Source organism: Brassica napus, chromosome A10, assembly GCF_020379485.1.
Source record: "Brassica napus cultivar Da-Ae chromosome A10, Da-Ae, whole genome shotgun sequence".
NCBI classification, from domain to species: domain Eukaryota; kingdom Viridiplantae; phylum Streptophyta; class Magnoliopsida; order Brassicales; family Brassicaceae; genus Brassica; species Brassica napus.
Genome location: NC_063443.1, coordinates 281,023 through 341,970, shown reverse-complemented (window position 1 = coordinate 341,970; position 60,948 = coordinate 281,023). Strand labels below are relative to the sequence as shown.

The following is a 60,948-nucleotide window of genomic DNA, read 5'->3' as shown; positions in this document are numbered from 1 at the left end:
TATGCGTGCATGTTACAAAGCAATTGATGTTATGTTTATGTTTGGTCGATTCTACACAAAATAAATTAAAAGCCTAACAATTCAGTAAAAAAACTCTAGTATTATAAACACTATATGGTCTACTTCTATTTTTTTATATTTGATTAACAAAATATCTCTAAAGTTTTGAAACGACCTTACCTCATCATAACAAATAATTTTCGGAGCATTGGTTTGTTTTATTCAGGTTAGGTCTGAGAAAGTCATACTAGAAACAACAGTTGATTAATCTTTTGTTGTTTTGCTATATTTTAAAAGAAAAGCTATTAGAAAGATTAAATGTGTGAGTGAGAAGAAGCTAAAGAAAAGAGTGTAGGCACACAATAATAAAGGGTTTAATATGTCGGTGGGGTTCATTGATTATTGGCGGAAAATATTAAATTAAATGCTTTTCTTGCATACCGAAGCATCTTTCTTCCCTTTATATTTTGGTTTGTTTTCTTCGACACATCCATTCACTTCACAGATTCCCTCCGAGAAAGAAAGACAGACAGAGAGAAGTAGAGAGTAAGATTCTAATCGGAAGAGGATATGGACGGAGGCACGGAGATGTACGGTGGACTTGAGACGATGCAGTACGTAAGGAGACATCATCAACATAACTGCAGAGAAGACCAGTGTACTTCTGCTCTTGTCAAACACATCAAAGCTCCTCTTCGTCTCGTACGCTTTTCACTAAATAGTTTCTGATTTATTGAACTTCCTCTGATCTCTCTCTCTCTCTCTATATATATATATATATTAAATTAGTTTTAGTTTTGATTAGTCAGATTTTGGCCTCTGCTTTAGTTTTTGTTTCAAGCTAATGATTGAATTAAATAAAAGTAATTGAACTATATATAGGTTTGGTCAGTGGTGAGGAGATTTGATGAGCCGCAGAAATATAAACCATTTGTGAGCAGATGCACAGTGATAGGCGATCCTGAAATAGGCAGCCTCAGAGAAGTTAATGTCAAATCTGGCCTCCCTGCAACTACAAGTACCGAGAGACTGGAGCTTCTTGACGACGATGAACACATTCTTGGTATCAAAATCATCGGTGGTGACCATAGACTTAAGGTAACTCAATTCTCATACATAATTACATATACAGATTGCGTTTAGTGAAGAATGAAGGAATCTGAAATATGTTTGATGTTTCTTTCGGCAGAATTACTCTTCGATTGTGACGGTTCATCCAGAGATAATAGAAGGAAGACCAGGAACAATGGTGATTGAATCGTTTGTAGTTGATGTTCCTCAAGGAAACACAAAGGATGAGACTTGCTACTTCGTGGAAGCACTCATAAGATGTAATCTGAAATCATTGGCACATGTTTCAGAAAGATTGGCTTCCCAGGACATCATTAACCTATCAATATAATCAAAATGGAGGAGAGGAGGAGGCCATTAAAAGTGAAAGTAGTGTGTTATTATATTCATCAGGAATTTGTGTATTGGTTTGGTCGTATGCAGACACTCTCCAAGATTTCATATATATGCGTGTGTTTGTGTGTGTGATATTGATCAGTTTCTTATATATTCTCCAATGGTGAATAAGTTTTGATGTAAAAAGTTATATGTCTTCCAGTGGTAGTTTGTAACCTTCTCTGTATTTGTAGATACTCTGGTAAAAAAAACAATGTAAATGCGAAACATGTTTATATGTAATATATACACTTTACAGTACTGAAAAAGCAAATGATGTTCAGATTATTTTTTGTTGAATCTAAAACCTAAATTTGAATTGACTGGGATGCTCAGAAAATGTAAGAAATCTATGGAATATATTTATATTTGAAAACTTTGGTTAAATCTGCTTTGCTATATAACTATATAATTACTTGAGCCAAAAGACACCAACTATCTTGCTTTGGATTCATTCATTCATGTTTCTTAGGTGCAAGAATATGGGTGTTCCTCATCTGCTTCTTAGATTGCTTCTCTCCAGTCAAAGACGGAAATAACGCAAGCGATACTGTTTCACAGGAAGAGCCACGGGTTTCTGACAGAGGAGTTGTTGGCCCTGCAGGATTCTGCTGGAAGGTTTGCATAAACATTAAGTTAGCCTCTGATACTAAATGTTGGGGGCTGAGAACTTACAGCCCTTGGTGTCTGTACCTTTGTAGACCAACAGTTTGCTGACATTGTTCCTTTCACAGAAGACAATTCTGGTTCCATAAGACGAATCTGGTTTTTGAGCCACTAGTGTTTCTGGTTTGGGAAGCTTTTCATCCACAGAGGAGGAGCCATGGGTGGCTGTGTTGAGATTGGCTGACCCAGTTTCTGACTGAGGAGTTGTTGATCCTGCAGGATTCTGCTGGATGGTTTGCAAAAACATTAATGATACTGAAAGGCAGGTCCATCATCGTACAAGAAAAAATGTCGGGGGTTGAGAACTTACAACCCTTGGAGACTCTACCTTTGTAGACCAACAGTTTGCTAACATTGTTCTTTTTCCCAGAAGACAAATCTGGTTTTTGAGCCATTGTTGTTTCCGGTTTTAGAAGCTTTTCACCCACGCCAAACTCAGTGAAACATTCCAGTCGCTTTTTATAGTGATAAGACCTGGCCCTGTTGATCCACAAAGTCAGTTGGGCTTTTGTTTTAAGCGGAGTACATGTTTTTGCATCATCAGTAGGTGGCCAGTCTTTATTCCCAGTTTGAAGTCCAGCAAAAGTCGACAACAAGCTGTGTTCTTTATTCACTATTTCAGAAGAGGAACTAAGATCGAGTGGCATTGATGCAAGATTGGCTTCTCTCATCTGCCTCATAGTTGGTTTTTCTCTAGACAATGGACTAATGGAGGAAGCACAAGCGCATAATTAGCAGAGTGATCGGCTTGTGACGTAATAGTTTGTGATCCCTAGTTTCTCATATTCGTAAGTAGCGCAATGGTAAATTCAGTTGCGCTACTTACGAATATCGTAAAGTTAACCCAATATCATAATCATCATCAACATAACAACAATCACATACCTTGAAGTCACTGATTCTTTTTGTTCTTCTTTTTCCAGATATCATCAAGACGGAATGAGTTTCAAACGATAACAAATCGCCAATTTGCTATTTATAATAACTAGGAAACGAATCCGCACATTAGCACGGGCATATAAGTTGTTGAATAAATATTTAATTTTTTACAATAATAATAACTATGTTCCTGATTATTATATTTTATTTTACTTATACAAATTTTTTTATTTTATTTCATTAATCTCACACATCTTTTAATTTTGTAATCATGCACAAAATTTGCGAGATATATTATAGATGTATTGCACCTAAGCAACATGAATGAATGAATCCAAAGTAAGATAATTGGTGTTTCTTGGCTCAAGTAATTCAATAGTTATAAGTTTTCAAATATATTCCATATATCTCTTACATTTTCTGAGCATCCCACCCAGAGCCGGCCCTTCGGCCAAGCGGATGAAGCCCATACTTCCAGCCGCCTCTAATTATATATAAAATCGGCCACAAAATTCATAAAATTATTTGTAGCATTGTGGTTCATTTGAGAGAAATAAAATCTATTTTTCAGTAATGTAAACAGTATATTACATATAAACATGGGTTCTTAAGAGTGACGAAGGTACGTTAGTGAGATTGGCTAAGGATGTATACGGGATCCAAATCTTGAGGAAGACTTTGGAAACTGCAAAACTTCACAGGAATGATTTGTTTGGTGATCTTGTTGAGAATTTGGATCCCTTTCTTTATAGGTTGCATGGGTCGTCTCTCGGAAATAACATTGCAGCTATCATCGACCCATCGATAGAAACAGTTAAGGATCATATTGTTTCAAAGGGAAATGCTTAATTAGTGTTTTGTCATGGCTTTTGTGTTTTTATTTTAGATTTTGTGCTTTTATGTTCTGAGATGGATGTAAAAGGATTACTTGACAGTCAATTCCTTGGAACTGTCTACATCAGATATGAATTTTGGTTGTGTGACTGAAGCAGCTTTATTAGTTATTTGGGTAGATCAACATTATTCTTGAATCAAGTCCATTAGAGAACAAACAAAGTTAACTACTACATATATTGTGGGTCGTGTCTTGTTCCACCTCTGGCTGGTGAAATTTCCACTTTAAGGAAACTTCAGTGAGTGCCTTCGTAGATAGCCCATCTTCTCTCAAGACTCTAACAGCTCCTTCTTTCAACTCTTTCATTTTATTCCTTATAGCCTTCCCTTCTTCTCCTTCCATCAACCTGTTAACCACTCTCACCACTTCTTGCTTTCGTACAATCATATTGTCACTGTTTCTCGCTCTTAAAGCCACCCTAACATCCTCCACAAGTAGCAATGCGTTCGTCTTTTGCTCTGCGTATAAAGGCCAAGCTATTAGGGGTACACCATTCACAATGCTTTCAAGAGTCGAGTTCCATCCACAATGTGTTAGAAATCCCCCGGTGGATGGATGGGCCAAGATTTGAACCTGTGGTGCCCATGACGGAACCACTAGGCCTTTTCCTTTGGTTCGGTCCAAGAACCCTGGTGGCAAGAAGGTCGACGGGTCGGTTTGGCTGTGTGAGTTGAAAAACGAAGAATTAGCTATTCCGCTCGGACTTCGTATGACCCAAATAAACCGTTTCCCGCTCTCTGCTAGACCGAAAGCAAGCTCATTGAGCTGCTCACACGTGAGTGTTCCACCGCTTCCAAATGAAACGTATAGAACCGAACCGAGTGGTTGGTCGTCCAGCCAGTTTAAACACTCATACTCATCGTTGGGACAAGAAGAACCCGTGTTGACCAATGGTCCAATCGGGTAAACCGGTGGATTATCGGGACCCGGTTCTTGTAAAGCCTTTATAGCGTTTGGCTCCAAGTCGACGAAGGAATTCAGCAGAATCCCCTCAGCTTCTTTGAACCTCTTGGCGTTGTGGAGAAGCCATTTGTATGCGTCATCGCTTTGGTCTTGACACGGATCAGAGAGATCCTTACCGGTTATCGGAACGCAACCGGGAATCCTAATCGGTTCCGTCAAGTCCTTGAAGTCACACGACAGCGTTTCGTCTAGTTTCGGCAAGTGAAGCAAAAACGACAAGACGTTGGCATTTGTTGGGTTGAATATGTATGGTGACACGTGGAACTCAGCAGCCACGTCGAACGCATCCGTACCAAATAGATCGACGACGAGGACCGCCGGGAGACGTTTCTCCGCCGATAACGAGCCGAAAAGCTCCCGGAGCGCCGGGTTAGAACGAGTCACGGTGAGTGAGATCCGAGTTTCGATTCCCGCCGTCGAGGGAAGGTCGGAAAGGTCTATGGGAGGTAGGAACACGGAGGCTATGGAGGAAGGGAGAGAGTTGAGAATGGATATTTGGGCACTAGACGGTGATGATTCTCCGGGGAAGATGAATGTGACGGTGAAACGGTGGTGGTCTACGAGTCGCTTTGCGAACTCGAGGAGCGGGATGAGGTGACCCAGACCGGGACTTGGTATGATTGCGATATGCGGAATGTTTGCATCTGCCATTAATGCAAGCTTGAAGAAATTTAATGTGATGGTCAATAATTTATATCGCCTTCCTCAATTTAATATAAAGGCACAACCTATATAGCTTGTGCCTTTATATTGCATACTTGTGGTTATAAATCTGTGGTATTATTTTATTTTTCTTATGTTCTATTATTTGTTATGTCTCAATCTCTGTGGATTTGAATGTAGGCGGTTGCACTATATAATATAGGCCAACACATGCAAACTTGGCATGTAGTAGAAAGTTTGGGAGGAAGCAAGTAGGATTCGAATAAATGTTTTGTTGCTAAGGCGAAGTGGGTGTCATGGGGTCTGCATGGGGTGTATAGTAATCGTTTTAAATATTTAAATGACAACACGACGACAAAAACGACGACGAAAGGTTACTAAAATCAATAATACATACGTGAACGGCCGACTCAAGAAAATGGAAGAAGTAATGAGTGTCCTTTTTTGAATACAAGTGAAATATTTTATAACAAAATTGATTCAAACAAAGAATTTTTATAATGAAACAACAAATATTGATATATGTAGACCACAAAAAAGATTGTAATCGACAAAAAGTAATACATCCTAATAATTTAAAAGTTGTGTACACGACACGACCTACAAATGGTTTTTCGCTAAAGCTTTGGCTTCTGGTTCCCAGCTCGTAGCTTCTGATTGTAATGTTTATTTGACTGTTAGATCTTAGAGGTTATTTCTTTTTTTCTTTCCATGTTGTCGCTTAATTCAATTTTCCGCTACTTGTATCTATGTAATTTCTATCAAAAATTCTGAAAATTGGTATAAAATCTTAACACTTTTACCAAAAAAATATGGTTTTTGGCTCAGAATTGGCATATCGAGACGACGTCTTGTTCACAAGAAAGAACCAAAAGCGGCAAGATAGCGACGCTGAAGAAAGTAAACCGACACTACGTCTTGTTCCCCCCACATAGAGAACAACACGGGCTTGTAATTGGACCCATTCAAGGCCCATAAATTAAATTAATGGGCTTTAATAGAACAAAATAACTAATTACAAAGAAACAAACATCAGGAAATAGAGGCTAATTCTCCTTTTCAATCTCCCGGTTAAGCATGACCTCCACCATAAGATCATTCCACGAATCAATCGGACCGGGCAAGCACCAGTGAAGACAATCATTCTGAACACGAACCGGATCCTTGATCTTCATCCCAGAGAAAGGATTTGGATACCGGTACGGTCCAGGATGTCCATCTGGTCGGAGAAGCGACATTGAAGTAGTGTCAAGTAACGCAATGTTGGAACCTTCTTCTTTTTCTTGGGTCTTACGGAACTCCTCAAGCTCGATATCACGCATAAATTCATCCTCGCTCTTCATCTCTCCTTCGCTTTCCTTAAACGGCATCGTTCTGTTACAAAACCCGCCACTGTTCCACTCTCCGTTCTCGAAATGATCAGGCGTTGTCGTTCTGAGCAGAACCTGAGCTTTACGGTTAGGATCAGCGACGAAGTCAAGAACCAGACGGAGAGCTTTACGGTATGAGTATCCGTAACCGAGCTCGGTGAGGTTGTTCTTCCCCTGGCAGTAATGGCATCCGGTAACGGTGTGGTTCTCGTGGAAGATGGATGTTTTGAGGAACCATTTGCCACCGGAGATGACAACGTAGTCGAAGTTGACGTACTGATCGGTCCATTTGGGATCGAGGGTGTCGAGATGGAGCTGAATGTCGGAGAAGGAAACGCCTTCGGAGTTCTCGAAGACGTCGGCTTTCAGAAGGAAAGGAGACCAGACGACAGAGAGAGTGAAGTTGTGAGAAGGGAATCTCCATATCTTTGATCTGTACTCCTTGTCGTGGTAGATCTCTTCTACCTCTTCTACCTGAACACGTTACATCAGAATCTCATTTTTTCTTTTTCAAATGAAAAGTTTATTTATTTGGGGGTGTTGACCTGAGAGAGGATGCAGAGAAGGGATTGGACGTGGTTACGGGAGATTGAATCGCCGATGAAAGCCCACCATTTGTTCCTCATTGTGTCGAGAAAGTGCTGTGGATCGAACCTAGGGAGATCGCAGTCGCGAGGCTTCCATCTCCAGAGAAGGTAATTCGAATCTGGGCGTCCGTTTTTCAAGCAGTTCTGGTGTTCTTGGATGTGCCGACAAGAGGTGTTGGTGTAGAGAGGACCAGATGGGTCTGGTACCCAGTTCCCGGTAAAGATGTCACACTTTGTGGAAGCTACAACAATTGTTAGGTTCAATCAAAAACATCAGTGGGATTTTGGGGTTTTAATATGATTAGATTAAAAAAAGGATCACTTTGCTTGGATCTTACTCTTTTGTGTTGATTTCTCTAATAATTTGACAAAGAAAGATTCTCTTACCATTTTGTGGAGCAGCAGTGGTGATGTTTACTGGGGAAACAACGGGGGCTGGAGCTTGAGCAACTGAGGCAGTGAGACCGGGAGGATCCGGCGAGGTTCTTACTTGTGCAATCGGAGAGTCGGTGGAATCGGTGACGATGAGACGGTAAGTGAGACCGACGAGGAGGAAGAAGGCGACGAATTTGAGGAAAATTTGATTGCGTTGGTGAGAGGAACCAAATGGGTTTCCTTCGATCTTCATGCTCTTAGACAGTGATCTGAGTCTATCCATGTGAAAGTGTGAACTAGACAGACAGGAAAAGGAATAGATCAGTGTTGCTTTTGGAAGGTATTGAATTGTTTGTATTAGCTTTCTTGGATGTTTTTGGTTGTTGATGAAAGCTATGAGCTTCCTGGTAAATAATATGACAGAGTGGATTTTTGTTTTTTCTTTTCTTGAATTCAAAGTCATTAGTATTTGTTTTTGTAATCCCTTCTAATAATACTGTAAACTAAAATTACTTGTTTTTTTGTTGCGTCGGTCGTGCTTTAGTGAGATTTACAGTTTTCTAGAGAGAGAGCCAGAAAAAAAAGATAATATAAGGATTAGACTTTCTTAATTGTTTTTGTAAAGATACTACTAAATAGATAATTGCAAAGCAAATCATATGATTTGTTCCTTTACGCATGATTAAGCCAATGAGATACACGGAGACATGATACCACCACCATTAATGATTTCCACTAATTGGAAAAAATACTTGCAACATCTCATAACGTATTAAGTATGCCTGAAACGAAATGTATCGACTAAGCAATCTATTAGTATTATGAACAACTGTTAAAACTGAAACACATTTGTCTGAAAAGTACAAAGTTGTGATATGAGAACAAATGTCATTTGCGAATACATGTTTTCCCCGGCCCAGCTCACTGCCTATTTACTTATCCAGAGAGAGTGATCGAGACCAGACCACCATTGATAGAAGAGCTAAAGATAAAGACATGACGCCTTAGATCTGATTATTGTTTTCCAACTTAAAACTTGTTTCACTGCTTATACAATTTATGCATACAAATGTAATGGCTAAACAATCAAAAAGCCGACAAAAAAATGGGTGTTTAACGTTTAAGTCTTGTAGAAAATCCTAATAAAAAATGTAAATAACATCGAAATTATGCATGGTGTGGGGGTACAATATGAGGCCCATACTGAATAAATTAGACGTAGATGTTGGACCCCATTGGGTTTTAAATCTTTACATCGTGGACCAGCCTCTTAAATTTGGACATGCGTCAGCTATCTACCGCAATAGCTTTTACTGTGTCTTCTTTCTTGAATACGATTCAACGGACAGGTACAGCCTATCACGACAGATCTATAAATAATAAAATAGTGATGATGACTAAGAAGACAGAGTTGATAATTTACTTTATTTGTTGATAGTTATTGATACAGAATAAAAAAAAGGATCCACAAAAAACAAAACATATCAGTTTTCACATAAAACCAGAAGATCAGAAGAAAATCAGAGTTGTTATCTTTAACCCAGACCGAAAATCACAAACCGGTTTGGTTTGCTTCCAAAACAAGAAAAGAAAAAAAGAATAGACTGAAACACTAACATACAAACCCCCAAAAAGAAAGGGAACAGAGGCAAGCTGTGGGGTCAGAAATCAGAATATAACCAACCAACCAACCAACCAGCTGATGTGTTGTGTTACATAAAGCACAATTTACATTTCAATCAAATAAGGAAAGATTGAAACCAGAAGAAGAGGCTGAATCAAGTTGATGAAGCTAGGTATCTTGGAACTCTCATGCCAAATCCATGCTTAACCTTCTCAATCCTGATTCACATTCAACATTTTTATCAATGAGTTATAAAAATCTCAGAATCAACTAGACATTAATATAAAACTCTATTACAAAGACTTTGTTGTGCTTACGTTGGAGCTAATTTGCCAAGGCTCTTAAGCTCCTCACCAGAGTCTCCATCAAGAACTCTTCCCGATATATCAACGATGTAAGAACGGTTCTTGCCTCGAGGAAGACCTCTACCTGAAAGCAACTCGAAATCTCTCTCGTGAAGCTCTCTTCCGTTCACAAACACTCCCGTGTTTCCCGCACCGCAGTTATCCGGCATTGGACGACTAAACTCTTCTATAAATGGCTGCACCAACCAATAATTATTTCCCATTTCTTCATAAAAACATAGAAAATGGAAAGTAAAATAGAAAATTTGTGAAAAAAAAGTTCTTACTGGTATGATACCGAGACAAGGGTGTCCCATAACTCCCCAGAATCCAGCACGGTAGTCATACCTAATCAGAAAAACATCATTTCTCTAACGACTCTGAACCAAAAACAAAATTTGTGTAACCGAAAGAAAGTTACCAGTAGTTGCCAGCTTGAACAGGTCCAGCTTGTTTCTCGGCGCTGATAACCTGATCTTCCGGTATCAGATGCCCGTTCACCCAAACCTCTAGCTGCCTATCGTATTGGTCATCATTAGATACGGTTTTATTGTAGTCGCTGCGATGCTTTCGGTTCCTACGTCCTCTCTCATCTTTACTAGCGTTCGAGATCCTTGAATCGTCCTCAGTGTTATTATAGTAACCATTGTAAGATATATCTGTCTCAGAAGCTACTGATTCTTGTTTCGTGAAGGATACTTGCTTATTGTAACCTAGCTGCGACATTCCGTAAGTGAGTGCAGCTCTGTTTACGTTAGAATACTCAAAGAGCTCTAGAAGATTGGAGTTTTCAGGAGGTGGTGGAGGAGGAGGAGCTTTAGCGGCTTTGGCTCTGCGGCGAACAGACTTGACGACCTCTTTTTGTGGTTCACTAGAAACGCTTGATCTTCCTCCTTCGTCATCTGAGTGTTCCTCATCCTTAAGTGGACAATCATCTATCACTGCACTTCTATCTTCAACCTCTACACGAGCTCGGTGACTCTCCTCAAGAGCAGAAGAAGAAGAGAAAACAAGCTTATTATCGACAATAGTGAAACTGAAGACCTCGGAGCAAGCACCACATTGCAGCTTTTGTTGCTGCTTTGCCTGAGAAAGAAGAAGCTTCTTCCTAGGCAAGTAGAGAAGCTCAAAGCAATTGTGACAAGCTACAAAGGGCGCACCTCCTGCTAGAGGATGGCAACGACGTGAATCAGCAGCAGTTTGAACATACCCACGAGCATAAGCACCGCCACCCATTTCAGAGTTAACTTCACTAGGCCGCCTCGTGTGATGATGGCCTTGAGCACCGCTACCCATTTCAGAGTTAATGTCACTAGGCCACCTCTTGTGATGATGGCCTTGAGCACCACCACCATGGTGCGAAACAGGGACATCAGCGTACCTACTCGGTGTACCAGGAAAGAATCTAGGGTCGTGTAACTGGGGGTCAAGTATGTCAGGACCAATGTCTACATAATGTCCTCCTTGAGGAGGATAGGGAGGACGAGGCAGCATCTGATTTGGGTAATGACCATACAAGCTTTGATGCATTGGGAAACCATGAGGCGGGTTACTAGGGGAAGGATACATTCCATAAGGAGGATATGGATTGTAATAAGGTGGTGGCTGATGATGTGAGGCTCTTGGTGAGTCTTGACCACGGAGAACGTGGCCTTTTAAGGAATCGAGTTTTCTAAAAAGCTCTGCTTGTTGTTGATCTGCGTATTGAATCGGGATGGTGTTTTGATCTTGGCGATTTCTCCTGGGGGAAGCATCGTCCTCCTCCTTAAACCTTGTTTCTTCTTGGCTTCTGGAAGAAGTAGAACCGCTTGTCCTCATCGGATTTTTTAATGTTTCTCCGTCAAAAAACTATGGTTTTGCTTGGTTAACTGCAGCTGTAATAAGGATCATTGAATCTGTATCATGTTATCAACAGATTTTATCCTATCCAAAAGCACATATTTGCATTGTAGAGCAAATTCTTGTTTATGTGGTAAAAAAAAGGTTATCACAGTTTCCATGATTTCTAAGCATATAAATCAAACTCACAAACAAAAGAGAGAGGAAAAATCAAACGCACCTGGAAGAAGAGCAGCAGGAGAAGATGAAGTGCAGAGGGCAATTTCTTGCTCAGGTGAGAGATTCAATCAATCGAATAAGAAGCATTCAGTCTCTTTGACAAATCCATTTTTAATACGAAAATGAAAAAGTAGGATTTGAAACTTTCAGAGGAATTTAAATAATATTTTCTTTTTGAAAAAATGACTTTGAGCTGCTTGGGATGCTTAAAGGTGGAGAAAATCTTCTTTCTTTCTTTTCTTGTCCCTTTGCTTCCCTTTTTGTTTACCCTCACTATTGGGAAAGAAAAGATGGAGGATGGAGTTTCAAATATCTCCTCTCACTGTAAGACCAGCACCATTGGCATTAACCAATGAACTCTACTAACAAAAATTTGAAATGATGGGTGTTACTAGGTCAAGTTGACCTACTGTTAACGTGACGACCAACATATATAGCATTTTGTTTTAAAAACAACTCTTTACGCAACTTTTTATAAATATCAAATTAGTTCATACGCATATTCATACTCATAGCGATGAATGATTTACCTTGTAAATGATGCGTATTTAACTATTTATTATTTGTGACTAGTTTTAAAATTAACATGTTGCTCAAGTTAACGATGCCATGTTCTAGGACGTGTTTATATCTTCTAGTATTCCATTCTAGTTTTTTTTTTGGTCAGCAACATTCTAGTTCTAAGAAGCTCACAGCTATGTCTATCGAGTTTAAATAATCAATGCTTAAAATATTAGTTTACTAAAAATTCAAATACTATAGCTGAAAGGAAAAAAAAACTCAAATACTCTAACATGGACTAGTTATTGCCATCATCATCATCTTACAAGCTTACAAATGTCTTTTAGTTATTTGAATTTTTGTATATATGTATGGGCGACAATGACATATGCAAAAGAAAAACACAAAGCTGACATTGACGCTGAATAACAAATATTATAGCTGTCGAGTGATTTTTATACAAGTCAGTACTTTAATATTATATTCCACTTGCTTACAAGCGTGGGTGAGGTTTGACAAATCTGTTATTATTTGTTGAACAAACCGTTTTAAAGAATTTGGTCTAGAACTTATCCTAAAAAAACTATGTTTTCGAATGTTTGAATGATTATTGCATTGTATTGAAGAGAAGAGAAGACATTTAAAAGAATAAAAAAGCAAGATTGCTCACACTCTCCAACAACATAAAAGCCAAATTCTTAAGAGTATGAGTTATTTTTTTGGTTTCATCTGCCGTTAATGGTGGTTTATCGATGCAAAAATGACGGAACGGCGGCTGTCTATACGATCATTAATCTGGCGGAGGAAGCGAAGTTGACGAGATCAAGTCCCTAGCTAATCGCTGGGGTCGTTGCTGGTGGAATGTAACTCTTCACCTTCACCTTCACTTGTTTTCGTTTTTTATGGTTATAGTTGAATTTATGTACTAGGATTTAACATGTGTATGATTAGTGTGAATAACTTCTGTTTGATATCATAGATATACCAAATTTTAGTTACCGGGATAAATGACATTGAAGACATTACTTTCACCAATCAAAAGAACAAACAATTTGGTACTCTAAATGCCCAAAACATAACACAAGCGACTAACATTGAATGATCAATAGGTATATGTATAACACATATATATATTTGTAACGAATTGAAACTGAACTAGAAATAGAAACATTGCTGAATAAATAGTATTTGATAGCTCTTATGGTTTCTGACATGTCCTTTGAGGCTTAGCCAAACCACACCGTTATCTCATGACCGCAACTTAATCCTGCAATTATCAAATGGCTATATGATCAAATATTCTACACATATATAATTTTATGCATAATGCTTTCATATCCTTTAAAATGCTTGATTCCATATTAATACGTACCATTTCAGAATTGTGATGGTGCATTTGGCCATTTGCGAATCAAGCGTTTGTAATCTAACACCGCCGCATTTGAGACTAACGCCCACAGTAACAATCCTTCGACTACCCACAGCAAATCCAACCTTCGTCTTAGCTGACACCTTCACCAGCAACTTTTTACTCTTCAGCTCTGCCCGTAGCCTCTTCGCTGTCGGATCATCCACCTGTTGCGTCCTCACTCTCGTCCTGATGATCACTGCCGTCCGATTCCCTGGCTTCTGAACAAAGCCTTTGACTTTCGTTGACCCCAAATTGGTCTCAAAGTCTTTCTCTCCGAGGATCACAGCCACGTCAGCATCTCCGTAGAAAAGCCCCAGCTTACCGTTAGGGTTTCTGAAGTCGAGCATCGTCGCCGCGTCCGCTGTCAGAAACGACCAACCGTCGTCGGTTTTTCCGCTGGAAAAGTTGAAGCTGCTGGTTCTGAAAGAGGCAAGGCGGACCACGGGGAGTTTAGGGCTGTACCAAAGGAAAAAAACAGCGCCGGCGATGAGGAGGAGGAGAAGAATCACGGCGAGGAATATACAGAAGCAGCAGCAGAAAACGCGGCAGCGGCTCCAGCGACGTTTCTTCTCCGGGTAGAGTGACACCGGATGGATAGGCCTCGGCCGACGGCGTGGAAGCGGTGCTGTTCCCGACGGCGGTTCCGTTGTTGGTTGGTTCTGCTCATCACGGAACCCTGGAGGTTTCTGGAGTACCGGTTTTAACGGTTTCTCCGCCGCCATTTCCTCATCGGTTGGCCGCTTTGGGTCCATGTTAACCCCTAACTAATAATTTAGGTTTTCAATAACTGAAATTTATAAGAAGTATTCAAAAACTGACATATTTATGATGAATCAGTGCTTTTAGATTCTTTCATTAAAATATAACTTGATTCGAGAAAGAATATATATCACATACCTTATGATGATTAATAACGAACTGCACCCACGTTGTAACTAACTTCTACGTGCGTGCAGTTCGGCTTTTTGGAATGCAAACTGATTGGCGTTTACTATCCAAGTTTGTTTTCTTGTACTATACGTAAGTGTCTCCGCTATGATACATTTTATGGACCGGCCGTTGCTAGGTGAGATAGTGACCACCATGTATATATGAAGGTATACAGCTCGTATCTTTGACCTTGTCTAATTATTTATCTGCAGCTCGTAACTGTATGAGTGTCTCGCTAGGTACGCCTTTCACAATAAAATAACGTTTTATCAAAAGAAAATATATGCTTTTATTGAACGAAACTAAAAAGTTATTGGGTGAATTAAATCGTCCGTTGGACATTGGCATGGAATCATAGAAATAAACTTTGGCTTTATTATCTTTAAGAATCACTTAAAATACATTATCTGTGTGTGTTGTCATCATCTGTATATGACATGAAATATATTTATAGAAAATGGTGGATCTTCTCGTCGGTAAATGAAAGCCAGTCATCGTCGTCACGTTTATAAACATGAGGGAAGCACGTCGACGATGTTCACATGTTCAAGGGCCCAGGTTGATGAACACGATAAGTCTATAGTGTGTAACCTATAATTGGGCCGTGATATGAACATGGGCCTTAAAGCATATCTAGAAAAAGAGTAATTAAAATGGTTAACAAACAGAAAAACAAACAGAACGCGGGAACTTGGTTGCGAACAGATGAAAATGAGTTGGATCATCGAGCGGCGAACTTCAACGGCCAAATTTGGCATTCCCATTCCTTCTTTATTTTTCCTTCTCAACAAGAAAAACAAAAAGTCTCTCGTTTCCTTCTTTCTCCTCTTTGTGTTTACAGCTCCTGAGCGACAGGTATCATTAATATCTTCCTCCTCTTGTTTTCTTCTTCATCTTTTTCTACGTGGGTTTTCTCGTAGGTTATTTGAATAAGATTTTGATAATTTTTGTGTTGGTATGAATAAATTATTAGATTATCTCTGAGAATTTCGAATTCTAGGGTTTGTTTTCCTGGGTCGACGTAGGGTTCTAGGGGGGGGGGGGAGCATCACACAAAGATGTGGGATTGAAATCTCCTTGTGGAAGTTGAGGGAGGGGGGAGAGAGAAATGAGTACAAGGGAGATAACAGCCAAGGACGTGAAAGCCACAGAGAAGAACCGGGTTCGATACTCTTCAAAGCACATTAAACATCTTCCACCTGGAACCATTACTGAGTTTGTATGGAAGGATTATTGTCCCTTGGGATTCAGGTAATCTATTCATTACATGTCATGCTCTCAAGTTGTTTAGAGCAGCCAGCGAGCGAGATATTCAATGTATTATTATACTTTTGTAGACTTGTGCAAGAGCTTGAGGATATTAACCATGCTGAATACTTGAAATCCGTATGTAATGATGAGACGCTAAGGAAGCTTTCTACTGGGAAAGTTGGTAATATGTTTCTTCTCTGCAAAGATGACCGCTTTCTTATTAAGATTCTTCGCAAATCCGAAATCAAGGTACCTACTACTTTGCAAATTTATTTTATTAAGAATTTATCTTATTTTCGAGCCATCTCAATTTTTTTTTTGTTTCTAATAAATCATTCCATGTAGGTGATACTAGAGATGTTGCCTGGCTACTACCAACATATTCATAAATACAGGTCAACCTTGTTGTCCAAGAACTATGGAGCTCATTCTCTCAAACCTCTTGGAGGTGTTAAGGTATCAAATAAATAGAAAAACTATCAAGTCAAGTGTGATATTGCAATTGAAATATTTTCTATCATCTGATTTTTTTTAATATCAATCTACTATTTTCTCCTTGAGCAGACATATTTTGTGGTCATGTCAAACATACTACAGTCGGATGTTTTTATGAACAAGGTCTATGATCTAAAGGGTTCATCACAAGGCCGAACTAACAAGAAGATCAAAGTCAGAGATAAAACCATACTGAAAGATATAGACCTTGATTTTCATTTCTATGTTGATTCCTTGGCAAGGCACCGCCTCCTCAAGTGAGTCTTTTCCTTTCTTTCTATCTTCATTCTTGTCCCAGAGAATGATTTTAGATGCTCACCTCTTTTTTTTTTTTTGCGCAGGCAAACAAAGCTAGACTGTGAACTTTTGGAAGATGAAGGAATAATGGATTATAGCTTAATGCTTGGTTTACAAGTTAAAGGTTCATGTCAAGGTATAGTTAAATTAAAGCATCTCATGTCTCTCTTCTTGCCAAATGATAAGACATTTTGTTGCTCATAATAAATCGTTTTATCTGATCAACTGTCATACAGGCTCAACTGATGAATTAATCCCTGTATACGATAGCTTCACATCACTAGGTTAAAAATCCCTCCCATGTTCACCTTTAATTCACTAGGAAAGGATAAATGAAATTGTACATACGTTTTGCTCAATATCGCAGGCTCTGTTGACAGCAGTAAGTTTATGAAGACAGCTACAAACTCTCCAGATAGTTCTTCAACAATGTATTCATGCACTCCGAGCAGAGGTGATTTTAGATCCGTTCCTAAATGATCATATATTTAAATACTATAAGAGATGTTCATATTTTCATTTGATACACAGACTCAATTGATAGTGAGGAGTCAGTGAATGTACAATCCGTAGCAAGCATGTGCCCTAGTCCAGCACCAACCAACGCTTCTGATTCTCCACAAGGAAGCATTGTCTACAAAACAACACCCACCAACATCTTCCAAAACAGGTAACCAGTCTCTGAGAATTTCTTGGTCTTTTGCTCAATACCAACTATGTGTGAAAAATGGGATTTCTTGCAGCTCAAGCACAAACTTCGGTATGAGGATACCTGGACGAGCACGAAGAGTGGGGAGAGGAGAATCATTAGGGAGTGTGGTGGGGAAGAACGTTAAAGGAGGGGGAGAGGAATGGTACGACGTTATATTGTACCTTGGGATTATAGACATTTTCCAAGACTATGGTGTGAGGAAACGCATTGAACATTGTTACAAGTCTATTCAACACAGCTCTAAGACTATCTCAGCTGTCCATCCCAAGATCTACTCTTCTCGTTTTCAAGACTTTGTCTCTCAGATCTTCTTACCAGACGATGATACTTCTAATTGATTTTATTTTTAACTACCTTGTCTTAATATTTCTATTTATTTATATTCACTTATACTATACATACAGCGCCTAGCCAAAGTTTGTTTACAAAGCAAAAAACAAAGTCCACAACTTTTTCTTTTATTTTGACATAAATCGAAAGGTCAAAAATTTTCATTTTAAAAAACTCATTTCTTGATTTAATTTTTTATATATCAGACGTAGGGGATGTTATTGAATTGGGTGATTGGAATAAGTATTAGAATTAAAGTATGCAAGTGCTTTGATGAAAAAGATATCCAAGTCACGTTTCCTTCAAAGTATTGATAAAAAGGTAGGATTTGTTTTAGTTAAAAAGATACATTGAATTCCATTAAAATTCACCATAACTGAATTCTAACTAAATCTAAAAAATACTCCTTCCGTTTTTTAATATAAGTCGTTTTAAAGCTATGCACATAGATTAAGAAAATCATTAATTTCTTATATTTTCGAAACAAAAACATCATTAATTATTTACCTAACCACAATTCAACCAATAGAATAATAGAAAATATATTATCATTGGTCAGACAACATTAATTATTAATAAATGTTACATATAAAACCGAAAATGACATATAATTTGGAACAAAAAAGTTTTTCTAAAACGACTTATATTGAAAAACGGAAGGAGTATTGAATAATAGGGATTTTCAATGGATTTAAATTCTATTTACCAAATGCCCAATCCAATAACACTGGATTTAGATCTGGATTTAAATTCTACTCAATTCTATTAAATTACCCAATTCAATAACACCTTGGTAGAATCGTAGTGTCAATTTAAAGGAAACTGGATGATAAAAAAAGCCGCTACTCTCCATCTCAGTGTCAATTTAAAGGAAACTGCATGAAATAAAAGCCGCTACTCTCCAGCTCAAATTACAAAGAAGCGGCCCAAAGTTCGGCCCATTTCTGGTTATAAGAATATAAATAGCCCCATGTCGGAAAGTAAATAGATATGAGTGGTGCAAGCTTGACCACGTGTTGAAGGGTGGTTATTGTAAAGGAGAAGGAAGAAGCGTGTCCAATTAGCCGACAGCTGAGGAATGAAAAGCTGAGTCAGCATCTATGTGAACAAGTCAAACCTCAGCCTCGCATGTTTGTGGGTTATTTGACTTAATTCACCATTCAAAATCGCATGCTTCACTTTTTATTAATACAAACAATTAACTCCGCAAATCACCTAATCACATTTACACTGCTCTTACTATTGGTTTCACAATTTCAACTGCGCATGCCAAATTACGTGACTAATATACTTTCTATGAAAATTTGTTGAAAAATTGCAACTTATAAAATCAATTATTATTATTACCTGCATGTATAAGAGACAGCAATTAATCTAGCACATCTACGTGTGCATTAGCATGACCAGGTATACAGTTTAAAGATTTTCATAACAAAATATGTATACAGTATACCTAATACATTCCACGAACTACACTTTTATATTATTAGAAATGTAATAAGTGAATCAAGAAATCAAAATGATATATTACCAAATCAAACTGCCGAAAGCAATACGCTGGTGTCGGTAGCTGTCGGGCATATTAGCATACAAATACAATCGAATGCGTGTTTTTTAGTACCCATTATATCTCTTCTATATATTCTTTCTTTTATCCTTATTTTTTCCATACTATATTTCGTGTTTTTTTTTGGAAATACTAATATTTCGTTTTCTACACTTGCATATGATTTTTCGAGGCACTCTCTACAATGTACTTAGATGTATTTATAATGTAATAAGTCGTCTTAGATACATAATATACTCATAAACTAAGATGTTTTTTTTGAATAAAAAAACTAAGATGTTAGTTTACAAAAAAAAAAACTAAGATGTTTTTCATAGTATAAATATAGGACAGTCTTGGGTATTTCCAGGAGACATACGTCTCTAAGAGCATTTATAAAAGACACTCTAAATTTTAAATATGAAGTTTATTTTCTCTCCAAAAATAAATTTCAAAATTTGAATTTTTGAGGAGTAAAACTCTATATTTGAAGTTTCAGTTCTCAAAACTTCAAATTTAAAGTTTTATATTTTTATTTGTATTTTGGTCCCCAGAATTACACATCACATTTATAATTCTTAAATATTTTCTCGTTTATTGTATTGATCCTAAAAAAATTCATATCTCTTAAAATTTTCAATTTTTTTTTTATAAATTAATGTTTTACACATAAAATTAAATAAAATTTTAAAATAAAGCGGATTCCGCCGGAAACAATATAAAAAAACTTAACAACAAAAATTCTTTCAAAAATTACATGAAGACATAATTATTACACAAATTTTAAATTACAGCACTATTGGTCATGTAAATTTGATCCAGAACCTCCAAAATATTGGCCAAACAAATTTTGTGTAACTGAAGATGGTTGTTGTTTTGATGTCTATTTCGTACGATTCCTTTTTATCACATCGAATGTATTCACTGATTTTAATATTATTGATAGAAGTTGTCTTTTAACAATATTTATTCTCCTATTTCACTTTTTTATTCAGATATAATGTATTTACAAGTTTAAGATCACCTGATTTCAACAATTTTAGCTTGTGATCTACAAATTAAAAATAAAAAGAATCATTTTTTACTTCGAAATACAATAGTTGATCATATATGCATTACGAAAATAGTTTATGGAATAATATGATATTTTCTTGAAGTTTAATATTAACTATGTTATTTCTATTTAAAATTTGTATTTTAATATAACATTTTATTAGTTAATATTGTTGTAATATTTTATATATGTGCTTAGTTATTTACAAAACTTTTATGAATTTAAATTAATTATGACAAATATAAGAACCATAAGATAAAATATAAATAGTTTTGAAGTTAAGTTTGAAGTTTTGATTTTGGAGAATAACACTTTTAAACTTCAAATATAGAGTTTTGAAAATTGAAAATAGAGTGTCTTTTTGGAGATTATCTAATCTCAAAATTAAAACAAATTAATGGTTCCTGATTTTGGTTTGGAAAGTGTAGAAATAGCAACTCCAAATGTTGACCTAAAGAAAAAGAATAGTTCCAAGTAGGAAAACTCATAAAAGTTGGTATCTTTGGTATATATTATTGAGATTTCATGTTCCCCTGCAATTGCTTTTCCCAGCAGTGCGTGCTTGAAAAAAGTTTGAGATTTTCTAAATTATTATTGGACATTAATATAAGAAGAGAAAAAACCAGATTTTAATACTAAGTATCTTTAGTCCAAAGACATCAATAAACCGAGGTTAAGAAAAACCTTTGTGTTCAAAGAAAACGATTATAGAATGAAAGAATTTTGACTTTAAAATTACTACGAGTCTACGAGGCGTCTGTTCACGTAGCCTTCTCGGGGGAATTTGCGGCGTGAAGTGCAAGTAAAATCACATAGATGTGACTTAAGGGTCCAATCCACCAATTTTATAACATATCATACATTCATACTGATCATTATCCCTGGTATAGTATAGTACTCTAAATATCAAATACGTATAGTAGTTATTTGCAGTTATGGATCTAAAAGTATTTTATATTAAGCGTATTAATTAATTCAAAATTATTTATTATAATATATTTATAACTTATATCTAAAATGTATCTCTTTATTTGTATTATATCAACAAGTCTGTCTAAAACTGTTTAAAACAAGTAACTATTAGTAAAGGTGCGGTATTGGATAGTGCTGATGCCAATGAACCATTGGGTGTCCCACCAGCCATGGAACTTGTCATCTCAAAGTCTCCATTACCATTCACTTCTGCCTCTCATGGTAGTTCCCTTACACAGCCTCAAGACCCGTTTGTAGCTGACGAATCAACACTGAGGTCACGAGGCGGTAGGCCATTAAAGCCATCTCAAAGGCTTAAAGAGATGGAATGGTTTACTATTGCAGGGAAAGGAAACATAGGCCCAGGTAGAACTCATCGCTAGGTTCACAACAAAGTCTTGTTAAGTGTTCCTACATGCTACTATGTTGCTTCCTTGTCTCTCGACTTTAAAACTGTTGCATGATGTTTTATCTTTGAATTCTAAGGTCCTTAAACCTTATCTATGTATCTTTCTAACATTTAAATTGAAAACCTTTCATCAAAAGAAAAATTAATAGTAAAAGCAAAAATATTTACAATATTTATATTATTTAACATATACTTACATTTTTGTTACTAATATACAAAGTTTTTTAAGATGAACAAAAGTAAGTTAAGCATATATATAAAATGGAAAAATAAATAAACAAATGATCTCTATTCTAAAAAAATAATAATTAACTAACTGAAAGATACAGAAAATTTAAATTTAAATCTAAATTTCAAATATGTGTAGTAGATTTAGTAGTTAAATGTAACATAGTCATATTTATGAAACGAAGGAGTATAAATGCTTATTAAGAATAAATGAAGAGCCAAATAAGACATGTAAAACCATTTTTACAAACACAGTTAAATAAAAGTATTAAAAATAAATGTTAACTTTCATCTATCTTTTCATGCAAAAAAAATCTCAGTTCTATTCCATATTTTATTCTAAAATAGTATAAAAAATAGAATATAAACAAAAAATAAAAATATTATTTTATTTATGGAATAGTCTCATTCTTACTCCAAAATTCGTAATATGTTAACATTTTTGGTGGACTGGATGGTTTACTAACTTAAATCATCTGCTATAAAACACGTTTGAATTTAAATTTCACAACGCTCTATATTCAGCAGAAAAATATATTTTAGTTAAATACCTCTGCGTCTCGGTCAAACCTTTGGAATTATGTAGTCCACCTATATACATGTGCATGTTACAGGCCAAATGTTCATTACATAATTTACAATGTGACCAGTTTTCCTCTTCTTTTGAGTTTTGAATAATCAATTTTATACTACATGTTTTCATAATTTTCCTCTCTTTCTTTTATGCCATCAAATATTCTTCTCCACGCTACTCTTCTCTAACTTACTTGCTTGACTTCGTAGTCTATAAGAAGCTGCTTAGAAATAGCCTTCGGTTTAACTCAGTACACTGTACACGTATAACTTCCACCACTATTTCCCAATGGAATTTAATAATACAGCAGAAACCAATGCGAAACTATTGAAATACGACTACTTATGTATGTTATCGTATTTCACATTCGAAATATTATGTTTTTAAAAATACTAGATGTTTATTGTTTTATACAATACAGGTTGATCCTAGCAAAATTACTGAAATATGACAACTTTGGTTCACTTTACAAAAATCACATTTTGAAAATATAAACAGCTGTATTTCAAGAAAAAATATATATATATATAAACAGCTACGTATTTTGTTTTGGGTGGAGAATCTTCCTTGATTTTGCTTGTTCTTTTTCGATTGTTTCATCAAATCCGAACTCTTTTTCTTTGGGTAGGGGGGACCCCATATCAACTTTATTTGGTCTCCTCAGGGTTTTCATATAACCTAGCTCCTCTTTATAAACCACATACTCATGCATCAATTAGTACAAACACCACAAAGGCTGTAAACGATCAATATTATTACCAGAAGAAGAAAAAAAACTGTAAGAAAGAAGTGATCAGAATCAAAACAACAAATGGGTTCTCTGATTAAGAGTGGCGGTGTAAGCGGTGCGATTTTGTCGCGGATAGCGACCAACGACCAACACGGAGAAAACTCAGAGTATTTTGATGGATGGAAAGCTTATGACAAAGATCCTTTTCATCTTTCTCGTAATCCCCACGGGATTATCCAAATGGGTCTTGCAGAGAATCAGGTATCTCCATATATTACAAATAATTAACCATTAAAGCATTACAAATTTACTCACTTAAACTCTCGTGTATAATTAGTATGACGGCGTCATATATCATTTAACACTTAATATATATCATTAACAAAATTTATAATTTGTTTTGCCAAACAAATTATTTGATTGTTTATTTATTTCTATGAACTATACAGCTTTGTTTAGACTTGATCAAAGATTGGATCAAAGAGAACCCAAAAGCTTCTGTTTGCACCCCTGAGGGTGTTTATCAATTTAGCGACATCGCTAACTTCCAAGACTATCATGGCCTTAAAGAGTTTAGACAGGTATATAGACTTAACTAATCATATTTCATCATGTCTAATATACGTAACGCACGCTTACGCACCTTTGGATATATCCTATTTTCGGACAACCATGCGCTTTGGTTTTCTTCGGTTTGAGTTCACGTCCAGTTTTCGAAAACGTTAAAAATATTTTTTTCCAGTTAATTCCCTTGGTTTTAAGTCAATTTTTGTCCCTGGTTTATTCACATATCGACAAAATAACCAAACATTTTATATATGGTGGCATCTAAACATCAATATAGATATGGAATGCATAGGATAAAGAAATCTAACTTTGCTATTTTCCGCATTTATTTAACCGAAGTTTTCAAATTGAAGGCAATTGCAAATTTCATGGGAAAAGCTAGAGGTGGAAGAGTAACGTTTGATCCGGAGAGGATAGTGATGAGTGGCGGTGCTACCGGAGCCAATGAAACAATTATGTTTTGCCTCGCCGATCCCGGCGATGTTTTTCTTGTTCCCTCTCCTTATTATGCCGCGTAAGTATTTTCATATTTTGACATTATATATTAGTGAACATTTTAATGTAAGGTTTTTAAAGTGTGTTTTAAAATTTCAGTATTATCTTAGCTACAAAATTTCACTATTATCTTGGCTGAAATTAGTATAAAAATAACACAAAAGAATACCATATGTTCTATTTGTTCAAAAAAAAAAATACCATATGTTCTATTTGAAGTGATAAAATTAAATAATGTTTTAGTTTGACTGGAAAATTGGAAATTGTTAAAATGATATTTCTTGTGAAAAAAGTCTTATGATTGTGAATAGTGTGAACGGTATAAAGAAAAGAAAGAAAAATGTTAGGGGAGATTTCATTAATGTAACTCTCACATACTTTTGGTTTTGGGTTAACAAATTCCAAATCAAAATGTGTTAATAGCTAAAAGTATCAAGTTTTGACTCTCTTCTCTACTTTTGACACACGTGTAAGGAATATAAATTCAACTTGATGGTCTTGATTCAACGAGTAAGCTCACAGACATCATTAAAATCTTTTTATTTTAACAGATTTGATAGAGACTTGAGGTGGCGTACAGGTGTCGAGATAGTTCCGGTTCACTGTTCCAGCTCCAACAACTTCAAATTAACCGTCGAGGCCGTGGAATGGGCCTACAAAAAAGCTGTACAGTCCAACAAGAACGTCAAAGGCCTACTCTTCACCAACCCATCAAATCCGCTCGGTACAATCTTAGACAAGGATACACTTAAGAACTTAGTCCGTTTCGTCACGAGGAATAACATTCACCTTGTCGTGGACGAGATCTATGCTGCCACCGTCTTCGCTGGAGAAAATTTTGCAAGCGTCGCCGAGGTGGTCAAAGACTTAGATAGCTCTGAAGTCAACGTTGACTTGATTCACATTGTCTATAGTCTCTCCAAAGACATGGGACTTCCCGGTTTTAGAGTTGGTATAGTCTATTCTTACAACGACTCGGTTGTGTCATGCGCAAGAAAAATGTCGAGTTTCGGACTAGTTTCGTCTCAGACACAGTTCATGCTTGCTTCGATGTTGTCGGATGATAGTTTCGTGGATAATTTCCTTATGGAAAGTTCAAAAAGATTAGGGATAAGGCATGGTGTTTTTACCCTAGGGCTCAAGAAAGCAGATATTAATTGCTTGATAAGCACTGCAGGTTTATTCGTGTGGATGGATCTGAGACATCTACTAAGAGTTCGTAACTCGTTTGAATCCGAGATCGAGCTTTGGCATATAATCATCGACAAAGTGAAGCTCAATGTTTCGCCAGGCTCTTCCTTCCAGTGCACGGAACCTGGCTGGTTTAGGGTTTGCTTTGCCAACATGGATGATGATACTCTCCATGTGGCGCTTCGACGGATCCAAGATTTCGTGTCCAAGAATAGCAACAAGACCGCTGAGAAAGCATCGGATAATGATCAGTTAATTCAGAACAACAATGCTAAGAAGCAGAAATGGAAGCAGAGCAATCTCCGACTAAGTTTCCGACGACTTTACGAGGATGGACTCTCTTCGCCGGGGATAATGTCACCACATTCACCTCTTCTCCGAACATAAAACCATAATTGGATGAACTCGTCACCCCAAGTGTTAATTGATCTTTAATTAGTAAGTCGTTAAGCTTATGTTTTTTTTATTGTAAGATTTGCATCATTCAACTTCAACACTAGGGTTGATTATGACTACAAGCTTTTTTTCTGGCTCAAATTGTAACTTTTAAGATTTGTGTGCTTAGTTTCTTGCTGTTATTTTTTTCTCACTCAGGATTTGATCCATGGATTATCCTAGTGGTGCTGGTGTGTAGTAGTTGTTCTTTTGGAAGGTTTTCTTTAATTGTTGTGTGTAATAAATGAAATATTATACTTATCTATAATTTGGATACTACAGTTTATTAGTTGGGGAGGTTGATATGTACGTAATGGAGGATTTGTTAAGCTAATTATTCGATTTTTTCTAGAACCATGTTTAGTTGTTCGCCCAATACGTCACACATGCATGCCACCATGCCTATTCTTTTTAAAAACAATTATTAAATGTACTTAATCCTGAACATTCTATATAATTGTGCCTTAGCCAATAATATGGTGGGTGTTGAAAGTTTCATCAGCAATTTAGCTGCACCATACATGATAAAAACCAAATTATTAAAATCGTTACAAAGTGACAAATTTGCTAAGAATGTTCAGCTATCAAACATGATGACATCTCTAATGATGAATCGTCAGCTTGAATGAAACAAAAGATATGATTCAGCCTTTTTTTGGTAAACTATTAGCTAGTAGTTGTCGATTTCATAAATCTCAGATTGAGAAAGTTATTAAGCTGACGAACCCATATTTATACCAAACATATGTGTTTGTGTTTATTACTTTATTTACTAGGGTTTGGCCCGCCCTACGGGCGGGTGAATTTACACTAAAAAAATATTATACTAAAATATATTTTAATTTTATAAAACATGAGAAATTTTTTATTTTTATCTGATGGTATGAGTTGAAAAGAATACTCATACTGTTTTGTTAGAAACAAAATTATTAAATTAAAAATCAATATAGTTGAAGAAAATCTAAAGTAAGAATAACTAATATATTTTAATTTCTAAGAGTATTATATTTTAATATTGAACGTCTAAACAAATTTTATTATATGGGCATGCACGGTTTTAAATGAACCGCTGTGTTTGATATAATGATAGTAAAGTTTTCTATGTTTTGCATGTATTCAAAAAAAGTTTGCGCATTTACTCTTTTGTTTTGTTCCGAAAGTGCGTTATTTAATTATATTGATGATGGTGAATAATTTGCGGTTGTTACATATTCACTCCTAAAGTTCTCATCTTCGTCTCTAGCCCCTCTCAAATATTGATTCGCTTCCCTTCCTTATAACTTAAAAGTGTTAACACTTCATCTCATAAACCAATAAAAATTGATTTCATTTACTTTACCGTTAATGCTCACACCGTCAATCATCAATATTCCTTTCTTTAGTTTGTGATGGCTACAAATTCTTGCTTTTCTCAACTGAAAATCACACCATCTTCTTCCCAAAACTATCTTCACATGTTCAGAATCGAACAGTTAACCGATCCCTTGTAGATATATCTCATCCTTACTTTATTAAAAAAATAGTCACCAATGCTAACAGATCTGAAGATTAATAACAAACCCAACTATATAATTGAGAATTCATAGTGATGTAATGGTTGATACAACAAAGAGTAATGCAACTTAATTACATAGTCAAAAGCAAAACATTTCTTGATGCTAACTCTTATACAGAATCTTTCACTTGATGTTTCCCGTTAAATTCTTCAGAAAACACTTGCCGCTAGTGTAATGTAAATAAAAGGAGTCATAGGTGATGGGAACTACAAACTTAATATAGACCTGCACTGAAGAAAAAAATTTGGTCGCAGAAAGAAGACAAAACAGAGTTTCCAAGTGATGAACAACAGAACAACTAACTTCTCACGCTTCACGAAACCATCATCTATTAACTTCTTCAATACTCTAGCAATCTAGTTAGTGGATTCAAGGAGAACGTAACTTACAGAGGCAGGAAACTTCAACCACACATACTTCATAGTGTATGGTCTCTCTCAAATTCTTCGATATTAAAAATGTTTACCTCTTTCTCGTGACCATATAACGAAGTACAACCGATGTGTTTCTACCCAATCTAAAATCGAAAAAAGAGTGTATGTAAGTCCAAATCAAATACAAAAGGAGCAAGACAAAAACCGAAGGGTTGACGTGTAATACCTCAATCGCTTGTTTGATTGTTGACATAACCAAGGTTTCGAGACTTAACGAAGGTAACTTGGCACCAATACTCTTCCTAGTGAAAATCTGAACCTTCTTCTTTCAGATCAGTTGCATCCCTATACAGGTGTAATGATAGAAGTGGAGTTAATCGTTTCAATGTTTATTATAGATGAAGCTTCTTCAATGAAGAAGTGTTCACACAGGACGTTTTCACTGACCTTTGAATTCTAATAGTTTCCATGACACGTTCTTTGTCGTGTGTGGCATCATTCAACTTGTGCCTGATTGCTTTCAGTTCGCCAATAATGTCTTCCCGAGAGAGAAAATGAACATTGTCAATAGCATAATGATATCTGAATTCTCTGTTTTAAAAGCAAAGGATAAGAGACTAACCAGTAAGATGTATATTGGTGTTTGCCAAAAAGTAATTATTCTTAATTTCGGAACCGGAACAGCTCCATAGGGAGTGGATTTACCGGGTCGGTTATCTCAGTGTAGGCGGTCTCTGGTCATTGAATCATATGTAGAGATTAGAGTCTGAGAGCTTGAAGTTACCATTGCTAAGCTTTATGTAGGATTTTCTGATGGATGCTAATAGAGCCCTAGATGAGCGTGTCTGCATCAATAAAAGATCTGAAGAATTTTAAATATCCACAAGGACTTTCAGAAAAACATATTCAGTGAACAGAAAATACCTTCTCACAACCAAGGACGAATTAACAAAATCTCTAGGCACGGCTCTGCTTCACATTCCCTGCTTCCCTTCACATTCTCTGTTTCCCAAAAATGGAGGAGGCGTGTGACATCAATATCCTTACACCAACCAGCCTTCAGCTTCATACAGAAGCTGTAGCCATGATTATATCAATTCTTACACATAGTTTGGTATAATAGAATAGCGGGACGAACAGATGAACAGAATCCTCTTTGATGTCAAAAGAAAAAAAAGAACAGAACCCTCTCCTTCAGCTTCATATATATAGTGTGAAAAATTTGTGAAGAAGGAAGGGAAGCTGGAAGGATGTGGAGTTGTAGATTGATGTAAGTCGTCATTAAGAACTTACAATAAATCGCCGGTCAGTAAACCTCTTCAAAGTAACAGTGACGGTTACAAAGAGGCAGGGGAATGAGGAGTACAGTACTCTCGAACTCCAAAATTATTACTACTCTATCCCCATCTGGGCCTACACAAAACATTAGCATAAAAGCCCAAATACAATACAATATCTGCTAAAACATGAGAAACGATTGGGTCATACGCTTTTGTCACAAAACGAAGAGAAAGTTATAATATTAGAAGAAGCCGCGTGTCTCTATTTGCCCATCTCTACATGCTGATGTGGCTTAATGAGGAGAGACCCAAGTCTCCTTTATTATATAAGATATGCTCTTAACACTTGGTAGGTAATGCTGAAGATAGGGCGTGCTTTGGAACGGCTCTTGGTTGATATTGATACCGTTCATACACGTATCAATCACACCAAATGATTTCAACGTGAGAACCCGGTGGTCTGATACATCAATTTCACAGTAAGAAAGTATAATAAATTACTTTATTAATGATCACACAAAGTTTTTCAGGTAATAATCAAAATAAAATTATATAAGACAAACCAAGATTTGATCTATCCGTATGCTCATTGGTGTTGCTGTTGTGTCATCACCCAAATTCTCGCTATAGTGCATAATCTATACTATACTAAAAGGGGGATATAAGCTCCTCTTAGAGTGTCCACGTAGGCACAAAAAATCGTCCAATCAGAGAGTCTGAAGTTACCACGTCATCTCATTTACTTTTTTCGTAAAAAATGAAAAACAATGCAAAGGAAAGGATCGAACCCGGGTTAGTATGACATAAATATAGGGCAAATACCACTAAGCCATTGAAACTTTCTTGGACATATATACAAGAATCACTAAATATGTAATCACAAACTCTTATGTACATTTACAATAATATGGATTCAACTTTCAAGACTCCGATACTTTGTTTTGTAAAAAAAAATAAGTAAGTGACTAAGCTAATATATTCTTTGAAAGTGTGAGAACATTGACAAATATGAAAAAGCATAGATTTTTGTTTTCGTGACAAAGTTAAGAATTTTGTAAAAGTAAGTTTAACATAAAATTTTCGTGACAAATATGAAAAAACATAGATTTTTGTACAATTTTGACAAAACAACTCAAAACATAGTTCTCTAATGTCTTAATAAAATATTATTTAAGAGTGCAATAATTAAATATATCAATTAAATAAATTTTGTAATTTATAGACAAAACAATAACACAACAGATTTTGAAACATTTGTTTAACCTATCGATTTCTTTTCATGAGAATCCAACTCTATACTATACTAAAAGGGGGATATAAGCTCCTCTTAGAGTGTCCACGTAGGCACAAAAAATCGTCCAATCAGAGAGTCCGAAGTTGCCACGTCATCTCATTTACTTTTTTCGTAAAAAATGAAAAACAATGCAAAGGAAAGGATCGAACCCGGGTTAGTATGACATAAATATAGGGCAAATACCACTAAGCTATTGAAACTTTCTTGGACATATATACAAGAATCACTAAATATGTAATCACAAACTCTTATGTACATTTACAATAATATGGATTCAACTTTCAAGACTCCGATACTTTGTTTTGTAAAAAAAAATAAGTAAGTGACTAAGCTAATATATTCTTTGAAAGTGTGAGAACATTGACAAATATGAAAAAGCATAGATTTTTGTTTTCGTGACAAAGTTAAGAATTTTGTAAAAGTAAGTTTAACATAAAATTTTCGTGACAAATATGAAAAAACATAGATTTTTGTACAATTTTGACAAAACAACTCAAAACATAGTTCTCTAATGTCTTAATAAAATATTATTTAAGAGTGCAATAATTAAATATATCAATTAAATAAATTTTGTAATTTATAGACAAAACAATAACACAACAGATTTTGAAACATTTGTTTAACCTATCGATTTCTTTTCATGAGAATCCAACTAAACAAGATAAAAAAAAACAATTAGATTTATTTAATTACCATTTTATTCAATTTTGATTAATTTCAAATTGTAATAATGTATCTTTTTGAAGTTACAAAAAAAAATGTTCTTTCTCTATTACACTAGCATTATATATAGATTCCATATACACAAATAAATATAATATAACAATATAAGCTTGCTTTCCCCGATTCATATGAAAACTTTTTAAGTTATCCACCAAAGCAAATTAATTAAATCAATCAAATTGTTAGAATACAACAAATTAATATATAATTTTATTTTAAATTAAATTATTTAAAAAGTGTATTTTCATTAAAAACAAAATAATAAATAAGTAAAACTGATTTGATGGTAATTTTTATGACATATATATTATGTGAAAGAAATATAAGCTTAATATGAAAAAAAATCTTAAATACAAAAAACTCTAAAATTAACAAAAAAAAACTAATAAAAATTAAACTATGATATCAATTGAAAGCTTATTAGACAATATTAATAAAATATTTAAGCGGTAACTAGACAAATTTGATTTTTTTTGCTAGCCAAAAATTTATTATTATTTTTTTTTGTCATCATCAATTTATTTATTATTAATTAGCATCAGTTATTTCAAGATGTTTAAGAAATGATGGACTTAAATGATATATGAACTATGAATATTAGTACTTTGTAAAGCTGACTTAGATAACACATCTGCACATCATTTCCAGTCCTTTTTGATTCAGTTTTTATATTCAGATTTGTTTCTTGACTGTTAAGAAGATTGATAACTGTACAAATGTCTCATTTGAATATTATATGTCTATAACCGAATCCCCAACATGAGACAACTTCTTAACAAGATAAAAAAAAAACAATTAGATTTATTTAATTACCATTTTATTCAATTTTGATTAATTTCAAATTGTAATAATGTATCTTTTTGAAGTTACAAAAAAAAATGTTCTTTCTCTATTACACTAGCATTATATATAGATTCCATATACACAAATAAATATAATATAACAATATAAGCTTGCTTTCCCCGATTCATATGAAAACTTTTTAAGTTATCCACCAAAGCAAATTAATTAAATCAATCAAATTGTTAGAATACAACAAATTAATATATAATTTTATTTTAAATTAAATTATTTAAAAAGTGTATTTTCATTAAAAACAAAATAATAAATAAGTAAAACTGATTTGATGGTAATTTTTATGACATACTCCCTCCGTTTTTTAATATAAGTCGTTTTAGAGAAACTTTTTTGTTCCAAATTATATGTCGTTTTCGGTTTTTTATGTAACATTTATTAGTAATTAATGTTGTCTGACCAATGATAATATATCTTCTATTTTTCTATTGGTTAAATTGTGGTTAGGTAAATAATTAATGATGTTTTTGTTTCGAAAATATAAGAAATTAATGATTTTCTTAATTTATGTGCATACCTTCAAAACGACTTATAATAAAAAACGGAGGGAGTATATATTATGTGAAAGAAATATAAGCTTAATATGAAAAAAAATCTTAAATACAAAAAACTCTAAAATTAACAAAAAAAAACTAATAAAAATTAAACTATGATATCAATTGAAAGCTTATTAGACAATATTAATAAAATATTTAAGCGGTAACTAGACAAATTTGATTTTTTTTGCCAGCCAAAAATTTATTATTATTTTTTTTTGTCATCATCAATTTATTTATTATTAATTAGCATCAGTTATTTCAAGATGTTTAAGAAATGATGGACTTAAATGATATATGAACTATGAATATTAGTACTTTGTAAAGCTGACTTAGATAACACATCTGCACATCATTTCCAGTCCTTTTTGATTCAGTTTTTATATTCAGATTTGTTTCTTGACTGTTAAGAAGATTGATAACTGTACAAATGTCTCATTCGAATATTATATGTCTATAACCGAATCCCCAACATGAGACAACTTTGTTTAAAAAGTAAATAATTTCATTTTTTTATATTATATAATAAATATATATTATTTACTGATAATAAAAATATAGTTATTCATCTATCACAAATATCTATGCAAATATGTGAATCAAGTACAACAATCAAACAACATAATGATTTTCAAAAAGAAAATTTTAAAAATATATTTATGTTAGGTAGTCTTATTTTATATTATTTAAATAATATAATACAATATTATACATTATCTTTTAGAATTGAAAAATACATATATATCAGTTAGACAAATTAAGCGATAATTAGACAAATTTGAATTTTTTTTGCCAGCCAAAAGTTTATTATTAATTAGCATCAGTTATTTCAAGATGTTTAAGAAATGATGAACAAAAAAATAGGATGTATATAAATGATATATGAACTATGAATAGTATTTTGTAAAGCTGACTTAGATAACACATCTGCACATCCATTTCCAGTCCTTTTTGATGTCTAAATTCAATTTCTTCAGAGCAGTTATTCCACAAAGAGATCGTATGCGATATTGTTTTGATATTCAGATTTGTTTCTTGACTGTTAAGAAGATTGATAACTGTAAAAATGTATCATTCCAATATGATATGTCTATAACCGAGTCTCCAAGATGAGACAAGTTTGTTTTAAAAGTAAATAATTTTATTTTTCTTATATTATATAATAAATATATATTATTTACTGATAATAAAAATATAGTTATTCATTTATCACAAATAACTATGCAAATATGTGAATCAAGTATAGCAATTAAACAACATAATGATTTCCATAAAGAAGATTTAAAAAATATATTTATGTTATGTAGTCTTATTTTATATTCTTTAAATAATGTAATACAATATTATACATTATTTTTTTAGAATTGAGAAATACATATAATATCTTATCCGCGCGTAGCGCGGTTAAAAAATCTAGTTTTCTTAATAGTTTTATATATGACAAAAATCAAATTCGATATTTTTGGAAAATGATTCAATCCTTTTCACTCAGAATAATACTATGTATCTAGATAAGTGTATGTATCTCGGTCCATTTACAATCATCAGCATTATTTTCCGGAAGATAGACGTAATATATTTATTTGTTTCGTAGAAATACTGACATGGGCATATGTTTCTTTTTCCTTTGTAGTGAATAATTCTTTTTGGATTTACGGGAATTTACTTTGTCATGTATATTGCTCTAACTCATGATGATATATAGCAATAATAAAAAAAACAGCCAAAGTTTTTATATTTGATTTTCACATGCACATTTTAGGTGGCTACCAACCCAAAAGGAGCATTCACATTCGCATTTGGTTTCAAGTTGAACCAACTTGATCTATGACATTTATAATCCTTTTGGTTATGTGAAGACATATTATTCAATCTATTGAAAATGTCGTCAAGTTTTAGGTGTTGTTAGAAATAAAGAGTCAAAACTTTAAATTTGATCGAAAAGTACATTTTAAAGAACAGCAAAATCTAGAATCATATCTTTCTTTTTTTACATTTCTAAAAGTGACTCATCAGATGGTCATGAAGGCCATGCCCTTTCGCTTCGTGCAAAACAGAAGTAATTATAAATTAACATCATATTTACAGCTAAATGTTATAAGCCGCCCAACAATATTTATGCACCTAAACGTACACCCACATACGTTTTAAATATAATGGCTCCAATACATATTTTCTGTTTTGCAAATCTAATAATTATAAACATTATTTTGTCGAAGAACAAACAAACAAATAAACAATAGAAACTATAGTACATTCCAACGATATATATACACAAAACATATCATCGAAATAAGAACCTTTTTCGAAACATGAACTTTAAATCCCCGCCCCCATTATGTAGGAAAAGAACATAAGTGATCTAATCCTAATCGACATATCTTAGTCTAAGATATATCATCTATTTCTTATTCTTCTTCTTCAGTATAGATCGGTCCATCTTTTCACATTTTTCACCCAAATTATATTACATTATACATGTTTTTCAACATATAACGCAAGCGTTAGGGTTTTCCTCAATGCTTTGGGCGTAGTAATAAGTTGTTAGATGAGGATTATATGCTTTATACGCCTTTACAAGCTCCAATACATGATCTGGTGGTGGTGGTTGAGTCAGTGGCTGCGGTTGTGGTTGATCTTTCTTCTCTCCTTCCTTCTTATCGCCACCTTCTTTCTTCTCTTCTTCCTTCTTCTGAGCTTCTCCTTCCTTTTTACCTTCTTCTTTTGGAGCTTCTCCTTCTTTCTTCGGCGGCTCGCCACCACCTTCCTTTTTTGGCTCCTCCTTCTTCTCCTTTTCCGGCTCCTTTGCAGGTCCCACCAATATGATATCCGTCATCGGCCAATACTTCCTTAGCTTACTGACTACATTAACAGGATCCACGGTTCCTATCACCGTTAACTTCTTCTCTTTCATGTCCATTGCAATCGAATCGATACCTATTAAAAATAAGGTGAAAGTTACTACTATTATTTTCTTAAAACTATTAAAATTTAAGTTTTTTCCCTATTGATAAAAGTCACCGCATTTTATTGACAATACTGATAAGTAAAGTAAAATACTGTGGATTAAAACAAACAAAAAATACTTGACATTTTATTATAATTGATGGGCACATCTTTCAATGAAGCCATAGTGGCCCTAGATGTGATTTTGTTCCAAAACTTTTTTTTTTTTAAAAGCAATGGGTTTCATTTCACAAATAATTGAAATATGGCGCAACTTTTTACCGTGCCGTCACTGTTGAAAACGAGGAGACAGCTCTGTCAGAACAGCTCGTGATTGTTGAAAGAAAAATTTATACTACAATTTTCTTTTGTTTGTTAACAATTTTCTTGTTTATACGTGTACCCCACCATACAAATCAGAAACTGAACCGGACCAAATTGACCGGAAACAAATGGTTTAATAGTTTGCTTAGAATTATAAGTGATAACTGTACATAAACAGATCTGTAATGTGTACCCTAACAATTTATTTTCTAGGAAACATGCTGACTGCTGAGAACGAAATAAATAACTGATGAGGATGATTACCTGGGAGAGTAGAAACTGTTTTAAGAGCTTTTTGTTTAGCCTTATTATCATGATGCAGATCCAACTTTAACACGATTTTCTGCACAATTATTACAGAAGACAGACAGTTTCAATGAGATTCAGTGAAATATATAGCTAAAGTGACGTGAGCACAAAGATGAGTTAACTAATCTTCTCTTTTCAGGTATATACACAGATTTGAAGGTTTAAAAGAATACACTAAAAACACAACTGATGTGTGGTATACACATACACATACACACAGGGGACATGCATGTGTTTATGTGTGTATGAACAAGAATCTAAACCCGTTTTCATATAGAAATTCAAGTACTAGGAATCAAATCTTGCATAGTGTAGAGAGAGAGAGAGAGATAAAGAGTAAGAGATGAACCTTCATTGCTCTCTGTTTTTTTTTTTAGATTGGCTTTTGTTTGCAGTGAGAGAGAGAGAGAGAGAGAGAGAGAGAGAGAGAGAGAGAGAGAGAGAGAGAGAGAGAGAGAGAGAGAGAGAGAGAGAAGAGAGAGATGCAAAAGAAGATTGTCTCTTAGTTAGAGAAAACTGAGGATGAGAAGAAGAATGAAATAATAGGAAACTTTCGAAGATGATAAGAGAGATTGGACACTGATCTTTTTTATTAAAAAAAAATTCCTAAATCCTGACAACTAAGGGAGATCAAGAGAGAGAGAGAGATGCATGCAGAAAAAAGACTCTCTCAACAATAATGAATTGAATGAATGGTACGAGAGAGAGAGGGATGAAGAGGTCTTCTTTTTGAGCCATCTCATTCGCGTGAGATAAGGCGCGTGTCGTAATTACGTCTTCAAGTGCTGCTCGGCGTCATTTTACTTTCCGACCTTTGGTTTTTGTTGTTTCCTTTTTTTGACCCTTTGAAATTTATTTTTCAACTTATCCACGTCATTTTTCCTTTTTATATTATAAACCAATTCCTAACTTGATTTTTTTTAATCTATTGATTCATTAACGCAAATGGAAGTTTCAAAGTTGCAGACACTAGAAATTAGGCATAACAGAGCTAAAACAAAGGTTAGCCTAAAGCGATACAAGACCCTGCATAACGCCATAACTCCGATCACTTCTCCTAGTCAAGAACAAAGTACCACAACCTAACAGTACTCATACCATCAACAACTTTGTCAGGGTAATCTTGTAGAGGGGAGCTTCTCTCACTGTCAAAGATATGTCTGAGCCACACAGGAGCACCTGTTGCCACATAAGATCGAGTTCTCAGTTTTTTTGGTTACACTTATAGCAATGAGATCAGCCTCTCTATTGGTTACTCTTTCTTCTTTTTGGATTCTCCACCACACAACTTATTGCAAAACTTCCAAAATCCACCGTCCCTGAGGTTTAAAAGATGGCCAAATTCCTAACTTGAAATTTTATAATTATATTTTTAATTCATGTATTTTTCTTTTTGGACGAGAATAAATTTATACTACTTGTCTTTTTATACAATACAATGGTGCCGAGAGACATGTTGCAATATCCAATAAGGTTGTTGGTTGTTTATTCAGTTTTTTTTCTTTGTAAATATGTAAAGGAAGACACAACAAAAGTTTGTTATAGTGTATTTTATTACAATATCACTCTTTGAAATTATGTCTAAATCTACAATTCTATGATTGATTTTTCTCCTGAAATTTATATATTTCAAAAATTATCTAATAATTGAGTCCTCACTATCCCACATCAGTTTCCCAGTTCTACACGAATTCGATTCCCCAAACAAAGACAAATAATATTCTCACAGCCAAAAATCTAATAAAATAAAATAATACAGAAACTACAAGCGTAGTGGGAAACAGCTACAATTTCCACGTGTGCGCCCACGTAAATTAATTTAATTTCTCTTTTAAATAATTTACGTCCACGAAATCAATACAGGTATAGGTTCTTATATTTTTCGAAAATTCTAACAAAAATAGTAATAATTGATTGTGTTTGGGTCGCGTTTTAGCACACTGCGGGTTTAGCGAATGAGAAGATATTATAGTGGGATATGGTTATTTAAAAAAGTCGGCTTCTAATAAATTCAAGAGATTAAATTCAATTCTTAGCATCCCGTCGATGCTTCCATCTTCAGCTTTTGACTTTTAACCAAGTGTAAACACATTTTATCGTATATTAGTTTATCATTTATTCATTCATTTATAGCAAACTTTAGACGAGAAGATAATTCTACATAGGAGGCATTTTATCCGTTGAATTTGATTCGATTCGTTATTCGTTTCGATCCGAAAATTCTGGATATCCGTAAACTTTCGAATCAAAGCAAATATTAAAAATTAATATCCGTTAAAATCGAAACAAATCACAAATATTAAAATTTTGAGAAGCAGATATCCGATCCGATCCGACAATATATAAATAGATGTATATTTTAATTATATTTAAAGTTTTTAATGTATAAAATTATATAGTTATTATTCTAACATATGATTTGATAAATTCTGTTAACATTATTAGTTATATAAAAGTATTACATAAAAAAAAAGATAACACATTTATGACAATTATAATTTTTTTCTTAAGTTTTGTGTTATTATAATTGTTAACTAAATTCAAAAAATTTACAAAATATGTAGATTCACTAATTCTTTTAATTTTTATCATATATATCATGTAAAAAAATTCTACAAAACAAATTTGTATCAAAAATTTAAGATTATTTGTATTAAACAAAACATATGAAATATCCGTAAGTATTCATAAAGATCCGCAAATATCTATTTATTTTCCGGATATCTGTATTTTTCCGAAGCAAATCAAATCGAAAAGTTAGATATTCGTGACATACGAAATAAATCATAAATATCTTCAAAAATCCAGATATCTGATCCGTGCCGATGCCTAATTTTACAGACAAAAATATTTTGCTTTATGGTTTGACCAAATTAAAATGGTTATTTTGATGGTTTGAATATTGTACTTACAGCCGCTAGTAATGGGTTTGTTAGTTTTGACATTTAAAATCACGTATAGGACGTTATAGGTCTAACTCGTTGCATTTTAGTTGACTCCCTTTACTTGTCTCAGACTCTCAGAAATGACGTCGTGCTACTTAGTGAACGGTAAGACTTTTTCAAATGCATATATATGGACATACGTAAAAGGACATTAGATAAAATAGGGAGAGTATAAGATTCTTTATAACTGTACATGTATAAAAAACAACGATCTTAATGCAATACATAACTGAAGACTATAAATTAAGGCAAAAACAAAAGATAATTTTTTTTACTACGGTCACTTTTAAGTTTTTGTCACAAAAATAACAGTTAATTAAGAAAATAACCAAAATAAATTTTATTAAAAATATATTTTTATTTTAGGATAAACTAATTTAGACTTAGGGTTTAAAGTTAAAAAGTGAAATTTTGGAGTAGAGTTTCAAATTTAAGAAAAATAAAAAATAAAAATTAAAAATTTCAAAATGGTAAAGAAGTATTTTATTTTTTAATGGTTATTTTTATGACAAAAACTTAAAAATGACTATTTGAAAAAATTGCCCAAAACAAAATATATGGTTAGTTAATTAACGTTTAAAGCATTATTATAATCCAGCGTCATCGTAAATCCTGACTACGAATTAAATGATGATTAAAAGTTACGAAATGCATTTGGTTAGTTCAACCGATCAACAAACAAATGAGAATCTAAACTATCAGTCAAAATCATACTGCATGATGCAAATTAAACAAGTAAAACCAACTAAGTAAACCTCCGACACGGATCTTAAGTTACGGGCCATACACATGAACTGCAAATTCTATAATAAAGTAGAACGTAATTAGTTTTTGATGCCTTAGGAATCATTTAAGTTCGCCTACTAAACTTGATGATGAAGTGACAAGCCCCGGTCTTTTCGGTGTTATCAAAAAGAGGAGGAAGAAGAAAACATTACAACCGGCCTATAAATATATATCCAAAGCTGGTCAGATTTATCCGACAAGATCTGAGATTGAATGGTGTGTAATCTCCTAATGGTATATGCTCCAACGGGTCACAATTTTTCTTTCTAAAATTATAGAAAAGTACGTATAGGGAAGAATATAATTGCTGTCACTAAAAGAGGATTTGGGGGTACGGTCAATGATCCAAATGAGTAGAATGATATTGCTTTATGAATCATAATTACAATATTAGGTCTGCAGATATAAAACGTGACCTATCTAGAAAAAAAAAAACAGAACTACATCATTAACTTTTGGCAAATGAAACGCATTAGTAAGTTTGGTAAACGCGGAAACATCATCAAATTGGTATAATTAGCTACATATATATACACACTTACTAGTGTATCAGGAACTGAAGTTATACACTCTTTGTTAAATAGATTGTTTTTTTGTAAAAGGCTTTCATATTAAAATGCATAAATGGTACAAGTATGAGTTTTCACTCATAAATTTGAGAAAGTTTGCAACAAGAGGAGGGTTTTAGCACAACCCGAGTGAAGGGTTCACAAATGAAACCTAATAGGAAAGAAAAAAAAGACCAAACTAGTGGAAATAGTTTCTTCGGCCACGTCGACCTTTTTTACCCCTTCCTCTAACATTTGTCCATTCCATTTCTTGAACCTTTTGTGTTGGTTTTATTGGTCTTCCTCCTCTAGTTAAGTTATAACTAGAGGTTTCTCCAACCACTTCTAAACCAGTTTTTTTTCCATAAGCAAGAGGAGTCTCCGGCTCCATGTGGAAATGATGATGGTTGGGAGTGAGAGGCGAGAGAGGACCAACTTGTTGCTCATTTTTCAGAAGCATGTGAAGCTTCGAAAATGTTAACTTGTGATGGAATTTCTTCCATAATTTGTGTCTGAGAGGGCGCAGCAATTGTGGCTGCTAACATAGGTAAAGTATCATCAATCTTTAAACAAGAGGTAGAGTGTACCTCATGTGAGTGTGTGATCGGACCAGAAGTTACATCCTCAGAGGGAGTAGTGACAGACAAGTTTTTTGGAGTCTCATGTGCTTGGTGACCAGAAGGTGATTGCAAGTTTGGTTCCAAGTGGTTGACATGTGAACTAGGGGTGTTTTGCAACAATCCTATATCCACCATTGGGATCTTAAATAGATTGTTAATAAAACAAAATAAATAGAAATTGATGAAACGTACTTTTTATAGAATGTAAATATAATCGTACGAAAACACTAACTACGTACATCAAGATGAAGGCAATGAATGATTTTTTTTCTAAAATAGCTCAAAATCTTTCAATTATAATAAGTATGCATATTTATTGTACAAAAGTGTTTTTTTGTCTCGAAAAAATTTAACATTCATTATAAAAAAAACCCAACGATTACACTACTAAAGACAGTACTACGTCAGACAGTATCACACTCCATGCTTATTCTGCGAGTTTTCTATGATTGTTTCAACGTGCAGATCACGAATTGTTAAAAGATCATGGGTCTTTGCGATTGATAGCATTGGTTGAGGCCCAAATACAAACTTAAAGGAATACGAAATTGTAGCCCAGTTATCATACTAATTAGTAATTAGCATTGAAAAAAAAACAAAAAAAACAGTCACACGTGCGTGTCGTTATAATCCTCGTAAGATTGAGTATTTGATCTTGTCGGTTTCTCCTTTGACCATCTCTCCGTTTTTACCGCGTCTTCAAACAAAATACTACTCTATAATTTTGACCCTTTTTTTACCTTGAAAAAAATATCTCAAACCCCAAAAACCTAACCTCGAACGAAAACGACAAAATTCATTCTCCGTTCGTTCATCAATCGCCTTGAATTCTCTCGTCATCAACAATTGCTTCGAATCCATTTGAACCGATGATTTCGAAGGATCACCACCACCATCATCATCATCATCATCATCCGGATCCTTTGGTCACATCCTCCAAATCATTCCACATGAAAGCCTCCGCCGTTGCGCCGTCGTCGGCATCAGTTCAATTGTCGCAATCGGCGTGGCTGGAGGTTCGTCTGTTCTACGTCCGCATCGCCCCCTGCTTCGTCGAGAACGTCCCCGACTCCCTCACCCTCCGTCACCCCCGCCGTGAAACCGGCGCTTCTCTCGAGGTAAACGGCGTCCGCGTTCCTCCACTGCAGACGGCGTCTCTAAAGCTCCGACGCGACAGAGTGGACCGGGAATCGTCGGAGGTGACTTACGTGAGCACGGAGGCCGTGCGCGTGACGGGGTGCGTCGATTTCGAGGTGTACGATAAGGAGGAGATGGTGCTGTGCGGGAACCTAGATAGAATCGAAGGCGCGTGGAGTAATAACGGAACGGTGAGCGATGCCAAGACTGGGTGGGGCATGGATTGTTACGTGGCTATGCGAAACGGTTCGGGCTCTTCCTCCTCCTCCTCTGCGTTTTTCAGGCCGAAGCTTGGCGTCTCGTCTCCCTCCGTGGAGGTTTATATTGCTGGTTGCTGTGGCGGTGTTCCCGTCATCTTGACTAAGACCATTCAGGCGAGTCCGAGGAGGAAGGTGGCCAGGCACGTGACGCTCGACGCTATCCCTGAGGACGAGGAGGTTGAGAAGGAGCAAGACGTTGTTACCACTGGTGATGAATTCGCCCGCCAGCAGAAAGTGCAGGTATGCTTCTGTGTTGATAGTTTGTTCTAGCCTTGATGACAATTTTTAAGTTAGGATGGAGATTTGATATATAGTGTTTGTGGTTTGGTTTAATGCAGATGATGGAGTCAGAGGTTGGTGACTACGATGATGAGTCTGAAATGAAGATGAGGTACTACCCTGAAGGGATGTACGTGGATGAGGATGGTCAACTCTCGTGGTTCAATGCAGGTGTCAGAGTTGGAGTTGGGATAGGCCTTGGGATGTGCCTTGGCGTTGGCATCGGAGTTGGATTGCTCATGCGCTCATATCAAGCTACTACTAGTAACCTTCGTAGGAGGTTCTTCTGATCATCATCACCCTGAGGCATGTCGAGATGTTTGAATGGTGGTAACTATGAATTCCGCTGTGGGTGGGTTATAGAAAGCAAGAAACAAGTGGAGATAGAATTTTGGTAGATAGCTGTATAGACTTCTTCTTCGTTTTTTCATCGCTTATAGTCGGCTTTTGTTTTTATTCAAATATTTGTTGCTTCGTGTTGTTGTCGCTGCTACACTCTGGAGCTTGTGTTTTCTTCCTGGTCAAGAAGAAATAATATTGACATAGGAAGCGTACATGTTTTACTTGTGTAGTTGGTTTTGGCATTGTGTAAACGTCATAAGCTGATTGTTAACTTGAAACGGCGTCGTATTTACGGCGAGCATCAGCATTTAGTAGATTCGGACCAAATATGTATTGTTGAATTATTTATATAAAATTGAATATTTAGCCCTTGTATTGTTGCGAAATTACAAGATTCAACCCTAATTCCCAATATTTGAAGATGTGTGATACTCTCATCGGGAGTAGCAGCGAGAAGAAGATGAGCAAGATCCGTTCGTCTGCTACAATGCCCCATCGTGAACAGCCGTCTCCTCTCGTCGTCACACTCAACTGTGTGGAGGATTGTGCGCTCGAGCAGGACTCACTCGCCGGCGTTGCTGGCGTCGAATACGTCCCTCTCAGCCGCATCGCCGATGGGAAGATCGAGTCCGCCACCGCCGTCCTCCTCCATTCCCTCGCCTACCTTCCACGCGCAGCTCAGCGCCGTCTCCGTCCTCACCAGCTCATTCTGTGCCTTGGCTCTGCCGATCGAGCTGTGGATTCGACTCTCGCCGCCGACCTAGGTCTCCGCCTCGTCCATGTGGATACTTCCAGAGCTGAGGAAATCGCTGACACCGTCATGGCGCTCATCCTTGGTCTCCTCAGGCGGACGCACCTGCTCTCGCGCCACGCGCTGTCGGCTTCCGGATGGCTCGGATCGCTTCAGCCGCTTTGCAGGGGAATGAGAAGGTGCCGAGGTATGGTTTTGGGTATAATCGGTAGATCTGTATCTGCTCGTTATCTAGCTAGCAGGAGCTTGGCTTTCAAGATGAGTGTCCTCTACTTTGATGTCCCTGAGGTATGTTTGTGACTTGTGAATCGTGGTGTTCCTCTCAATTGGATGTTTCCTTAAATTGTCAATGGCTGTGTTTGCATCTGTCCAGGGAGACGAAGAACGAATTAGGCCCTCGAGGTTCCCACGTGCTGCCCGAAGAATGGATACGTTGAATGATCTACTAGCAGCTAGTGATGTCATTTCGCTTCACTGTGCGTTAACAGACAACACCGTTCAGATACTCAACGCAGAGTGTTTGCAGCATATCAAACCTGGTACTGATCTTTCTTGTCTCGTTACTCAAATGAAGTTTGATTTCTCCAGGAATTTATATTTATGGAGATGATAAAGTTGGAATTTTTTTGTACGTTAGGGGCATTTCTTGTGAATACTGGAAGCTGCCAGCTGCTGGATGATTGTGCTGTGAAGCAACTTCTAATTGATGGAACCATTGCTGGTTGCGCTATTGATGGTGCTGAAGGTCCTCAATGGATGGAAGCATGGGTATGGATTTCTTTTCCATTTGTGTCTGCTTATGCTCTTGCCATTCATTGTATCTTATTTTGAATTTGCAGGTGAAAGAAATGCCGAATGTGCTAATCCTACCACGTAGTGCAGATTACAGTGAGGAAGTATGGATGGAGATAAGAGAAAAGGCCATCTCTATCTTGCAATCTTTTTTCTTAGACGGTGTAATACCAACCAACACTGTTTCTGATGAGGAAAGTGAAGCAAGTGAAGAAGAAGAAGAAGAAGTATCACCTATCAGGCATGGCAAATTAGCACTAGTGGAATCCACCAGTAGGCAACAACAGGGAGAAAGTACTCTCACCAGCACCGAGATCGTTCCTATAGAGGCTTGTGAGTTTAAGGAATCTCTGAGCCCTGGTCAAAACACTGCCATAAAACCTGAAGTAAGGCGTAGCAGATCCGGTAAGAAAGCCAAAAAGAGGCATTCACAGCAGAAGCACATGCAAAGAGCAGAGGGTTCATCAGGAATACATGAAGAAAGTAGTACTTCACGAAGAGATGATATTGCTATGAGTGACAGTGAAGAAGTACTAAGTTCCAGTTCTAGATGTGTTTCCCCTGAGGATTCAAGAAGCAGGAAAACACCACTTGAAGTCATGCAACAAAACCAGCTTGTAAGGTCAAGCAAGAAGTTCATCGGAAAATCAAGTGAACTGCTGAAAGATGGATATGTAATTGCCATGTATGCAAAAGACCTCTCGGGTCTGCATGTTTCAAGGCAAAGAACGAAAAACGGAGGTTGGTTCCTCGATACTTTGTCAAATGTGTCCAAACGGGATCCGGCTGCACAATTCATTATCGCATACAGAAACAAGGTAAACAACTTTTTCTCTTTTTCTTGTCATTTACCTTGCATACTATCAGTGGAGAATTTGGGTGAACAGAAAGTTGAATTGAGCGGTGTCTCATTTGTTAGAAAAGTTATTATATATTATATATGAATGGCTAATTGTATGAACTTGTTTGTTCTCCAGGACACTGTGGGCCTGAGATCATTTGCTGCAGGTGGAAAGTTATTGCAGGTACCCTCTTGTACATTACACAGTTACATGAATTGGTAAGTCAAAAGTTTTGAAGGAAAAAAACTAAAACTCGGTGTATGCAGATCAATAGAAGAATGGAGTTTGTGTTTGCGAGCCACAGTTTTGACGTGTGGGAGAGTTGGAGTCTAGAAGGTTCTTTGGACGAATGCCGCCTTGTCAATTGCAGGAATTCCTCTGTAAGTCTATCTGTCACGCCCCCCATATACAATTCATAATGAAAAAAACATGTTTGTTTAATGTTTTGTATGTGTAAATGGTTAAACAATGTTGCAGGCGAGTTTGGAGGTGCGTGTGGAGATTCTGGCGATAGTAGGAGAGGATGGTGTCACACGTTGGATCGATTGAGAAAAACAAAAGAGAGAAGAAACCAGAGTTTTCTTCTTTTGTGAGTTTCTCTCCTATGTTTTTTTGTTTCCTTACGTTTGTAGGATTCACATATTTTGTTGTTTACGGTCGTCGGTGTCGTGTTGTCTGATTCGTATCAGTCAATCTTATTATATATTCTTTTCATCTGTAATGTGTGTTTGTTTCTAACCTCTTTTCTTTATTCGGTTTGCGGAGTAAGCTAAGATTCTTAGATTGATGTTTGTTTTTGTTTTTGAACTTTATAAGTAATATGTGTTGCTGTTTAGTGTTGGAATTTAGAGAATTGGATGTTTATGCTGCGTTTGTGTTCCAGAAAGAAGAAACCATCTGATGACTGATTTGAAAGTTTTGAGCTAAAAACCACAAATGAGAGAAACTGTGTCTTTTATATACGAGCCACAGCACCAGCAACAGTCCGTTTCGCGCAGGTAATCCACAACTAATTAACTGATTGCCATCGTCAGCCACGTGGCGCTTTATGAGCCGTAGATACGTGACGTTAGGCTTTTGCTTGACGTCAGTGTAAGCAGATGGTTGGCCACATGTCTTGAAGTTGATAGTCCCACGCTGTGAACCAGAGCAACCGGCTCCTTACACGTGTTCGGCTAAAATCTATTTCCCTTTATATCGACCCCTTTCTGTTTCTTCTCCCTACCTCATATGGTAAATAGCCATTCTCGCCTAGCAACAAAGTCACAAACGTCATTAGACTCTCTCTTTCAGACTTGAAAGTGAACTTCCGAGTTTTTATTGTCTCAATAAAACCCACCGATACTAGCCATTCTCATTTGTTTCCTCCATGAATATGAGCTTACCGGGTTTCAGTACTACTCTTCCCCACTCGAAGACAACGATGCCTGTTTCTGCACGGAGCCATACGATGTCGTTCAGCGAGGATCCAACAAAGAAGATTAGAAAGCCATACACAATCACCAAGTCTAGAGAGAACTGGACGGAGCAAGAACACGACAAGTTCATTGAAGCTCTCCATTTGTATGTCAAAACGACCTCTCTATCTCTGCTTCTTCTAGATGGTAAACTCAGCAACTCTCTCATCTAATAATGACTGATTTACAGGTTTGACCGTGATTGGAAGAAAATAGAGGCCTTTGTTGGATCAAAAACAGTTATCCAGGTTAGAATCTGTCTTCATCATAATTACATTCCATTTGATTTCTTCATCAGAATTGTCTTAGAATTACATAATATTAGTGTTTTAGATTTTTCTAAAATTTTCTGAACTCAAATGTTCTTTTTTTGAATTTCTTGGTAGATACGAAGCCACGCGCAGAAATACTTTCTAAAGGTTCAGAAGAATGGGACTAACGAACATCTTCCTCCTCCTCGACCAAAGAGGAAAGCTAATCATCCCTATCCACAAAAGGCTTCCAAAAGTGGTACTAGTTTCTTTTTAATCTTCCTACTGAAGCTGCTTCTGTTATGTTCTGTCTCTTATCTGATTTTCTTTTGTTTTTTTTTTTCTTGGGTGCAGTGGCTCTTACAACTTCAAACGCATTGCTTGAACATGAGTACTTGTACCCCACTGATCCACAACCGGTGATTAGTACTCCTAATCACGGATTAATGCGTTGCAATGTTATTACGCCAATTCCAGTGATCAAAGGTAATATTATTATATGTGCTTAAATTTGCTGTGGATTGAGCTGTTAATCATCTCAAGGGTAATAAATTTTGTGATCTGTAGAGGAATTGGGTGTTCTAGAGAACTGTTGCAGCACTAGTAGTAGTAGTAGTATTAGAAATAAGCTGAGGACGAGAACAGTTACGGAGACGAATGACCAGAGAGGTACAAGATCTTCTGTTTGTCTGCAGTATATACTGGTTACCGAGTTTGTCTTCAATATATGTGCTGATTTGAGTTTGTGTGTTTGAAACACAGTGATGCCGAATTTCGCTGAAGTTTACAGCTTTATAGGAAGTGTATTCGATCCAAAAACAACAGGTCATGTCCAGAGGTTAAAGCAAATGGATCCTATCAATCTAGAAACGGTATGTGACAATCGTCAACTACTCTAGAACATATCTTAATTGTCATTTGACAATGTCTTTCTTCATCAGGTCCTATTATTGATGAAAAACTTGTCTGTAAACCTGTCAAGCCCCGAGTTTGAAGAACAAGTAAGTGTTGCTCATAGCTTCACAGAGTTCGTTAAATCTTTCATTTTTTGGCTTACGGGGCATGATTGGTCTGTTTTTTACAGAGGAGGTTAATATCATCATACAACGGTGAATAGAGAGACCCGGTTAGGTTTAATGAGAAGTGAGAGAGGAAATGAACACTGCTACTCTCTCTTTCTCTTTATGCCTACGGCGACTGGACCAAATGAGTGAAGCGGTTGTACTTGTACATACGAGTCAAGAGTTTAGAATATTTTGATCTTAGGTGTTAGATAAAGCATGTCCTGTGTAGAAAGATACTCTATCCGTTTCCTAATAGATGAACATGTTAAAAAAATTATATTAAAAAAATTATTAAAATATAATTTAAAACTAATTTATTTAATTATAAACAAAAATAATAAATACACAATTGGCTACACAGGTTTTGCTAAAGTTAAAGTTATCTAGATATATGAAAACATCATCTATTGTGAAACAAAAACAATCACCTAAAACATCATATTGAAACGGAGATAGTATATATTAGCGTATGTGTGATAATATTTTGCCACTGCTCGTTTAAGTTTGTTTTTTACGTCTTGAACACTCGGTCACTAGGTGTTTTGTCCGTGATGCGGGCTTAAATATTTTCATAAATTTTTGAAAAGTTCTTTGTATACTATACTAGTTATATTGTGTTTTCCAAAAAGAATTCTTGCGATCAATTTAGTATCATCTATGCATTGTCTACTCTTGAATATATAAATATATATATTTCTGAACAATTAAATATTAAAATATATTAGTGGTATAATTTAAACTTGGGTCTTTAGTCAAAAAACAAAACTTGTTTCCAGTTTATGTAAATAATATTTTTTTTTTTGAATGAGCAAAGATTTAAGGATGTTTATTGTTTTAAGAACATTAACTTGTTATTTTTGAACAATGAAATATTAAAATATTTTAGTGGTATAATTTAAATTTGGATCTCTAGTCAAAAAACAAAATTTGTTTCCAATTTATGTAAAGAATATTATTTTTTTGTGAATGAGCAAAGATTTAAGGATGGTTATTGGCAAATAAATGTTTGAGAACTTTAGTTTTTTTTTTTGAGATTCTACTGCTATAATAGTTTAAGAGTTTTTGAAATATTACTAATTAATTGTTATTGATTCGAAGATTTTCAAATTTCATCAAAATTCTTTATTTATTTATGATAATAGTTTTTCATTCTATTTTAACAAAATTTAACGTTATTAAAATATAATTTATCTTTTTTATTCATAAGATACAACTTTCAAAATATTTTGGCAATTAAAATAATGGATATAAGATTTAAAATTCACTATGTAATTTGTTATTTGAATATCACAACAAAAAATTAAAAAGTTTTTTTAGCTTTAAGTTTTGAGATTATTTTTTAGTGTTTAGGGTTGGTAGAGTTTTAGCATTAGATGAGATTTATGGTTAGGTTTAGGTAGGGTTTTAGGGTTAGGTTTAGGCAGGGTTTAGGGTTAGCAGGGATTAGGGTTAGGTAGGATTTAGGGTTAGGTAGGGTTTTTAGGGTTAGGCAGGGTTTAGGGTTAGGAAGGGTTTACGGTTAAAAAGGGTTAAGTGTAGGTAGGGTTTAGGGTTAATAGGGTTTAGGGTTAGGTAAGGTTTAGGGTTGGTAGGGTTTAGGGTTAGCAGGGTTTAGGGTTAGGTAGGGTTTAGGGTTAGAAAGGGTTTAGGGTTAGATAGGGTTTTTAGGGTTAGGCAGGGTTTAGGGTTAGGAAGGGTTTATAGGGTTAGGTAGGGTTTAAGGTTAAAAAGGGTTAAGGGTAGGTAGGGTTTAGGGTTAATAGGGTTTAGGGTTAGGTAAGGTTTAGGGTTGGTAGGGTTTAGGGCTAGGTAGAGTTTAGGGTTAGGTAGGGTTTAGGGTTAGGTAGGGTTTAAGGTTAGGTAGGGTTTAGGGTAGGTAGGGTTTAAGGTTAGGTAGGGTTTAGAGTTAAGTAGGGTTTAGGACTAGATAGGGTTGAGGGTTAGAAAGGTTTTAGGATTAGGTAGGGTTTAGGTTAGGTAGGGTTTAGGGTTAGTAGGGTTTAGGGTTATATAGGGTTAGGGTTAGGTAGGGTTTAGAATTAGGTAGGGTTTAGGGTTAGAATGGTTTAGGGTTAGGCATGGTTTAGGGTTAGGTCAGGTTTAGGGTTAGAAGGGGTTTAGGGTTAGGTAGGGTTTAAGGTTAGAAAGGGTTTAGGGTTAGGTAGGGTTTAGGGTTTGGTAGGGTTTAGGGTTAGATAGGGTTTAGGGTTAGGTAGGGTTTAGGGTTAGGTAGGTTTTAGGGCTAGAAAGGGTTTAGGGTTAGAAAGGTTTTAGGTTAGGTAGGGTTTATGTTAGGTAGGGTTAGTAGGGTTTAGGGTTATGTAGGGTTAGGGTTAGGTAGGGTTTAGGGTTAGGTAGAGTTTAGGGTAGGTAGGGTTTAGGTTTAGGGTTAGGTTTTAGGTAGGGTTTTAGGATTAGGAAGGGTTTAGGGTTAGGTAGGGTTTAGGGTTAGGTAGGGTTTACGTTTAGGGTTAGGTAGGTTTAGGGTTTAGGTAGTATGAAGGGTTTAGGGTTAGGTAGGGTTTACGTTTAGGGTTAGGTAGGTTTAGGGTTTAGGTAGTATGAAGGGTTTAGGGATTAGGGTTAGGTTTATGTAGGGTTTAGGATTAGATAGGTTAAGGTCTAGGTTTAGGTAGAGTTTAGGGTTAGGTAGAATTTAGGGTTTAGGTAGTAGGAATGGTTTAGCGTTTGGTTTAGGTTGGATTTAAGGTTTGGTTTAGAATAATGCTTAAGATTATAGGGTTTAGGGTTTGTTTGTTTTTTTGTTTATGCATTTAGTGCTGAGTTTTTCGGATAAAATTTTATATTAATATTATTGATTCATAATTTTTCTTAAAATGTTAAAATTTTTAACGTAATTTTTAATGTCCTTAAAATAAAGTATGTATTTTTTTTATTAAGTTTTTTGTGACAATAAGTTGAATATATCTTAGACGCAAATCATATATATTCTCAGTCAGTTATAATTAGAGAGTTTAGAGACTGAATATTTTTGTGTTATTATTAATTATCAAAGGGGTTCCTTTATATAAGGATTACAAGATAAGTAAAATGGAAAGTATCCAAAACCTAAACTTACTATGATTACGAAAACTACTAATCCTTACTAATAAAATGAACCTTTTGAGGCTCCATAGAACGTCCACATCAGCAAAAAAACTTCTCCCGAAAGATGACACGTGGCATAAAATATAGTTTTACATTTTAATATTACTAATTTTCGAAAATTATAAATAATATGTAAACATACAACATAAAAAATGGAAAAACTACATTAAAGATATGTAAGATTACCATTTTTCACTTAGAAAAAAAAGACGGTTTATCTCCATAATGTAACATTACCGTTTTATAAAAAAAATCCTTACTAATAAAAGGGACCTTTTAAGGCTCCATAGAGCGTCCACATCAGCAAAAAAACTTCTCCCGAAAGATGACAAGTTGCATAAAATATAGTTTTACATTTTAATTTTACTAATTTTCGAAAATTATAAATAATATGTAAACATACAGCACAAAAAATAGAAAAACTACATTAAAAATATGTAAGATTATCATTTTTCACTTAAAAAAAAGACGGCTTATCTTCATAATGTAACATTACCGTTTTATAAAAAAAACAAAAAACATTCTATATAATTTTGCAAATAATAAATATATGTAAAAATACAACATAAAAAATGGAAATACTACATTAAACATATGTTAGATTATCATATTACATTTTTATTTTTAAAAAAAATAAAATGTAAACATACAACATAAAAATGGAAAAACTACATTAAACATATGTAAAATTACCATTTTTCACTAAAAAAAAGACGGTTTATCTCCATATATAATTTAGAAAATAATAAATAATATGTAAACATACAACATAAAAAATGAAAATAATACATTAAGCATATGTAAGATTACCATTTTACATTTAAAAATAACAATAATATGTAAACATACAACATAAAAAAAATAGAAAAACTACATTAAACATATGTAAGATTACCATTTTCACTAAAAGAAATGGCTTATCTTCATAATGTAACATTACCATTTTATATAAAAAAGAAAAAAAAACATAAATATAACTATTTGACTATTTGTCCAAGTTCTTGTATTAAACATTGCCGTTTTACATTAAAAATGGAAAAATACATTAAGATTTAAACATCTATCTTAAAATATAAAATATCGATATTAACTAAATATAAAGTATAAGAAAGAGAAATACTCAATATATAGAAAAATAAATAATAAGTAAATATTATAAATATATAAATATACGAATAATATATACAATAATAAGTAAATACATAATTTTTAAAAAATGGAAAGAGTACATTAAATATTAAACATCTATCTTAAAATGTAAAATATGGATATTAAGTAAATATAAACTATAAGAAAAAGAAATACACAACTTAAAAACAATGGAAAAAGTATATTAAGATTTAAACATCTATCTTAAAATGTAAAATATAGATATTACCCAAATAGAAAGTATAAGAAAAGGAAATACACAATTTAAAAAAATGGAAGAAGTACATTAGTATTTAAATATCTATCTTAAAATGTAAATCTATCTTAAAATATAAAATTATTAGTAAATAGAAAGTATAAGAAATAGAAATACACAATATAAAGAAAAATAAATAATAAGTAAATATATAATATAAGTAAATACCCAATTTAAAAAATGGAAAATTACATTAAGATTTAAAAATATATCTTAAAATTTAAAATATAGATATTACGTAAATAGAAAGTATAACAAATGGAAATATACAATTTAAAAAAAAAAGGAAAACGTACATTAAGATTTAAACATCTATCTTAAAATGTAAAATAGAGATATTAAGTAAATAAAAAGTCATGAAGTGGAAATAAACATTAAGCATTAAATATATAATATATGAATTATCAATAAATAATAAGTAGATAATGTAAATATATAATATATGAATTATCTATATAATAATAAGTAAATACACAACTTTTTTTAAAAAATGGAAAAAGTTCATTAAGCATTAAACATCTATCTTAAAATGTAAAATATATAATATAAGTTAATACACAATTTGAAAAAATGGAAAAAGTACATTAAGATTTAAATATCTATTTTAAAATATAAAATATAGATATTACGTAAAAAAATTTAAGAAATAGAAATAAACATTTTAAAAAATAGAAAAAGAACATTAAGATTTAAGCATCTATCTTAAAATGTACATCTATCTTAAAATGGTAGTAAATTATATTAAAATGGAAATACCATATTAAACAAAAAAAATAAAAATGTATAGTTTTACATCAAGAAAGTCCCTATAAAACTCATTATAACATCAACATCAACCTCACACTATGATGGATTGGTGAGTTTAACGTGAAGACAAAAATATAAATATTTGATTTTCAAGATAAGAAATTCAGCTTTTATTTAGTTACTCAATATATAATATCTTAAATTATTTTTTAAAAAATATACATAATTTATATATATATATAGATTAATCTTCCAAACTTAAACTATTATATTATATCTGAATAATGTTTTTAAATAAAAATAATTTCTGATTTAAAAAAAAATAAAAACAACAAATGGTTATTTTCAAATAATGAATGTAATTTACATTATACTATCATTTAACAAGTATTAGATACGTTTTGATATATCGTTATTTTATATTTCCAGAAAACAATAAATTGTTAAACATCAATATCATCTAGGTTAAGTATACGAACATCACAAATTCAAACATCACAAAAAATATTTACACTTAAAAATATGTAAGATTATCATTTTTCACTTAAAAAAAAGACGGCTTATCTTCATAATGTAACATTACCGTTTTATAAAAAAAACAAAAAACATTCTATATAATTTTGCAAATAATAAATATATGTAAAAATACAACATAAAAAATGGAAATACTACATTAAACATATGTTAGATTATCATATTACATTTTTATTTTTAAAAAAAATAAAATGTAAACATACAACATAAAAATGGAAAAACTACATTAAACATATGTAAAATTACCATTTTTCACTAAAAAAAAGACGGTTTATCTCCATATATAATTTAGAAAATAATAAATAATATGTAAACATACAACATAAAAAATGAAAATAATACATTAAGCATATGTAAGATTACCATTTTACATTTAAAAATAACAATAATATGTAAACATACAACATAAAAAAAATAGAAAAACTACATTAAACATATGTAAGATTACCATTTTCACTAAAAGAAATGGCTTATCTTCATAATGTAACATTACCATTTTTATAAAAAAAAAAAAAAAAAACATAAATATAACTATTTGACTATTTGTCCAAGTTCTTGTATTAAACATTGCCGTTTTACATTAAAAATGGAAAAATACATTAAGATTTAAACATCTATCTTAAAATATAAAATATCGATATTAACTAAATATAAAGTATAAGAAAGAGAAATACTCAATATATAGAAAAATAAATAATAAGTAAATATTATAAATATATAAATATACGAATAATATATACAATAATAAGTAAATACATAATTTTTAAAAAATGGAAAGAGTACATTAAATATTAAACATCTATCTTAAAATGTAAAATATGGATATTAAGTAAATATAAACTATAAGAAAAAGAAATACACAACTTAAAAACAATGGAAAAAGTATATTAAGATTTAAACATCTATCTTAAAATGTAAAATATAGATATTACCCAAATAGAAAGTATAAGAAAAGGAAATACACAATTTAAAAAAATGGAAGAAGTACATTAGTATTTAAATATCTATCTTAAAATGTAAATCTATCTTAAAATATAAAATTATTAGTAAATAGAAAGTATAAGAAATAGAAATACACAATATAAAGAAAAATAAATAATAAGTAAATATATAATATAAGTAAATACCCAATTTAAAAAATGGAAAATTACATTAAGATTTAAAAATATATCTTAAAATTTAAAATATAGATATTACGTAAATAGAAAGTATAACAAATGGAAATATACAATTTAAAAAAAAAAGGAAAACGTACATTAAGATTTAAACATCTATCTTAAAATGTAAAATAGAGATATTAAGTAAATAAAAAGTCATGAAGTGGAAATAAACATTAAGCATTAAATATATAATATATGAATTATCAATAAATAATAAGTAGATAATGTAAATATATAATATATGAATTATCTATATAATAATAAGTAAATACACAACTTTTTTTAAAAAATGGAAAAAGTTCATTAAGCATTAAACATCTATCTTAAAATGTAAAATATATAATATAAGTTAATACACAATTTGAAAAAATGGAAAAAGTACATTAAGATTTAAATATCTATTTTAAAATATAAAATATAGATATTACGTAAAAAAATTTAAGAAATAGAAATAAACATTTTAAAAAATAGAAAAAGAACATTAAGATTTAAGCATCTATCTTAAAATGTACATCTATCTTAAAATGGTAGTAAATTATATTAAAATGGAAATACCATATTAAACAAAAAAAATAAAAATGTATAGTTTTACATCAAGAAAGTCCCTATAAAACTCATTATAACATCAACATCAACCTCACACTATGATGGATTGGTGAGTTTAACGTGAAGACAAAAATATAAATATTTGATTTTCAAGATAAGAAATTCAGCTTTTATTTAGTTACTCAATATATAATATCTTAAATTATTTTTTAAAAAATATACATAATTTATATATATATATAGATTAATCTTCCAAACTTAAACTATTATATTATATCTGAATAATGTTTTTAAATAAAAATAATTTCTGATTTAAAAAAAAATAAAAACAACAAATGGTTATTTTCAAATAATGAATGTAATTTACATTATACTATCATTTAACAAGTATTAGATACGTTTTGATATATCGTTATTTTATATTTCCAGAAAACAATAAATTGTTAAACATCAATATCATCTAGGTTAAGTATACGAACATCACAAATTCAAACATCACAAAAAATATTTACATAAACAATATTCAAAAGAATAGTTATATACTTAATATTTGAAAATCAAAGATATTTTTGCTAAAATTGTACTTATATGGCCAAGGAGATCGACCATCTTTTTACGGATCAATCGATTATTGAGCATGTGGTCGATCCAAAAATATTCTACAGTTTAATTAAATATCTAAAACATTTATTCCAACACTCAACATATAGTTTTGCTAAATATGATAAATAGATAGCCAACAAAATTACAAAAACATATTTAAATAGTAAAAAATATGTTAATTAAACGTGTTAAAGTTTAAAAACAAATTTTAATTATGACATGTATCTTAACATTTATATAAATATATATCATAACCTAAATATAAATGATTTAACAATTTAAATTAGAAAAAATAAAAAATCCCGGACGTAGCCCGGGTTAATCCCTAGTCTTTATATATAAAGTAGTGTTTCTTTCTCTCCTAGAGTGGCCACATAGGATGCCACGTAGATAATTCGTTTTATGTTGTAGCGACACGTGTCCCAAGAGAAAAACTCATCGTTTCAATTATGTGTTTTCACGTGATTCAGCCCGAAGATAGAGAGACAGCCGCAAGATTTTCTAGGGTTTGCTGTTCTTCCGCAATTAAAACAATCTTCTCTTTCGATCTCTGATACAGCTATGAGTTTCGATATCTTCAATCCACATGAGAATTGCTTTGTGAATCTTCGACCTGAGGTTATGTCTTCTTCCTTTCTTTCCTTCCCCTTCTGACCTTCGCCTTCTTCATGACTGTCCACGTTTGTTTCTAGGGTTCATCGTCCTCTACAGCAAGCTCTGATACGGTCAACCAACAATGGAGGGGAAAAGGTTGTGTGAGATGAGTGTTAGTGAGGAATCTCTGCATCGATCTCGGTTAATGTCAGATTCATTGCTCAACATGGTCACTCTCTATTCTCTGATTCTGCTTCTGCTTCTGCTTCATATACCTTTAAAAAATCGTTGATTCAAATCGGATTGGTGCATAATCTTTCATATTAAATAGAAATACTTAGTATCTGATTGCCTGGTTTGGATATTGAGTTCTGAATTTTGGAAACCTTATGTAATTGGAATTGCAGCTCCTTCTTCATGTTCTGTATGTTGCTTGCATTCTCAGTACTTTTGTTATTTTTCAACCACCAGCACACCATTGTTGTGTTTGAGAGAGTTAGTAAGTGTAATACGTGTCCTAGATTTAATTGCCGCTGCATATGCTATTACTAGCTCTTTCTTCATATTCTTTCTCTTGCTAGAATTCTCTTTACATTCTAACTATTGTTTATGTTATAACATAGAAAGTTCAGATCTTGGATTGTTCGGGACCAACAACCAGCGTAACTGCTCTGTATCTATGGCAGAGAGATTTTAATGTTCAACCTCTAAACATGTTCTTGACTCCTTTAGCCATCTCTACCTCAATGTGTGCGTTGTCTTCTGAGAGGCGGTGTATCTGCGGATATAAAAAGGTATATTTTCATCCTCTCAAAACCATCTTCTATATCTCTCTTAGTATACTTATAGTATTTTTTCTCCGATTTGAAGGCTGGCAGTTGTTTGTGCGGCTGCTCAGATTTGTGAAACGAGTGAAACTGAAGCAGATTGATCTCTTAGTTCCAGTGACATAAGAAACTTTCTCCGTGTAAGAAAACTCCAAAACTATTTGTTACAGAAGCCTTATGTTAATATCTTGAAAACATGTGTAACAGGTCATCATCTTTACTGCAAGAGGGTGGCGCATATCATAGATTCAATCACTATGCTTACCTTGACATGTCTTGGTCTCCGTAAGTCACTAATCTGTATCTTTTGAAATGTTATTAAGTTTTGAAAGTCGAGCTGTTGTATAACTCCCACAAGCTCATCATCTTCCACCAAATGTTTCTCAACTGTCAACTACTGTATTAACTCTAATGATCTTTTCTAATCATATTCTCTTCCAGTTTCTTCAATTTATGGGATGCAGATCATTGTTTACACGTTAGTATAAACTTTGAAACGTTCTTTATGCGCTTTCATAAGTAAGAACTATCTGAATCTTTTCCTCTTCAGCAGCCATGTGATTTGTGGATGAATTTTGGTGACTGTTACATTCATCTTGAGCGGAACACTCCTTCTGTTACAAAATTATGTCTCATGACAGTTCATTAGCTTCTTCTTTCATTGAAAAAATTTAATGTGCTTCTTTGAGCATTAGTGCAACTACAGACACATATGTAGCCCGGAGTGTATCAGTAGAGAAAACCGCAAGCAACACGGCTCTAGACGAGATCTTGCCTTGCATATACAATTCTACAGCTCAAGCAATTTTGATACGTAGCAAAGAGTTGACGGATCAGCTCGTGGAGCTCATTAGTTGTACCATTGTTCATGAGATGGTTAATTAGGTTGGCTAACAAGAACTGTTACGCCGTTGATTTGATGTTGATCTGTATATAACGATCATGTATCACAGTTTCCCTAAAACGTTGGTTGACTAAGGATGGTGATTATTTATAATGTACCAAGGTCCAACATACCAGGAGTTTGTTAATATTTGCTTAGGAGATGGTCTATGAGAAGTGGCCAGGTCATGGGGTTGATGGGGAGAAATCAGCTGTCCAGGTTGATGATTCTTACTTAAGTTTATGACTGGTGTAGAGTTACAGGTATTGTTGCTACTAATGTTAATGTTAATCCTAAAAATTGGTTGCAGGTATATAGTCATGTCCAAGAATTGGTAAATCTGCTCCTGTCTATCATCATTGGTGATGGAGAAAAATTGAAGCATCAACACCACTACAAAGGAAGCAGAGTCAGCAGAAGCCGAAGCAAAAGCAGCTCAAGCTTACGCTGAGAAGCTTCAAAGACACTCTGAGAGGACGAAACCTCTGCAAAATGGTAAACACATTCTCCTTATATCACATAACACAATAAAGGAAATACCTTTTCATAGTCGTATTGAAACTCTGATATAACAGATGGTTTGTATGAGAGGTGACATAGGAGGAAGAAGAATGTGTTGCAGGTGAAGAAGATGAATGTGTTGGAGGTGAACAGAGAGAGAAGCGTAGAAGTAGTGTCTGTTGTTGATTCTCTACTTGGAAACTCTTTTTAATTGTAAACAGTAATCTCAAATGCTAACACTCTTTCTATCTGTAACAAATAATTCTTTAGCTGGAGAATTTTTACAGATTAAAAATGTGTTATATATTGTGAAATTGGAAAGATACGTGGGCAAGTTTTAATGTTATAGCATGTATAAAAAATTTGTTTTATAGTCTGAGAAAGAAATTGATGGAGCCATTAACAAATCACTCTTCGTTATTGTTTTCTAATGTTCTGTTATTTAATTCATGCCTGAAACATTTTTGCACCAAAAGCTATTTTCACTATTATGTAACCTAAAGCGGGTTAAGTCGTGACCAAATATTTTTTTCACATCAAATATTTTTTCTTACAAAAAGATATTTTTCTCTTTATATCAAAAATGAATATTGATACATTATTTTGTAGTAAACTATATCTCAAAGTTTTTAACCAATAGCATCTCGAAAAGACAATTTTTTTTTAAAGTTTACATTTTACCAATAAACAATGTATTGAAAATGAAAAAATATATATTTTTTGAAATAATGTATATTTTTTTGTTTGCAACGGAAAAGTATATATCTATAACATTAAACCAAAAAATAAAAATAAAAATGTCTAAAATTAAAAAATATGTCAAGAATTCGACAGTCTTTAAACTAAAATCAAAAACTAATATAAAAAAATTACATAATATGAACAAGATACACAATATAATGTAATTTGACAAAAATAATAAAAACAAAATAAAATAAACATATAAAAAGACTTACACCATTAAGATGAACCTTATAAAAGCATCTTAACAATCCTATTATTAAATTTGGTTTTTGCAATAAAATTTGGGGCTCAATATGATAATATCAAATAATTTCAACCAAAAGGATGTAAAAACGAAGAAATGATATAACTGTTTACACATAATATATAATCATATTCTTAAAAATATAAAAATATAAAATTAAAACTGTTGTTAGATTGCAATATATTTTTTTATGTTTATATTTTAAAAAATGATATAGTAAATAGTAATATTTGCATAGAAGTTTTAGTGTATTTTACTCATACAACAGTTAGAAAAGTTGTTTTATTTACTTTTTTTTTATGAAATTTGTTATATGAATAAGATATACTCCATCCGTATCACTTTAAGTGGTGTTTAAAGGAAAAAAATTTTTTTTAAAATAATTGATGTTCTCATTATTCTAGATAAAATTTAATATCATTTAAACTTTGTGACTAATTGCAAAATACTGATTTTTTTTATTGGTTGAATTAATTTTATTTAATGATATTTTATGTAACCAAGATAAATTGTATAGAAGTTTGTATTTTTTTGATCCAAGTGCAAAAACCTTAAAAATTACTTAAAGTGATACAGAGGGAGTATAATTTGGGTTTACTTAAAATAGTGAGTATCTATATTAGCTTTACCTATTACAATTGCAATAAAATATATTATAAACATTAAATAACAATAAGAAAATTAATAAACAAAACAATTTGACATAAATAGTATATATAACAAACTAGAATATATATATAAGCATAAATAAATTTTGATGTATCGATTTTTATAGAAGATATA

General features: G+C 33.7%; 11 protein-coding genes and 1 long non-coding RNA gene across 26 annotated transcripts; 7 read left to right on the top strand and 5 right to left on the bottom strand.

The window, feature by feature from the left end:
- The first annotated feature begins 349 nt into the window (after window positions 1-349).
- Window positions 350-1,707, top strand: LOC106370878 (abscisic acid receptor PYL9). The gene is made up of 3 exons (XM_013810871.3): window positions 350-702; window positions 883-1,098; window positions 1,190-1,707. The coding sequence occupies exons 1-3, from the start codon at window positions 571-573 to the stop codon at window positions 1,400-1,402; spliced, it is 561 nt and encodes a 186-aa protein (XP_013666325.1). The 5' UTR covers window positions 350-570; the 3' UTR covers window positions 1,403-1,707.
- A 2,264-nt stretch (window positions 1,708-3,971) lies between these two features.
- On the bottom strand, window positions 3,972-5,594 carry LOC106370877 (UDP-glycosyltransferase 72B3). The gene has a single exon (XM_013810870.3). The coding sequence runs from the start codon at window positions 5,498-5,500 to the stop codon at window positions 4,049-4,051; it is 1,452 nt and encodes a 483-aa protein (XP_013666324.1). The 5' UTR covers window positions 5,501-5,594; the 3' UTR covers window positions 3,972-4,048.
- An 899-nt stretch (window positions 5,595-6,493) lies between these two features.
- Window positions 6,494-8,349, bottom strand: LOC106370876 (protein trichome birefringence-like 25). Its single transcript, XM_013810868.3, has 3 exons — window positions 7,857-8,349; window positions 7,428-7,711; window positions 6,494-7,356 (listed from the first exon to the last, which is right to left on the bottom strand). The coding sequence occupies exons 1-3, from the start codon at window positions 8,305-8,307 to the stop codon at window positions 6,559-6,561; spliced, it is 1,533 nt and encodes a 510-aa protein (XP_013666322.2). The 5' UTR covers window positions 8,308-8,349; the 3' UTR covers window positions 6,494-6,558.
- A 903-nt stretch (window positions 8,350-9,252) lies between these two features.
- Window positions 9,253-12,396, bottom strand: LOC106370063. 2 transcript variants are annotated; one of them, XM_048743312.1, is made up of 5 exons: window positions 11,872-12,396; window positions 10,234-11,680; window positions 10,100-10,160; window positions 9,786-10,009; window positions 9,253-9,686 (listed from the first exon to the last, which is right to left on the bottom strand). In XM_048743312.1, exons 2-5 carry the CDS (start codon window positions 11,628-11,630, stop codon window positions 9,623-9,625), a joined length of 1,746 nt encoding a protein of 581 aa, XP_048599269.1. In that variant the 5' UTR covers window positions 11,631-11,680; window positions 11,872-12,396; the 3' UTR covers window positions 9,253-9,622. The 2 variants fall into 2 exon arrangements, with proteins under 2 accessions (XP_048599269.1, XP_013665589.1); XM_013810135.3 differs by having other exon boundaries at window positions 10,234-11,686; window positions 11,872-12,221.
- A 1,051-nt stretch (window positions 12,397-13,447) lies between these two features.
- Window positions 13,448-14,857, bottom strand: LOC106401731 (NDR1/HIN1-like protein 6). The gene is made up of 2 exons (XM_013842303.3): window positions 13,744-14,857; window positions 13,448-13,638 (listed from the first exon to the last, which is right to left on the bottom strand). The coding sequence occupies exons 1-2, from the start codon at window positions 14,532-14,534 to the stop codon at window positions 13,620-13,622; spliced, it is 810 nt and encodes a 269-aa protein (XP_013697757.2). The 5' UTR covers window positions 14,535-14,857; the 3' UTR covers window positions 13,448-13,619.
- A 460-nt stretch (window positions 14,858-15,317) lies between these two features.
- Window positions 15,318-18,069, top strand: LOC106370061 (phosphatidylinositol 4-phosphate 5-kinase 10). Its single transcript, XM_013810133.3, has 9 exons — window positions 15,318-15,963; window positions 16,050-16,212; window positions 16,309-16,419; window positions 16,528-16,715; window positions 16,800-16,891; window positions 16,992-17,039; window positions 17,123-17,209; window positions 17,287-17,425; window positions 17,499-18,069. The coding sequence occupies exons 1-9, from the start codon at window positions 15,821-15,823 to the stop codon at window positions 17,803-17,805; spliced, it is 1,278 nt and encodes a 425-aa protein (XP_013665587.2). The 5' UTR covers window positions 15,318-15,820; the 3' UTR covers window positions 17,806-18,069.
- Window positions 18,070-22,744: 4,675 nt separating this feature from the next.
- On the top strand, window positions 22,745-26,127 carry LOC106370875 (1-aminocyclopropane-1-carboxylate synthase 2). Its single transcript, XM_048743311.1, has 4 exons — window positions 22,745-23,571; window positions 23,760-23,891; window positions 24,231-24,391; window positions 24,924-26,127. The coding sequence occupies exons 1-4, from the start codon at window positions 23,392-23,394 to the stop codon at window positions 25,948-25,950; spliced, it is 1,500 nt and encodes a 499-aa protein (XP_048599268.1). The 5' UTR covers window positions 22,745-23,391; the 3' UTR covers window positions 25,951-26,127.
- An 8,722-nt stretch (window positions 26,128-34,849) lies between these two features.
- On the bottom strand, window positions 34,850-36,889 carry LOC106396148 (heavy metal-associated isoprenylated plant protein 39). The gene is made up of 3 exons (XM_013836503.3): window positions 36,545-36,889; window positions 36,151-36,229; window positions 34,850-35,553 (listed from the first exon to the last, which is right to left on the bottom strand). The coding sequence occupies exons 1-3, from the start codon at window positions 36,548-36,550 to the stop codon at window positions 35,102-35,104; spliced, it is 537 nt and encodes a 178-aa protein (XP_013691957.2). The 5' UTR covers window positions 36,551-36,889; the 3' UTR covers window positions 34,850-35,101.
- A 4,935-nt stretch (window positions 36,890-41,824) lies between these two features.
- On the top strand, window positions 41,825-43,313 carry LOC106370871 (uncharacterized protein At1g01500). Its single transcript, XM_013810863.3, has 2 exons — window positions 41,825-42,731; window positions 42,830-43,313. The coding sequence occupies exons 1-2, from the start codon at window positions 41,964-41,966 to the stop codon at window positions 43,058-43,060; spliced, it is 999 nt and encodes a 332-aa protein (XP_013666317.2). The 5' UTR covers window positions 41,825-41,963; the 3' UTR covers window positions 43,061-43,313.
- A 205-nt stretch (window positions 43,314-43,518) lies between these two features.
- Window positions 43,519-46,332, top strand: LOC106370870 (C-terminal binding protein AN-like). Its single transcript, XM_013810861.3, has 7 exons — window positions 43,519-44,151; window positions 44,237-44,402; window positions 44,501-44,631; window positions 44,703-45,473; window positions 45,633-45,680; window positions 45,764-45,877; window positions 45,975-46,332. Exons 1-7 carry the CDS (start codon window positions 43,534-43,536, stop codon window positions 46,044-46,046), a joined length of 1,920 nt encoding a protein of 639 aa, XP_013666315.2. The 5' UTR covers window positions 43,519-43,533; the 3' UTR covers window positions 46,047-46,332.
- Window positions 46,333-46,512: 180 nt separating this feature from the next.
- LOC106370872 (protein REVEILLE 3-like) lies at window positions 46,513-48,549 on the top strand. The gene is made up of 8 exons (XM_013810864.3): window positions 46,513-47,060; window positions 47,145-47,202; window positions 47,341-47,464; window positions 47,560-47,691; window positions 47,773-47,874; window positions 47,968-48,077; window positions 48,147-48,206; window positions 48,290-48,549. The coding sequence occupies exons 1-8, from the start codon at window positions 46,867-46,869 to the stop codon at window positions 48,320-48,322; spliced, it is 813 nt and encodes a 270-aa protein (XP_013666318.2). The 5' UTR covers window positions 46,513-46,866; the 3' UTR covers window positions 48,323-48,549.
- An 8,265-nt stretch (window positions 48,550-56,814) lies between these two features.
- On the top strand, window positions 56,815-59,498 carry LOC106402433. Of its 14 annotated transcripts, none has more exons than XR_007317287.1 (8): window positions 56,828-56,990; window positions 57,065-57,195; window positions 57,590-57,760; window positions 57,837-57,933; window positions 58,001-58,678; window positions 58,800-58,895; window positions 58,987-59,171; window positions 59,252-59,498. It is a non-coding gene; the product is annotated as an uncharacterized LOC106402433 (long non-coding RNA). The 14 variants fall into 14 exon arrangements; XR_007317284.1 differs by having other exon boundaries at window positions 56,829-56,990; window positions 58,001-58,078; window positions 58,235-58,895; XR_007317285.1 differs by having other exon boundaries at window positions 56,836-57,195; window positions 58,001-58,078; window positions 58,235-58,678.
- Window positions 59,499-60,948: the final 1,450 nt, after the last annotated feature.

What these genes read in the sequence shown, in the direction of transcription:
- LOC106370063 (XM_048743312.1), bottom strand. Translation starts at nt 11,630, where the DNA reads ATGAGGACAAGCGGTTCTACTTCTTCCAGAAGCCAAGAAGAAACAAGG. An exon ending in GTTCAAGCTGGCAACTACTG is followed by an intron (nt 10,161 to 10,233) that starts GTAACTTTCTTT and finishes TTTTCTGATTAG; the next exon opens with GTATGACTACCGTGCTGGAT. An exon ending in CTTGTCTCGGTATCATACCA is followed by an intron (nt 10,010 to 10,099) that starts GTAAGAACTTTT and finishes TGGTTGGTGCAG; the next exon opens with CCATTTATAGAAGAGTTTAG.
- LOC106370877 (XM_013810870.3), bottom strand. Translation starts at nt 5,500, where the DNA reads ATGGCAGATGCAAACATTCCGCATATCGCAATCATACCAAGTCCCGGT.
- LOC106370875 (XM_048743311.1), top strand. Translation starts at nt 23,392, where the DNA reads ATGGGTTCTCTGATTAAGAGTGGCGGTGTAAGCGGTGCGATTTTGTCG. An exon ending in GCCTTAAAGAGTTTAGACAG is followed by an intron (nt 23,892 to 24,230) that starts GTATATAGACTT and finishes TTCAAATTGAAG; the next exon opens with GCAATTGCAAATTTCATGGG. An exon ending in CCCTCTCCTTATTATGCCGC is followed by an intron (nt 24,392 to 24,923) that starts GTAAGTATTTTC and finishes TTATTTTAACAG; the next exon opens with ATTTGATAGAGACTTGAGGT.
- LOC106370870 (XM_013810861.3), top strand. Translation starts at nt 43,534, where the DNA reads ATGTGTGATACTCTCATCGGGAGTAGCAGCGAGAAGAAGATGAGCAAG. An exon ending in TCTACTTTGATGTCCCTGAG is followed by an intron (nt 44,152 to 44,236) that starts GTATGTTTGTGA and finishes GCATCTGTCCAG; the next exon opens with GGAGACGAAGAACGAATTAG. An exon ending in CTCAATGGATGGAAGCATGG is followed by an intron (nt 44,632 to 44,702) that starts GTATGGATTTCT and finishes TTGAATTTGCAG; the next exon opens with GTGAAAGAAATGCCGAATGT.
- LOC106370871 (XM_013810863.3), top strand. Translation starts at nt 41,964, where the DNA reads ATGATTTCGAAGGATCACCACCACCATCATCATCATCATCATCATCCG. An exon ending in CCCGCCAGCAGAAAGTGCAG is followed by an intron (nt 42,732 to 42,829) that starts GTATGCTTCTGT and finishes GGTTTAATGCAG; the next exon opens with ATGATGGAGTCAGAGGTTGG.
- LOC106370061 (XM_013810133.3), top strand. Translation starts at nt 15,821, where the DNA reads ATGAGTACAAGGGAGATAACAGCCAAGGACGTGAAAGCCACAGAGAAG. An exon ending in TTCGCAAATCCGAAATCAAG is followed by an intron (nt 16,213 to 16,308) that starts GTACCTACTACT and finishes CATTCCATGTAG; the next exon opens with GTGATACTAGAGATGTTGCC. An exon ending in TTCATGCACTCCGAGCAGAG is followed by an intron (nt 17,210 to 17,286) that starts GTGATTTTAGAT and finishes TTTGATACACAG; the next exon opens with ACTCAATTGATAGTGAGGAG.
- LOC106396148 (XM_013836503.3), bottom strand. An exon ending in AACAGTTTCTACTCTCCCAG is followed by an intron (nt 35,554 to 36,150) that starts GTAATCATCCTC and finishes TATTTTTAATAG; the next exon opens with GTATCGATTCGATTGCAATG.
- LOC106370872 (XM_013810864.3), top strand. Translation starts at nt 46,867, where the DNA reads ATGAATATGAGCTTACCGGGTTTCAGTACTACTCTTCCCCACTCGAAG. An exon ending in ACAAAAGGCTTCCAAAAGTG is followed by an intron (nt 47,465 to 47,559) that starts GTACTAGTTTCT and finishes TCTTGGGTGCAG; the next exon opens with TGGCTCTTACAACTTCAAAC. An exon ending in GCCAATTCCAGTGATCAAAG is followed by an intron (nt 47,692 to 47,772) that starts GTAATATTATTA and finishes TGTGATCTGTAG; the next exon opens with AGGAATTGGGTGTTCTAGAG.
- LOC106401731 (XM_013842303.3), bottom strand. Translation starts at nt 14,534, where the DNA reads ATGGACCCAAAGCGGCCAACCGATGAGGAAATGGCGGCGGAGAAACCG.
- LOC106370876 (XM_013810868.3), bottom strand. Translation starts at nt 8,307, where the DNA reads ATGACTTTGAATTCAAGAAAAGAAAAAACAAAAATCCACTCTGTCATA. An exon ending in CACTGCTGCTCCACAAAATG is followed by an intron (nt 7,712 to 7,856) that starts GTAAGAGAATCT and finishes CAATTGTTGTAG; the next exon opens with CTTCCACAAAGTGTGACATC. An exon ending in TTCTCTGCATCCTCTCTCAG is followed by an intron (nt 7,357 to 7,427) that starts GTCAACACCCCC and finishes TAACGTGTTCAG; the next exon opens with GTAGAAGAGGTAGAAGAGAT.
- LOC106370878 (XM_013810871.3), top strand. Translation starts at nt 571, where the DNA reads ATGGACGGAGGCACGGAGATGTACGGTGGACTTGAGACGATGCAGTAC. An exon ending in TCAAAGCTCCTCTTCGTCTC is followed by an intron (nt 703 to 882) that starts GTACGCTTTTCA and finishes AACTATATATAG; the next exon opens with GTTTGGTCAGTGGTGAGGAG. An exon ending in GTGGTGACCATAGACTTAAG is followed by an intron (nt 1,099 to 1,189) that starts GTAACTCAATTC and finishes TTCTTTCGGCAG; the next exon opens with AATTACTCTTCGATTGTGAC.